Genomic DNA, 71410 nt, shown 5'->3' with positions numbered 1-71410 from the left:
GAAGAAGGCACTGGATTGATGCTTGACCTTAAGATGCGGCCCTAAGCCGATAGTGGCGGCAGACTAGCGGCGGGAGAGGCAACGAGAGGGGCGGAGGGTGTCCGGTCAGAAGAAACATTGGCAGCCTCTGACAGTATCTGACCGGAAGCACCGGTCTGATCGGCAACCCTCGCCACCGAAGTTGCGGAGCACGCAGCTTTCTTTGTGCGATGCCTCTTGCGCATATTCTCAAGTGGCACTTCCGATTGCGAGCCCTCTTCTGGAGTTAGCTGATCCGCCGGAAGCTCCATGATCGGCATTCTCGCTGCTGCTGCTTCGACTGGCATCAGGTTCGACTCCCCACCGACCTCCTGAGTAGGCCCCTGTTCGGGCAATACCAGTTCAGGGAGATCTTCCGGCTAAAACCCCCGCTCGGCCAACACTTCAACCACTACCTGGTCAACATCGGCAGTGGTAAGCTTCAACTGCCCGACCAAGCGCGCTTGCATCATGATGTCGGCTACAAAATAAAGAAAGAAATCAGTTAGATAAAGAGAAAGGAGGAAAATTGATGGTGTACCTAGGTTGATCGGCTCGTCGGGGCTGATCGGACTAAGGCCAAAAAGCGCCAAGACTCCTTCCTCCAGCAGCTTGTGAATGTTGAACTTCTGACCAGCTAGCATGGAGGCAGCAAGCAAGTAGGCGGGAGTGTTCTTGTAATGAGGCAACGAAGGTTGGGGCCCTAGCAAAAGTTGCCAAGTGGTTTGGAAGGAAGGGCGGTTGGGGAAGTGGACAAAGAAGAAGTGTTCTCTCCAATACTTATTGGAGGAAGGCATCCTATCAAAAAAGACCAAGCCCGGTCGAGCTTGTAGGAGGAAAGTGCCTGGCTGATCGGACAGCTTGGGGTAATAAAAAAAAAGTGAAAAATCGAAGGGGTCAGGGGAATGCGACGTAAGCGGAATAGGATAATTACCCCGCACAGAAGGCGAAAGGAGTTAGGGACTAGCTGAGAAAGGGATAGACCGAAGTATCTACAAACATCAAGGATGAAGGGATGAAGAGGAAGCCGTAAACCGGCAGCAAATTGGTCACGGAAGAAGTAGACACAGCCAGTCGGCGGAGCGGAAGGCCGATCGGTGGCTAGCGGGACATGGATCTCGTAGCCAGGAGGGAGTTCAAAGGTATTGGCTAGGGTTCGGGCATCATCCTCATCAAATTGTGACTCGATAGTATCGTACCAAGGGCCCGGAGCGAAGGACGAAGGCTGCGATGCACCGGCCATGATAGAAGGGAGGAAACGAGAGGAGTCGGGAGGAAGTGCAAAAAGAAAAAGAGGGTAGAAGCAAGAGAAGGAGCTCGCCAGAAGATCGCAGGAGACAAAGCAGTTAGGGGCTACAGAAGAAGACAATGGACTCACCAGGAACGGGAATGATAGGGGAATAGGAGGATTTGCTGAAGAACACGAAGTATTCGTCGGGGAACACGGGGAAAATCGCCAAATAACGCGGACGAAGTCGCCGGAAGCAAAAGCATGAGAGAAAGAAGACGGCGGCGACAAGCTTATAAACATCAAGGGACCTCGCTTAGCCGTCCGATTGACAGCACGAACACCTAGAGGCAAATCCGACCATTGAAATTCAAACAACCCAAAGGTCACATCCCAGTTTGTCACCTCAAGCATGCGCTAGCAGGAGGAGACGCGTGGCGTGCGTTGATAAGGCAGTTGTCAAAGCAATTAAGGAAGCGTGCTTCACATCAATGCCTCAGGCTGATACAGGTTTTCGAAGAGACTTTTGCGAGGGGTGCCTTAGCAAAGGCTCCAGAAGCCAACCGAGCAAAGATAGAAAGCTCGCGGATAAACAATCTGGCAGGCCGGCCGGCGGGCTCGTGAAGGGGGCCGACCGACATAGGTGACCGCCATGCCCGCAGAAAATCACATCTTCACAACATTTTGTCCAGTCAGTCGGACTTACAGCCTCCTTCGACTAGACTAAAAGGGGGGCATGTGATCCGGTGATAATCGAGGAGGGCCCCCCTCCCAGGAAGTGCAACGCTTAGGTGGACGTCAAAATCGAGAGGTGGTCAGCTAAGGGACCAGCCGAGCGGACGTCTATACAGGCCGATCGACCGGAAGAGTTCACCGACCGACCGGAAGAATTCAAGAAGAGTTGGGTCAGCCTGCGGTGCACTGAAACCAAAGTCACTCACGCCGCTCGGATGTGATATACTCGTAAGGGGATATGGAATTGGCTGGTCAGAACGATCAAGGGAAGTTCAATCAGATTAACGGCCGATAAATCAGACTGGAGATATGTGCCAACATCCTTTTGGGAGTCAATGCCACTGGCTGACGGCGCTGATGGACGGAAAATCGTACGGGAGAAGATCTCGCCGCCTTCACAGAGAGGCGTTCGCCCCGTTATAGTAGGACGTCAGGGACCCTTTCTCGATGTTAGCTTTTGGGGAAATTTTGGGAATGCGCGACTACTCAGGGAATGTGCAGTCAGCCTGCCGAAGCTCTATATAAGAGAGGAGGTGGTCATCCGCGGAGGCATGCGCATATACGTCTTTGAGCACCACCATTCACTTCTTCATTTCCTTTATTTTCCCTTCCTGCGGTTGTGTGACTTGAGCGTCGGAGGGCCGTCGCCGGGAACCCCTTCCCGGCTTGGCACTAACGACTTGTGATTGCAGGAGCGAGGCGTTTCCACCGCACACGGAGATCCACCTCAGTGTTATTTCCCGGCAGCCATCCACTCAGCTTCAGGGCAGGATCATAAGGTATATACAAACTTCTAATAAGTAGACCAAGGACTAAACACCTACAACGAGGGTATATCTCAACATAAGCAAGCATAACAGCATAAGTGAGCAACAACAGTAAGTAAGCAATAACAGCATATGTAAACAGCAGCAACAAAAGTAAGTATAACAACAGCGTATGCACGGATGGTCACCCCGCCCACCTCTCTGCACCACAACTCCTGTATGGTCGAGAGGCCAGATCGATGACAACTGTACCACCCAAAGGCTGCCACTACTCTCGAGTGACCGGATAGACAGGTGCTGAGTAACTAACTAGCTACACAACGAAGGGGGTCTCTGTTGCTCGCAACTCCAACTACCACTACCCACGAGTGCCCGAGTGTGACACGATAGGACAAGCGGCACCAACTCCAACTACCACTCTCTCGAGTGGCCAAGGATGCGACCCTAGTCAACGACTCTCTCGACCGCAAGGGAGAATTGGTCGTTGACATGCATGCTATGATATGATGCGCAACATACAACAATCATCATACAAATATAAGCAGAAATTAGGTAGGCTACATGAAGCCAGCATGCTCAATATAGTACATAAATAAACAACAGTCAAAGCATACAAACATGGTATCTAGTATCTGCTACTTATCATGGACAACAACAAGAGACTGTATAGATATGGAAATGAATATCTCAAAGATCACGTGGAAGTATCAAGCACTGGAAAAATAAGAGTGGAGTCAAGGTAAAAATAATCCTTATCCAAAAATAGTTCATGCACTAAGTTCAAAGAACTAAAGAATCAAAGTAAGAAGTACCCGCCTTTACTATGTAGTCAGGACCAAATCACGCCCCGTCACGTCAACCATCTCAATTAACGTCCTGTATCAGCACACACAAATTAGCTATCTTTATATGAATCAAATAGCAAATACTAGTTCTCAAACTATATCTATCCCAATCCTAGAACACCCCTCAAAACCATCAGCCTATCTCGAAGTAGATGTACAAAACAACCAAACCAAACACCCGGTTCTGTTCAAAGAATCATCTGCATCGAGAAAAAAACTACCGAAAGCACCGAAATCCAATCAAGATCTCATAATTTCCAAAGCAACTGACAAAAATAAATCTGTCCACAATTCTAGCAGCATAACGAGGAAGTAAAGGCATCTCAGATCCAATCTAATTCTATCCAAATTTCACAGCCCACACAAGAGATCAAAACTCGATGGTTAACCATTCTAATCACCATAAGTCCATCCGAAATATTACAGCCAATACAAGGTAACAAAACTCGATGATTAGCCCGTCCAAATCAAGAAAATCTATCTAAAACTTTTAAATCACCAAGGAAAAGACAGAACCATCTTGGAAATGCATTAAAACTCACTGAATGTGCCCCAAAAACTATCGATATCCAAAGTAAACAAGAACAACATTGGATCAAATCCTCACTTCCCAATTCTATCCAGCATTCAAAGAAAAACTCCATGAAGGAGTAGTGCTTTGTTAGAGTGTATACTAAAAGTCTAGCTTTTGTAAACATTTATTTTTGAAATAAAAAAATCACATTGGTCAAAAGTCTATATTTTATTTGTTAAGTGTAGTTGTTCAATTAATTTATATTGTAGATAACATGGTGTGTGGTGTCACACACAGAAGATCATGTTATCAGTTCTTTATAAATTATAAACAGTTGCTCACGACTAAGATGGAAAGGAACAAACCATTGGAATAGTCGTAGTGTAATTATTGTTAGGACCTTGACGTCCGCTAGAGGGGGGTGAATAGTGTCTCACCCAAATCGTCGCTTCCTACAATGGTTAGTGTGCACAGCAGAAATACAAGATAAACACTAACAATAAAAGGCAAACCTAACACGTTGATTTAACGTGGTTCGGAGATAAAGCTCCTACTCCACGGCTGTCCGTAAGGTGGACAATCCCGATCCGTCGGTGGATGATTCCCCGGAGAACTTCTGGCTAGCTCGCGTAGCTCCTTGTGGGTGGAGAAACCTCGCCACAACCTCGTACAAACGCTAGATCACTTGGGCACTTGGAGACTCTAATTAGGGTTAACCACCACTAATTTCGTCAACTTCAACCAAGCTTCCAATGCTTGGTTATATAGGCCACGGGTTAGAAAACCCCGCCTACCAGTCGATTGCCAAAACATGCAGTCGACTGCCCTTCATGGAAATTCGGCCGTTGCAGCCCAATGGCTCGATACCAACCCTCTGTTCGCTACCAATTTACTGCACCAGTCGACTGATGAAACCACCAGTCGACTGCTACAGTACTACTACAATAACGCTATATTACTGCTACGGTAAACCCTAATTTTGAGATTTTACCCCGAGTACATTCACTCAGCACTCGTTCTCGCCCGACCAACCTAGACCTAGTCTTCTAGCCTCCTCCATCAGCCTTGCATCCCTCGGATGCCTCCCCATCCTTCACGTCTTGCCTTCTAGAGCTTCCATCGGCCTTGTCATTGTTGTCGAGTCTTCTTTTGCCAAGAGGTCGTGCCTCCAGGACTTCATCCATTACCAAGTCACACTTGGACTTACGTTGCCAATACTACATGCTTGGACTTACACCGCCAAAACTCATCCTTGGACTTTCCTCCTTTGTCAAGATCACACTTGGACTTACGTTGCCAAGACTACATGCTTGGACTTACACCACCAAGACTCACCCTTGGACTTTCCTTATTGTACATGTATCATGCACACTCACAATGCATATCAAATACAACAATAAACCTAACTTAAACCTTTGCCCAAACATCAAAACCTAGGGTACCCAGATTGCTCCAACAATCTCCCCCTTTTTGATGTTTGGCAACCCGTTTAAGTTAGGGAAACAATATAGCAATACATATGCAAATAAATATATGTAATCTACACATGCATAAATCATGGAACCTAATCCTAGGCTAGGATTTCTAAACAATATAGCAATATAGCAATACATATGCAAATAAATGAGCAATCGCTCCCCCTTCACCTAAGCTCCCCCTTGAGCTAGGATTTCTTGCAAAGGTATGTAATCTACACACCTTTGCAAGAAAATATAGCAATACATATGCAAATAAATTAGGGAAAATATCGCTCCCCCTTCACCTAAGCTCCCCCTTAAGCTAGGATTTTTTGATGTTTGGCAACCCGTTTAAGTTAGGGAAACAATATGGCAATACATATGCAAATAAATATATGTAATCTACACATGCATAAATCATGGAACCTAATCCTAGGCTCCCCCTTCACCTAAGCTCCCTCTTGAGCTAGGATTTCTTGCAAAGGTAAACTTCTCCCCTTTTACTAATAAATGAGCAATCGCTCCCCCTTCACCTAAGCTCCCCCTTGAGCTAGGATTTCTTGCAAAGGTATGTAAGTTTCCCACTTAAACCTAAACTTCTCCCCCTTTGCCATACATCAAAAAGAGCTCCAACAATATCCCAATTATTGGACTCTTTGACCTCTAATGACCATAAACATCATGTATTAATCCCCCATAAGATTACATACATGTTCACCACTCTTTTGGTCATTTTCTAATGCTTGAAAAATATTTTCAGACCGTATCAGTCGACTACTATAAGTACCAGTCGACTGCCATCGTCAAAATGAGCTTACAGAGACATTCTGTGCTCATGAACAGTGTTACTAGTCGATTGGTAAAACCAACAGTCGACTGGCCTCGTCAAAATGAGCTTACAGAGGTCCTCTGTGCTGAAAATTACTGTTACCAGTCGACTGGTACTCTTTTTGGGCAAAAATTAATCTTTTTTATCCACTTTCAAAAATGCGCCAAAAATTCCACAGACCTCCAAAAAAATTCCAAATTTTGTGGAGAGGTCTATTTTATCCATGTCTACTTGGGAAAAATATATATAAAAATATATTTATCACAGATCCCAAGATTGACACAAAATTCAAAACTAGCTAAATGATTCAATTGAACCTTGACCTAAAGTCCTAGTTTTGGCTTCCTCTTGATGTATCTGCCCATACTAAACCATAATGCATCCCTAGCATTAGTTTATATGACATATATACATCAAAAACTAATTTTCATGCAATATGAACCCAATTCATATTTCCATGCACGAAACATATCCCAATTGTGCCAACCCACTAGGTTAGAGGCTTAAGTCTGTCTCCTAACCACTTGGCATATTTGATAACACATCTACCATGGGTCTCAAAGGCTCTTCCTAACCTTAGGAATCTTAACCTTAGTCACCTCCCTTGGTGACTCATCCACTATGGCTAGGCCACTTCGGTGCACCTCGGGTGACACTTGGCCTACAAAACTCACCTTCTTAACCTTAGACACATTGTCTTTGGTTAATTTCTTCTTGTCCTTAACCTTGGACATCCCATCCTTGCCATAATTATATGTCACCCTAGCATATTCCTTCTTATTGGCCTTAGATGACTATCCCTTATCCTGGGTCACACCTCCCTTACCAATGTCATGTGCTACCTTAGCACTTGACCTCCTTTTGGTCTTGGAGGGACCTAATTTGATCTTTTTGGGTCTTTGACCACCCAAATACATGTCAAGTCCTTTAGGTCCAATAATGAACCTCTCTAGGACTTTCTCCATTTCCTCAAGCTTTGTCTTCAAGGCTTGATTTTCCAATTCTAGGGTTCTAACCCTAGAATCAACATGTCCATCATGGACATTCCTAGACCTACCCTTCCTAGGCATGTGTCTCCCCTTCTTGGGATTAATGCTTAGGTTTTCACCCACTTTCCTTCCCTTAGGCAAAGTGGTTTGGGTCTTATTAGGTCTACCCTTAGTGTATGATTTCTTAGGGTTATCTACCATGTTAACCCTATTTCTATCATTATACCTAAATCCATGATTATGCTTAGGTAAATAATCTACATTATTTCTAACAAGCATATAAGAATTGGAGATTGGATTAAACTTCAAAATAGGGATTACCTTCCCTTTTACCTTTGAAGCTCCCCCTTGACTTGTGCTCCTCTTCTTTTCCCATTTCTTTAAGTGCGTCAATTTCTTGAGCTCTCCTCTCCTTGGGCACTTTGTGTGGTAGTGACCCCACTCACCACATGTAAAGCACCTAATGTGCTTCTTCTCCTTCTTCTTCCTACAACTCACATTAGTTTCTAAATTAACTTTAGTGAGTTTAGGGTTTGCCTCCTTTACCTTCTTGAGCGAAGGACACCTACTCTTGTAGTGCCTCATCTTACCACACTCAAAGCATTTGATGTGATCCTTTGTGCTCTTCTTGGTAGTTGAGGTGGAGGGTTGAGCTTCCAAGATCTCCTCTTCCTTGGATTGCTCTTCTTCCTCTTCACTTGAAGATGTGGACGGTTCCACTTCTTCCTCCCTTGAAGATGTGGATGATACCTCCTCATCTTCCTTCTCCTCCTCGGATGTTGAGCTCGTGTCAACATTCGATTGATTCTTCTCTTCTTGGACCAATGAGTCCTTCTCCTTGGGTTCCTCCTCTTCTTGGATTTGTGTAGGACTCTCATGAAGTGCAATTACCTTTTTCCAAAGGTCACTTGCATTCTCGTATTCACCTACATTCAATATCGCATTAGGAGGTAATAAATTAATTAAAATTCTAGTTACCTCCTTGTCCGTCTTCGATTGCTCCCTTTGCTCATCGGTCCAATATCGACGTCGGAGACGCTTTCCCTTCTTGTCCGTTGGAGCTTTAAACGGTTCCTCCAACGCAATCCATTGGTTCCAATTCATTTGGAACCACATATCCATGCGCTTCCTCCAATAGTCGAAGTCCTCGCGCTCATGTGGAGGTGGGATTCGGATGTCCCATCCGAGAGGTCCCTCCGACTCCATCTTCTTCCTCTAGCCGCTCTCTTGGCGATTAGTCCAACAAGAGCTCACCTAGCTCTGATACCATTTGTTAGCACCTTGACGTCCGCTAGAGGGGGGTGAATAGCGTCTCACCCAAATCGTCGCTTCCTACAATGGTTAGTGTGCACAGCAGAAATACAAGATAAACACTAACAATAGAAAGCAAACCTAACACGTTGATTTAACGTGGTTCGGAGATAAAGCTCCTACTCCATGGCTGTCCGTAAGGTGGACGATCCCGATCCGTCGGTGGATGATTCCCCGGAGAACTTCCAGCTAGCTCGCGTAGCTCCTTGTGGGTGGAGAAACCTCGCCACAACCTCGTACAAGCACGCTAGATCACTTGGGCACTTGGAGACTCTAATTAGGGTTAACCACCACTAATTTCGTCAACTTCAACCAAGCTTCCAATGCTTGGTTATATAGATCACGGGTTAGAAAGCTCCGCCTACCAGTCGACTGCCAAAACATGCAGTCGACTGCCCTTCGTGGAAATTCGACCGTTGCAGCCCAACGGCTCGATGCCAACCCTCTGTTCGCTACCAGTCGACTGATGAAACCACTAGTCGACTGCTACAGTACTGTTATAGTAACACTACGGTACTGCTACAGTAACGCTACATTACTGCTACAGTAAACCCTTATTTTGGGATTTTACCCAGAGTACATCACTCAGTACTCGTTCTCGCCCGACCAACCTAGACCTAGCCTTCTAGCCTCCTCCATCAGCCTTGCGTCCCTCGGATGCCTCCCCATCCTTCACGTCTTGCCTTCTGGAGCCTCCATCGGTCTTGTCATTGTTGTCGGGTCTTTTTTTTGCCAAGAGGTCGTGCCTCCGGGACTTCATCCATTACCAAGTCACACTTGGATTTACGTTGCCAAGACTACATGCTTGGACTTACACCGCCAAGACTCATCCTTGGACTTTCCTCCTTTGCCAAGATCACACTTGAACTTACGTTGCCAATACTACATGCTTGGACTTACACCACCAAGACTCACCCTTGGACTTTCCTTGTTGTACCTGTATCTTGCATACTCACAATGCATATCAAATACAACAATAAACCTAACTTAAACCTTTGCTCAAACATCAAAACCTAGGATACCTAGATTGCTCCAACAATTATGTATTAGTTTATCTTGACTAATAAATTACACTAGTACACTCTAAGTGTATTGAGTAGGACCATTTTAGGTAAGTTCTTTTTATACTGACTTAATAAAAGAACTAGACCTTAGTTATTATGGAAGTGTGTGCTCTTAATCCTAATATAATAACAAGCATATATATTTAGTATTTATTTCTTTAACTTATCAAAGGGTGATATTTAGCTCGATAAATCAATAAGCCCGATAAGTTGGGAAATGATATTACTTATAGTGTGTGTTGTTGATTATAGAAGGAAATTGTGTCCTAGTAATCTAGGTTGAGAATGTCCTCAAGAGGAGCTCATAAGGATTGTCATGTTAAACCCTGTAGGTGGACTTAGTCCGACATGACAATAAAATTGAGTGGTACTACTCTTGGACTAAGACATTAATTAAAGTGAGTTGTCAGTAACTCAATTAAATTAATGGACATTCGATAAAATAAACATAGGGAGACTAACACACTCATGATAAGAAGAAGCCCATAATGTAATTTGGGATTGGTACGGTAGTGCAATAATAACTCTCTAGTGGAATGAGTTATTGTTAATGAACTTGAGTTGTGTGTTCGGGGCAAACACGGGATGCTCAAGTTCATCGAAAGGCCAAAATCAATTTCTCCTCTAAGTCCCTGTCGTATCCTCATTAAAGCCTTAAATCCGCTCATGAAAAGTCCATCTTGGTGTCCAAGACGAGGCCGGCCCATGGCTTGGTGACCAAGCCAAAGGGGTCGGCCATAAACTCCTTGAGGTGGTCGGCCACAAGCAATTGAAGGGTGCCAGCCACATATTTCAAATTAGAAGAGATGTTTTGAATTTTTAAAATCTTCTCTTTATAGATATCTACAAGTTTTAAGAGAGAGATTTTAAAATATAAAACTTTCCTTATTTGAATTAGGTCATATGGTTTAAAAGAAAGTTTAAAAGTTTTAAAACTTTCCTTTTTTAACTATCCTCATGGTTTTAGAAAAAAGGAAGAGAAGTTTTAAATTTGAATCTTTTTAATTTTGTAACCATGTTTTAAAACGGAAATTTTAGAAGAGAAGTTTTAAATTTTAAAACATGGTTTTAATTTTTAAATCTTTCCTTTTTTAACATCCACATTAGGAAAATAAAAGAGAGCTTGTAAAATTTTATAAGAGTTTTTTCTTTGCTTATAAAATTTTTTACAAGGTTATTTCTTTCCTTTTAAGGGGTCGGCCACCCTTGCTTGGTGCCCAAGCAAGGGGGCGGCCAATCAATTGAACCAATCAAGGGAAAGGAAAAGGAAAAATAAAAGGGGAAAAGGAAAAACAAAAGGAAGATTTTATTTTTTGTAAAAAGTCTTTCCTTATTTGCCTTGAGCAAGTAATATAAAAGAAGGGGAGGAGAGGCCTCATGAGGGATCAATTCTTATTCTCAAGTTGGTGCTTCCTCTTGTGGCTTACCCTCTCCCTCTCTTTTTCCCCTTGCTCTCTTTTGTTCTCTTGTGGTGGTGGCCGGATTTTAGAGAAGGAGGAAGAAGGCTTTTGGGTGGTGTTCATCTTGGAGGATCGTCGCCCACACGACGTCCAAGGAGAGGCGAGGAATACGGCAGAAGATCTCGAGATTATTAGCATACAAAGAAAAAGTATAACTAGTAATTTTCTTTCGCATCATGCTAGTATTTTCTTTGTATGAATTCCAAACACAAGAGGCATCAGATTCTAGTTTTTCGAATTGTAATTTGAGTTTGTGTTTTTTTTTTGTCGATTGAATTTGTGATTTGATTGTTCTTTTTGGTTAAACCTAGAGTTATTTAAGGAAATTAAATATTAGCTTTTCTTTAAAAGGCTTTGTCTAGGAAGTGGTGGTTGCTCCCATATCCAAGAAGGCCTAGTGTCTCGCCATGTTTAACCTAGAAGCCAATTTTGGAAATTAATATTTAATTGAATTTATAACATAGGTGGATTTGGATCAATAGTGTTAAGTTTCGCTTGCGATCCAAGTCTAAACCATTAAGAACAGATAAGTTAAATTTGGAATCAATAATGTTAAGTTTCGTTTGTGATTCCTAATTTAACTTCTAAAGAACACAATAGGTTGTTTAAGAAAGGTTCGACACTTGTACAAAATTTTTGTACAGTGGAACCGGTACGATCTTCCTAGGACCAACCAACAAAGGAAACTAAAACAGGTTGCAAACACGTAAATCTACCTAGAAAAATGTAATCCACTAAATTGAAGTAAATCAACATCGAAAACAATTCGAAGACCTCCCAAATCCAAAGCAGGAAACCAGGAAAACTCCATGAAGAAACAGAGACATCATTGGAATTGTTTTGCATGCCTACTCCAAATCTACTTCCCAAAACCCATATCTAGAGAGATTATACCTGCTGGATCAATTAGGGCACGACTATGTTGGCGGCAGAGCTCTATTTAGGCTGTTCTGAGAGAGATGAGAGGAGAGGGAATGGTCGCGGCTTTTGTGCTTGCCTGAGGGAAAGGGAGTCGCGACCGTGGCTCGAGGGAGAAGAGGAGGAAGGTCGCGAGCTGCTGTGCTCGCGTGAGGAGGAGAAGCTGCAGTTGTGACTTGAGAGAGAAGGAGAGGTGACTATGGCTCAGCGGCTTGGTGAGGGGAATCGATAGGCTCGGGAAGGCAGTCGGTGTGGAGAGATCGCGAGGAAGGGGAGCGGCGCAATGAAGGAGAGGCTGGCGGCTGGGGCTCGTCGCAACCGGCAGTGGTGCGACATCTCTGGTGCTGGCGTGAGGCGAGGCCGGCGACGTCCGAGGGTGTTCGTGCGAGGGAGAGGGGAGAAGGAGTCCGGAGGTGTGAGTTAGGGCACGGGGAGGTGGAGTTCAGCGAGGGGGAGGGAAAGATTGGGAACTTAGGGCTCGATAAAACTTAGGCTTTTGGATTTAATGAAATTTATTAACTCCCACTTTCGGGTATTCCAAACAGACCTTTTCCAAAGCCTATAATTTTATCCCCTCAAAATATGCCCTACGGGCTCCGATTAGATCCCCGAAAATTTCTAAAAATTCCAATAAGGTTATTTCTCCAATAACACTTATTATTTAATTATTATTTGGGCATCGTATTTTACAAGAGAACTTTGCAAAAAAAAAATATTTGAGTAATTTCCAAAAATATGTTTGAAAAGACTTTTCAAAGCATTATTTAATTTCAATTTAATGCTTTATCAGTTAGTCAATTAAATATTTTATTTCAATATTTGGCTTCCAGACTGTGGCGAGGCACTAGGCTTTCTTGGCTATTAGATCATCAACCACTTCTACACAAAGCCGCATAAGAAAATTAAACGTTCAATTTTCTCGCTGAAAGTGCTAAGTGTAAATTAAAGTTCAAGTAAAACAAGACTTTGGAATTCAATATAGGTTCCAGCAACTAGATTAATTAGAAATTTCTTCGGGACATTTCTTTGAAATATTTCTAATTTGTCCATAAAATTTAATCCATAAAATTTTCTAATATGTTGATTATTTGAACATGCATGATTTTTCAAAATATCTACTTACATTTTCAAATTATTATTTTCTAATTTTAATTTATCATTTTCTACTTCTAATCTTCTAAGATCTTCCGACATACAAGATTTATCTAATGTTAATTTCAGCTTTTTATTTTCTTTTTCTATCATGCAACAATCTTTAGTTAATAATTTTACAAATTTAAATATTTGGTCAGGTGGTAGAGACCGTACCTGATTTACCTTGTCAATGTCTGGTGCTCCCCTTATAGAGCTGCTTTCCTCCAAAGACTCTCCCCCTTCATCGATGCTCATCTGGGATGAGCTTTCTATATCCTCAGGAAGAAATTTGTCTATAAGGGTTGTCCCGGCAATTTCTTCGGTCTCGGATTCTTCTGACGACGACTCGATGTCCATCGAGGAGTCGGATTCGGCTTCAATCGGTTCTTTGTGGGGCTTCAAAAACTTTTCCCAGAGTTTTTTTGCACTTTGGTAGTTGTCGATTCTGTCAAGATCCTCCACCGGTAGTACACTTATGAGATGATATTCAACCTTAGCTTACAGTTTGACATGAAATCGTCGCACTGCTTTTTGGTCCAGAGGCGTTTTTCAATTTCTTCTCCGTTCGTATTCATTAGTGCTTCATAACCATATTTCATTATTAATAAAATGCTGAAATCTGTTTTAAGAAAACCTCCATTCGTTGCTTCCAAAACGCGAATTCCCCCTCGAACATTGGCGGGTAGATACTCGGTCTGCCATTGATTCAGTGCTTCGTTCGATGGTTAGTCCTCCTGAAGCGCCCTAGATCTGATACCACTTGTTGGGGACCGTTGGTGGTCGGCTATCGAAGGGTTGACTAGCACTGCACAAAAAGAAATACCCTTCTCGAACTTTTTAAAATAACACTTGAATATAATTAAATAAAGAAAGAAACTAAAAGAAGAGGCTCACTGATTTAACTTGGTTACAACCGGGAAGGTTGTTAATCCAAGAAATGAATCGCATACTAAAGATCTCCTTCACGCGGAGAACCCTCTTACAGCAATGAGGTACAAAAAATGAGAAGCTAAACTAGACAAGAGAAGCGCAGAAGTGTAGAATATGCAATTGCTTGTTATATCTAGCTTCTTGAACCGGAGCAGAGAGCCTTGGTCGGGGCGCCTGGAGAGTTCCAGGCGCCTTGAAAGGGATAAAACTTTATCCCTTTCGCAACGGATCACAGTCAAACGTGATCTGGTCAAAAGTCGCATTCTGGGCATCCCGACCCTTAAAGTCAACTTTGTTGACTTTTTACGGTCCAGGCTCTCTGCTCCGGTTCTGCTCACCTTGGTCTAGATCTTTCGCTCCGCTCGCTTGGGTCATTTCGGCCAACCGAAATAAGCCTCACCTAAACTTAATTTCGACCTTCTCGAGCAGGCTTTCGCTCCGACTTTTCGTCCTTCGGAATCATCTCGTGCCTCCTTCTCGTCCGCCAGCGTACTCATCCGCAGCTTTTCGTCCCTCGGACGCACCGAGCCCGTCGGCTCTCTCCCTTGCCGACCTTCTCGTTGGTTGCGTCTCTTGCTCCTCGAGTAATCTTCCGCTCCGGCTTCTCGTCCCTCAGAAACACCGCACGTTCCCTTCTCGTCCGCCAGTGTACTCTTCCGCAGTACCTCGTTCCTCAGACATACTGAGCCCGTCGGATTTCTCTCCCGTACCATCCTTTTCGTTAGCTGCGTCTTTCACTCGACTTCCTGTGCTCCTAAGTTCCTGCACACTTAGACACAGAATCAAAACACCACAAGACCTAACTTAACTTGTTTGATCACATCCAAAACAACCTGGGGTTCCAACAATTAGTACCCTCATGCAGTTCGATTAGCTTGTCCCAGAGCTCCTTTGCATTTTTAAATGGGTCGATCCGGTTGAGTTCCTCCTTGGTCAGTTCGCACTGGAGGGTGTTTAGTGCTTTAGAGTCGATCTGAGCTTTCTTCTTCATGTTCAGGTTCCAATTCTCCGAATCAATGGGTACTTTGGTTATTTTTACCCTACACATCCTTATCCTACATACTCTTGGGAGACTCTCACAAGTCCAGGCACCCGGTGCCCTCCCGGGCGCCCGATTCTTAAAAGTGAATCGAGACACCCAGGAGGGTCGCTAGGCGCTTGGACTTGTGAGAGTCACCTATAAGTGTGTTGGGTAAGAGTGTCTAGGATATCAAATTTCTATATATATATATATATATATATATAATGATTAACAATGCTAGGTAACGTTGAGCATGGGGTAACCAGTCCGACCCCACGAAAATTTTTCACTGGCCACCAGGATAAATCGGGAAGCATTAGCTACAGGTAGTCCAGAAACCCAACATGATCTCTTAGTTGCAAGTCTCATTTAAAAAAAAAAATTCTCACAAATATATCGTACCTATAAATTGAAACATGGATATCTGAAAAATAAGTAAGCACTCTTAATTTATCATTTTTTAGATAAACCTCTTTTGAACAAATAAAACACTCATCTCAATTCAATGCCCTTAGTCCAGAAACCCAACATGATCTCTTAGTTACAAGTCTCATTTAAAAAAAAAATTCTCACAAATATATCGTACCTATAAATTGAAACATGGATATCTGAAAAATAAGTAAGCACTCTTAATTTATTATTTTTTAGATAAACCTCTTTTGAACAAATAAAACACTCATCTCAATTCAATGCCCTTAGTTTCTTGTGGATTTTGGGTCAATATTTTCTTGCTTCTTCTGTGTTTTTTTTCTTGTAAAAAAATAAAGATAAATTAATGTCAACATTTAATGGTAGGGTTATTTTATTTTTGGCACCATGAAATTAGAGTAGTCGGCAAGGAAGAAGTCACTAATGTGTGGAGCATATTCTAAGAATTATTCTCATCTAAATTGAAGTTTTTCCCACTTCCTCGGTCCAACCTCGGTCCAATTTCTCTAAACAAATTGGAATTTTGATTCAATAACATGATGGCAAGTAAAGTTGACTTTGTTAGAATATGACAAATTGTTTTATTTACAATTTAAAATTTTGGCACAATATGAAATCCAATTCTATGAGTTTGCACATTAGCAATTGTATGCCAATTTAAATTTGTCATGGATTCTAACTTTTAAATAAAATATAATAATAATAATGATAAACTATAAGAATTGGTTCTCATAAATTGGAAGAAAGGAATCCATTTGCATTACTTCCGTTGAGTTTGATCTGTCCCATTAAATAATTTAAATAGATAAAATTGAAATTTTATTAATTTATTTTAAAATATATTTAAACGGACCAACTCGCCGTGTGGATTGTTCTATGGTAGACTTGGATGGATATGTGAGTTAAGAGAAATTTTTTTTTCAAAATTTAAAATTAAAATGAAAATTTTAATGGACTCATCAATTTGACCCCCACAATCTAAATTTAAAATTTCCAACTTTTTTAATTTTTTTGACATGCTCGTTGGCTTACCCGGTTAAACCACGATCCAAACTTAAAATTTTCTATATTTTTTTTTATTTTTTGAAAGACTTATGGGTTGACCCATTTAATCTGTAATTCATGTTGAATTAGGTTAGAGATAGCAAATCTTCTGATTCACAATTCCTAATTTTCTCCTAGTCCCTTCCTCCATTTATACGTTGAATCATGATCGAAATACGGTTAAAATTGACTATGCCTTTATAAATTTATCTACCTACCTAAATTATAATTCGGATCAAGTCAGATGGTCGGAGACGATCGACGGTTAGATGGTGGCTGACCCACACTGTCATATGACAGATTTTGAATGGGCTGATTTGTCCAACCCAAATCTTCTAGTCTACTTTTTACGGACCAAAAAATGAGCCACTTATATATATATTAATAGGGAGTCCTGATCTCCACTTGTAAAAAAGATAGGAGTCATGATTCTCCATCAATATATATAAATGTCCCCTCTTAGTGGCAAAAGGTGAATACGTTCGCCCCCAGTACCCTCGTCAATCCGTCCCAGGGCCAACACGGAGGAGGTAAATCACGGGCGGCTACTAGCATTTGGAATAGTGACTAGCATATAAGGGAGACATTTACTCAGTTTTACCGAGATTTGAATCCTAGACCTCGTGATGATAATACTTTATGTGCTAACCACTACACCGGAACATATAAATGTCCCCTCTTGTGGCAAGGCGATTCGCTCGCCCCCAGCGCCCCCACCAACCCGTCCCTAGGCCAACACAGAGGAGGTAAATCACGGATGGCTACTAGCCATTAGTATAAATAGTCAAGACATGGGGAAAGTTATGCTTGGTCACACAAAGTTTCGACCCCAAGACCTCATATAACAATATCTTATATTTTAATCATTGCACCATCATGAGATTATACCTTAATCTCATGAGAGAAGTTATGCTCGGTCCCCTCTTGACCTATGATCTGCACTATGATTTCTTTTAAAATTGGTCCATGAACTGTGTGGCGAGCTTACCGCGTGGAACCACAGCCCGGTGGAAAGCGAACTATCAACGACCCGGAGAAAGTCCCTCGTAAACGATCCCGTGCTTCGCCAACTTAGATTCTCGCACCCGAACTCATACCTTGCTTTTAAACCCGCGCTGGCGATTCAAAAGAATGGAACCGTTGCCGGTGAGGACCAACAAATGCTTCAATCGGGTGAACTTGTGCGTTTGAAAACGTGCGCCCCGTCAAATAATCACTCGATGAAAATCCAAGTTGTCCCCACAAGCTTCGCTTTACTGGGACCACCACAAGAGGGGGCCACCGGATTGCTTTTTGGCGATGTAGTACAATGCGTATTGTAGATAGCTTCGTTGATGGACACGCGTCGAATTTATATAGGCCATAGCAATTGAAGAGACTGTACGATGAATGCTTTTATTTGATTCAGTTACATTTCCTGGTGCATTGGATCCGAAGTAGCTTACCTGCTCCATGGACCTAACGGCATCTCTGGAGAGTCCAAATTGGATCCGGATCCGGATTCGAATTCATACCGACCGCCTCCTCTCTTCCTCTTCCTCTTCCTCTTCCTCTTGGAATGAAGCTTGAAGACCTGGGCGACCTCGGATGACGGCGCTGCGGGTGGAGGTGGAGGACGTGATCGAATTCCTCCGGACGCGAGGATTCTCCGCGGCCGCCGCTGCTCTCCGCGACGACCTGCTTTCGCGCCGCTCCGCTGGCGAGGCAGCCGACCTTGACCTTGACCTTAACGTAGGATTCGATCTACCTCCTCTGAAGCTTTCTCCTCTGACCCGTGGAGGTGCAGGCGTCGCCGAGAGTTCGCCTCCCAGCGCCTCCTCCAGCTCCTCCGACGCGTTCGTCAGCATTGGCTCATCGCCCTCGGGTATGTTGGTTTTTGATTCGGGGATTTCGTTGATCTCGGTGCCCATTCTATACCTTCGGTAGTTAGACGAGAATTTGACTTGTTTCCTCGCACCTCGGCTCTGTTGATTTCGCCGATGGATTCTATCCGAAAGCCGAATGTTTAAAAAAAAGACTTTTTTATTATTATTTTACGTATAAACCTCAATTGCAAATGAACTGGCACGAGCATTCCGGAGAATTATTTATTTTATTCCAAGTGTCAGATTATTAAACTGTTTTCTCTTGTCACCACTAAACTTTTCTATTACTTGGATTTCTTGGAACAGAGCTTTTGAATCCTTACGGAGTATGGTCACCAGCTCGGTCTAGATCTGATGAGGAGTCAACCGATGGGCACTCGAACTTTGGAACTGCCAGAGAGTACAATAATTATTGGTATGATGACCAGCTTGGAGGATATTACGATAATCCCTTCTTCGTGCAGAATGATTCTGAACGATTACATATGGAGGACAAGTTCATCATGTCTAGAGAGGAAAAAAATCTGTTTGAGAATGAAACTCACGATACTTTTGATGTTCTAGCAAATGATCATAGGCATGAGCATGACGATGTCGATTGTCAGGGATGTGCTAATATCTATAATTGTCCTTTCCCAATTTGCAATTGCTGCAATGGATCCAAAAATTGTGAAAGTGGTGAGGTTGCTGAAATGGTGAGGAGCACAAGCTTTGCTATCTACGGACGTTATCAGGTCTTGGATGACCAGACGGAGAGGTTGGATGAATGTGGAGAGAATCAGTTTAATTTCATAAGGAAACATGACCATCCAGATACTATTGTCCTAGAACATGATCTGTTTCACGATAAAAGTCAAGTTGAAGGCAAAGAATGCTCAGGATCAGATTTAGCAGCGGAAAAACTGCAGACTTTAAATGCCAATGCAGTTGCTGATAGTGGCTTTACAAGTGAGCTTTCTGCATATTGCTTATGTTCGATTCATTTTGAAATTCAAATATGATAAATATGATACTATGGGTTTATCCATCATTTTTGATAGCAAATGCGTTGGTTAACTTATGTGAAATCAACTGTTACAATAGGATAATGATTTGATTAAGACTAAAAAAATAGGTAGGTATCTACCAGTCTGCCCAACTTATTTAATCTGCTTTGGTCCTCCTGTAGTTTTCTTTTTCATAGATGCTAGCTGCATCGAATAGCGTGCTTTCTGGTATACTAGTACAGACCCAACATTGATGTACACCAGCATTAAACATCTTGCATTACCTTGTCTAAAAGGACACGAGTATTATGGCCTTTTTTGTTCCACATTGACTTGCATTTCTTTCCCTTTTTTCTGTTTTAGTTCTCATTCAATTCATTTTTTTTTTCTTTTTGCAGAGTCCGATACTAAAATATATAAGGATATTGTAGGAGATTCTTATGCCAGAGACTTAATTTTTTTAGGCAAGAGAGATGATGGAGAGTTGCAAAGGGAATCTTTCAGTTTACCAACACTTGAAGAGGTGTCTAAACAAGATGCAAATTCTGCATATGGACATGGGGATGACAAGACAGTTGACAAAAAACTAGAGGAATCTGAGGCTGTTGATGGGGAATTAGAGGGTGATATTGGTGACAAGCTTCATTTTCATGCTTCCTCTGATGATGAACTGGAAGTATTTAATTTGAGAATAATTCACCGCAAAAACAGGTTTGAAGCAAAATTTTCTTCTAAAATGTTGTGTAACAAATTGGAAAAACTTTATAAAACCAGTACTAACTTTTGTACACCGTTTATAGAACTGGCTTTGAAGAAAATAAAGAGTTTCCAGTTATCCTGAAATCAGTTATAGCAGGCAGATACTATATCACAAAGTATCTTGGTTCGGCTGCATTTAGCAAGGTTGTTCAGGCGCATGACCTCCATACTGGAATGGATGTATCCCTCAAGATAATAAAGAACGATAAGGATTTCTTTGACCAGAGTTTAGATGAGATTAAACTTCTCAAGTTTGTTAATAAGCATGATCCTTCTGATGAGCATCATGTATTGTGCCTTTATGACTACTTCTACTATCAGGTATATGTGCTTTTGTATATATTTTCTCTGTTTCCAGAAAATCTTTCATTTTGTATATGTTAACTTCCTTTCTTATCTGTGGACCTTAAGCCTAGAGACTCCTGATTCTATATTAGTGTAAGCTAAAACTCCCTCATTAAGCTCCAAATGGATAGCTGAAAGACTGTGCCTTTCAAATAGATGATGCTGTCTTATGAGGACACATTTTTGTGCATTGGCCTGAACCAATGTGCTTGTTGAAATATTGTTCACTTTTGGTTTGAGACCCTTACTATCTTGCCCTTTCTTAGAAGGTACCTTAACGGGTGAAGAACCCACTCCTTTCCAACATGGGTTGAAAGCCTCTCATCAGATTCAAATACACAGGAGGATGGTGGACTCAATTTCTGAAGATGCATTTCTTTCACTCCTTCCAATTTGCTTTGGACCAACCAAGTGTATCCACTACTGTACAACTAGAGCTTGTGCAAGTTACATCATCTCGTTGGCTCGCTTGCCTATCAATAGAAGTTTTGTTTATATATGCAATATTGCATCTGGCAGTGTGTTGTGCCTCCAATCTTGATCTTGACCAATGACTACGAGGTCATTAACCTAGTTAGTGCCAGTGGTTGGCAATTTGCCATTGTGCAAGGGATGATTTATGGTCTGGTTTAGAATTCCTTCGAGGTCTAAAATTCATATTACTTTGTTTTTTTGGTAATCTAGGTATCCATCTCTTCAAACCGACTAAAATTCATATTACTGCATCATTACTTTGAAGTTATTTCTATTTTGGTACTCATCTTGATCAGTTTATCAACTTTCTTGTGTTTGGCCTAAGTACCAGATGAAGTAATTCATTACTGAAAGTTTGGAGCATTGTTAGTGTGCTTTCTTGACATGAATATATATGTATATATATATTTGCTATTTACATCTAGATGCATGCTACTATCAAAATATTTATCATGCTGTCTTGGTTGCAAGCACATTGTAGTAACATTCTGGTGCTAGTTCTCTTTACATATTGGTTGTAGTTGATAAAAAAAATTCTTAACATCTTTCAGTTAATTGCTGCAGGAACATCTTTTCATTGTAACAGAGTTATTACGGGCTAACCTCTATGAATTTCAGAAGTACAATCATGAATCTGGTGGTGAGGAATACTACACATTGCCTAGAATACGGGTATGTGATTGACACATTGTAGATCATGACAGTGTGATTTGTTGTTCAGTATTTGTCATCTATTACAATGTTTTTTTGGATCAATAATCTAACCATCAAATTCTATCTAGAAGACTCATAACCTTGAATTTCATCAACATCTAGTTGCAGCATGTTCTAAACCTAGTCAGGAATCAATTCCTGAATCTATAAATTCTTTTTTTTTTAATATCCTAGAAGCTGCTATTAGGGTAGTTTGTGTTTAAAAACTCTTTTCTACTATAATCTTTTTAAGGTTGTTTTATTCTTTGATACCAGATTGCACTGTATTATTCATTTGTGGCAGGCTATAGCTCGACAATGTCTAGAGGCTTTAGAGTTCCTCCACCATCTAAGGATAATTCATTGTGATCTGAAGCCTGAGAATATCCTTATCAAGAGCTATAGAAGATGTGAAATTAAGGTTATTGATCTCGGAAGCAGCTGCTTTGAGACAGACAACTTATCTGTATATGTGCAATCTCGTTCTTATAGAGCCCCGGAAGTTATCCTAGGTCTCCCTTTTGATCAGAAGATTGATATTTGGTCTCTAGGTTGCATCCTGGCTGAACTGCACACTGGTAACGTAAGTTTTATATTTCTAAAGTTAAAATCTATAAAATGTACTCTTATGCACATATTCTAAAGTTAGATTTATAAAGTCCACTCTTCTGCACATATTGGTCAAGAGCATAAACCTTTTTTATGACAAATGAAAGAAAGGATCATAATGTTTCGTTGATATAATGCATTTTTTATTGTTGCATACCAATCCATTTTTTATAGTTTGCCTTCAGAGTATCATGCAATTACACTTGATCCACCGATAATTTTTTTAGGCAGGTATTGTTTATGGTTTGGTTCCTTTTATATCAATCTTAGTTCTAGCAATCAGTTTTCTTGCTCTGGCAAATTGTTGGAATAAATCAAAGTTAATTTGAACATTTTTCCATGTCTCATGGGTCTATTGAGATCACTCTACCCTTAATATGCTCGAGATGAAAAATCATCCCACATGTTTTCAAAGGCTGTTTGGATGTGGGCTCAACAAGTCTATGGACTTTTTTTTTAGAACTTTAGAAAGGTGTTATAGAACTTCCAGAAAAGGAATATTGCTAAACATGTTTTGGTGGAAAGTTGTAATCTTCTCTGATCTACTAAGTTATTGTTTATTTTATTTTTCATGATATTCAGATAATAATTTACCTTCCAACATCAGGTGCTATTTCCAAATGACTCAGTCCCCTTGATACTTGCTCGGATAATGGGGATCCTTGGTCCAATTGATGAGGAGATGCTTGTACTGGGACAGGAAACGAGCAAATATTTCACTGAAAGTTTTGATCTATATCATCTGAACGAGGTCTCTCCATCCATCCTAAATGAAAATGAATTACCTGTCTGTTTCCACTCATATTTTTCATTGTAAATTATGCGGTGCCTGCTAGATTTCCTTAGACCATATTTAATTATAAATGTTAACAGCACTGCAAGATCAGGGAATAGCACAAGCCTACATTTTTCTATCTGTTTAATCGGATTTATTGTGTAAGTAATTTATTGTGGAACAACAATAGGTAACATACTAACATCTCCATTTTTGTAAAAATAATTGACATAGGTAAAAAGAAAATTGTGAGTTCAGTTAAATTAAAGGTAAAGGAACCTCAACATGTGTCAATATGTTTAATCAGATTTATTGTATAGTTAATTAATTGAGGACCAGCAAATCAGCAATAGGTATACTCTCCCTTATTTGGAAAGTTACATGCTAAAGAAAAAATGAAAACCCAGTTAGTTAGATCCCTTAACATGATACTGATCAAATGCAGTGACTCACAAGCATATTTTTGCTTATTTATCCATTTCACTTCTAACCCTAGGCTTGCAAATATCGCATTGATATTTCGCTATGGGAGAAGGTTCATTAAAGTTGAAGCCAATCTCTCTTGGTTCCTGGTTCAACTTCAACCTGCTTAATGTAAGCAGAGATCTTAAAAGGAAGACACTATATCTAGCCCCTATGCATCCATTTGACAGCCATGGGCTGATCAGTATTCTCCAACTTGGGCCATCAGCATTTTCTATACCGAAACTTTCTCGGTCTTATCATATTCGTGCCAGTTCAAAAGAGAAAAAAAACTTTCTTCTTTGAGATATTCACTTGTAGATGCTTTGCCAAGAAGACATTGTATGTTCAAGTGTTAAATGCAACCAAAATCTTGCATATATTATTTGAAATGAGAAATCTATTTGAAATCATCATCAAATGTATATTTTATTGATGCAGTAGCCAACAATCTATGATAGACATTTGCTACTCTGTACTCTTGTTGCACTTTCGAATATATCCTCGTCTCCATATGTTTTTCAGGAAATGCATCAAATGGAGTACCTGATACCAGAGAGGTCCTCATTGTCACAACAGCTGCAAGATTCCGATACTGAATTTGTTGATTTCCTTTCTTATTTGCTCCAAATAAACCCTAGTAGGAGACCAACAGCTAGTGAAGCACTGCAACATAGATGGCTTTCCTTCTCGTACCATTGACAAATGAGGTTTCACACTTTTGCTAGGCATTCACATCAGCAAAGGCAGATCTAACCTAGCATGCACATATCTTATAGTAACTTTTGTTGTTGTTGTTGTCATCGTGAGTATGTAGTTTGGGTATGCAATTTACCACACGAGCATTGTACGTGTACAAACCATGTAAATATTTCATAGTTGTATTTCTTTTTTGTCCTGAAAGCAAACAAAGTGTTGTGTGATTATGTATTTGATTTCTGCATCAGGATATTGTGATTTGAGTTCATGTTCCTTTGTGCACAGTTGCGAGTCCTGGAGAGTTTCCAGCTCGCCTAGAACAGATTTAGCTTCATTAATCATAAGAGCTTGACAGATTTACTCTTATCTGTAGCTGTTGCTTCATTAATCGTAAGAGCTTATTTTGGGACTTTTGTCCTGCACTAATCAACTACAGCTTCCCGATTTATCTCCTCACATATGATTATAGGGTCAATCATGTGAGGCCGCTGGGATGGCGGATTCCATTTTTTGCAACAATTGTTTTGAGCCTTTTGGCATATGTTGACGATTCTTGATCACTTTTGCAATTGTTAACTTGTCATGAAATTAGTTGAGATATTCCTAAATTTATCCTGCAACTTATAAAAAAAACTGAGAAAAAATGTTTCACAGAGGAAATCAAGAATGGCCAAATCCACCTGAAGGTCAAGCGTGTGACAACCTACAAAAAACAGGGAGGTTCAACAGGCGATATCAGCTGCTTCTGGTGGATTGACATAACAAGAAGCCAAGTTCTAAGATCTGCTATATGTTTATTCTACTTTCTAACTTGTCAATTGAGATTTGTCAAAAACTTGCAGCAAGAAGATCAAATAACCAACGTTGTGACTTGTGAGGAGCAAGATATGCACACAAAACCAAGGTCAGGGTACAAACTGTTTGGAGCAGGTTAATTTGATATCTTCTGTCAAATAGCTCTTTTAGAGAGATTCCCAGAATCTTATATCCTCACACGTTCTCATGATGTTTAACAAAATAATGGTCCTGGAATGACAGTTATCGTTGACGACAGGTTTATTCGGTTGTAAGAAAGCTTAGTGCCACGACAACATCGGTCATTAGTGGGCGAACCGAAGGCTCTTCTTGGAGACACATTGCAGCAACAGCAGCTGCTTGGCCCAGGCCCTTTGCTGGATAGTCCCCTTGTAGGAGTGGATCTACTAACTCTGGGAATCTCTTCTGGTCCTTTAACAAGGGCATTGCCTGTTGATAGGAGAAACAAACGGGATTAGCTTAAATAGTGAAAAATAAGGTACATCTTTATCTAGCAAATAAAAGGATGGTTTTGATGCTATACTAATTTATATGATTTCATACCCAGGCAACAAGGTTCTGTTCATCTGTTGGCTTAGCAGTGTCAATTGCCCTCCTCCCTGTGATTAGCTCGAGCATAACAACACCGAAACTGTAGACATCTGACTTCAAAGTAAGCTGACCTGCTCTTACATATTCGGGCGCACAGTATCCATATGTGCCCATTACTGCTGAAGAAACATGGATTTTATCCCCTATGGAACCCAGCTTTGCAAGCCCAAAATCAGAGAGCTTTGCAACAAAATTTTCATTAAGTAGAATATTTGATGATTTAAGATCACGATAGATCACCGGCGGGTTGGCTTTCTCGTGCAAATACTCGAGGCCTTGAGCGGCACCATGAGCTATTTTCATCCTAGCATACCAGCTTAGAGGATTCTGATCGGCTGAGATATCTGGCAACAAGATTTCACTCTGTTAAACTCATTTAAACTAGAGAAGCTTTACCTAATCATCGTATGACAAACTACTACAGAATAATTACCAAATGACATAAAATGTTTAAGGTTCGAGCACTTTTGTAGCAAAGTAAATTAGTAAACTGGAAGAAAAATCACAGGGTATTTGATAAAATATAAAATTGCCTATGAAGCTTGCATAAACCATTAAACTTCGTAAAAGGAGTATAAGAAAGAGCTGCTGCCTTTGGAGAACTACAAAGCAGTTGGTTAAGAGGAACATTTCACAAATTACAAATAATCGTCGCAAATGAAATTGAAAATCAAGTATGAAGCAAGGAGCATTGGACAGCAAAGTAAGAAAGAATCCTTTCGACAAAATAAAGTTAGCTAAAGGGAACGGGAGTCTTTTTGTACACCATGCTGAGAACTTCATATACAAATTTAGTTTAAAAACTATCAAAAGAAGTTGTGAAGATCTGCTAAATGCCATAATCGTATTCATGGAAGTAATAAAACTACTGTAATGATAGAATACCAAGCAAATGATCTTCTAAGGAGCCGTTAGGCATATACTCATAGACCAGAAGCCTTTGATCACCATCAGCACAGTATCCAATAAGCTTGACTAGATTTTCATGATGGAGAAGACTGAGAATCAATACTTCAACAAGGAATTCTTGGTTGCCTTGGAAGCCATTCCTGTCTAGCTGCTTAACAGCTATAACCTAAGCATCAAATTCAGAGACCTGTAAATAACTATATCGCAAAAATATATTATATTAAATAAATCAGTCAATTACTTCTCTAGTCTTCTCAAGTAAACCCTTGTAAACCCTACCAAACCCTCCTTCTCCCAAAAGACATTCTGGTTTAAAATTCTTGGTAGCAGAAACGAGTTCACGGAATGTGAATGTCTCGGCAGCAACATTTTTTTTTCCAGCATCATTTTGAGTTTCATGAGTAGGAACTTTCTCCGGGGGATACTCTGCATGACACAAGTCAAGTAAGAATACGACTAGACATGTGAGTTGACATAGTTACTTATCAACACACTTATTTTTTTAGCATCACTTTCTAGGTTGTGAAACTGTCTATTCAATTCAGACTGATAGAATAATATCAAGTGATATGCTGCTTAGCAGGAATATTTATATGCTTAGAAGAAATTTAACATGATCTGTCCATATTTTGGACGGCAAGTATAGAAAGTATAAAAGGTAGTGCTCAGGTAGAGTTTTAGGAAAAATTCCTAAATGGATTCACAATCCATCTACTTCAACTATTGTATTACCTTAGGCACTTCATAGTCTAAGAAACTTTAGGAAGAGATAATCAAGAAGTAATAAAAGGCAAAAGAAAAGACAAGGTCTGCATTCCAAGTTGTGGTGCAATCTATTTTCATCAACTCTTCAAGAGAATAAGAATCTCTGACGCTGGGGTGCTCTGGTTGAGCAGATGCATGTCAATGATTGATTTTATATTTCCTGCTGAAATAGTTCAAGCCTAAACCCATGTTAAATTGTAGGCACGAACTTTCAAACACCATGTTAAATTTCCAAGTACCGTAATTCATCTAATAGTTTAAAATGATACGAGATTTAAATATTTTTCCAGATATGTTTCTCCAGAATAATGAGCAAATTCGCATACAAAATTCTCAGCAATCAAAGTCGGACGAATGGAAACTATAAAGTGAATAATGTGCTCTCCAAAACTTTTACCTTGTTTTGCATGAACTTTTGCTTATAAAGAAATTCTGGGTATTGAGTTTCTATTGTTCACCTTCTTCAAAAGGCAAGAGATTGTTCACCTTATGGTTGTTGTTAACCGCAAAAAGACAAAAATAATGACAACTTAATGATATCTATAAATCAGCACTGGTGCAATAGAATATAGGGTTTATTGTTTTTTGATTGAAAACATAAGGAAGAAATTAAAAAACATAACATAGTGGTATATATGAACAATTGATTCACAGACAAACAACAAAATGCAATCAATGTTCAGTTTTTTATCCTGAATGGGGAAAAAAAACTCACCTGGCCATTTCGTCAGTTCATGGACCTTAACCGCGCGTGCAACTGGAGATAAGTCGGCGTTCGGGAAATTCTTCTTCAAGAAACAAGGAAAGCAGCTCATCTTGAGGTATTTACGTCAAAGAAAAATTACCTCTCGACTCCCGCCGATTGTCTCAAATCCCAACTTACAAACTCAGAGAACTGAAAATAACAAAACCTTTCAGCCTCCAATCCTTGAACCCCCAACAAAAATCCCAAATTTCAACACGGAGCTGAAGATTTCGAGTGAACTGCAAAAAAGAAGTTCCGCCTAGGGTAAAATAAGCTCCACAACTTCGACGGTCCGAAAGAATCTAAATTTACGCCAAAAAAGGCGAGAAAAGACTTGAATCCCTTCCGGAGGAGACCTGAATCGGCGCAACCGCAGCGGCTTTGGCGAGGAACGACAGAAGCTTATCAGAAGGAGAAAGGTGACGACTTTTTCTGGGCGATGGCACCAGAAGCGGATGGTGGGTATTTGAGGACACATCTGAAAGCGCAGAAGGCGAGACGTGGATCCAAATCCCGCTGGGAAGACGAGCAGGCGGAGGAGGGAAGGAGCTGTCAATGTTATTGTTTGTTTAAAAGAGAAAAAAAAAACAAAGTCATTTTAAAATTAAAGGGAAGGCAGGGTTGAGGAGGTCGGTCGACGTTGAATAGAAATTTTCAATTGGGCCCAAAATTTATTTGTTTTGGGAGAAATTCTCAAAAACTCTCTTTGCTTTTTAAATTCCCAAACCACCACACTCCTTCCTTCCCCACTTGGGTGCCCAAAATGCCCCTGACTAAATCAATAACTGCAAAATAATTTTCTAAAATTCACACCAAACTTTCTAAGTTTTCAAAAAAGTGTTTTTCCCTCTCACCTCCTATTTTTATTTATCTATTCAAACGGTGACCAAGATAAATCTGTAATACATTGTAATTAAAGTTCGACTCTTAAATATCTAATTAATCATTTGGAGGATTAAACCATAATTAAACTTCGACTCTTAAATATCTAATTAATCATTTAAAGGACTGAACTGCTGCACCATAATTTCAAGTAGAGATGTAATCGAGTCGAGTTGAGCCGAACTCCTGAATATTTGAACTTGGCTCGTTTATAATCAAACCGAGCTCGAGTTTTATTTAACGAATATATTCATGGTTCACGAGCTTATTCGAGCTTTTATCGAGCCTAAACGAACTTAATAAATATAAATCATAAATTTAAATATTCATTAAAAATTAAATTATATATTTAGAGAAAATTATAATAATATTATTAAAATTTATAATTTTATTCTAATAAATAAATTTAATATATTTGTTTATATTTTTCATAAGTAGAATGTAAAATCTATAAATTCAATATCAAAACTATTATTTTTTTTATTTAAAAGTTACTTAATGAGCTTAACGAACGTGTTCACGAATTAACGAGTCAAATATTGTGAAGCTTGAGCTTAGTTTGTTTATCTTAACGAGCCTCATTAAACGTGCGCAAACAAACTTTTATCGAATCGAACTTCGAATAGCTCACGAGCAACTTGATTCATTTACCCCCTAATTTCAGGACAATTTATTTAAATTTTCAATTCTTGAAGTTGTAACTTTGAATGAATACTAATTTTCATATTCCTAAGTATTTTTTTTTAAAGTAGAGTTCCAAATTGAAATTTGCATCTTGATCCGGAAATTTACTCGATTTTTTTAAACAAGGTATATTATTTTATATTATGTGTAGTTAAGCAGCTGAGCCACGACTGTTGATAGATAAAGCTCCAGAGGGAATGGCATTAAACCACTTCAAAATAAACAACAGATGGATGAAACATTTTTCACAAGAATGAACTAATCAAACTTACGATAAATCTTCAGCTATAGGAGGACAAGTCTTCATTATCAAATACTTATGGACACAATAACAGGATTCCATGTAATTATGGGAATAAACATGACTAAAAACTTAATAGCTCATAATATACACAACTTTATTCCTGGGCTGCCATTGTAGAATAGACATGACTTATTGAGACTAATAACTCGTCAACAATTCTGTGCTTGCAAAATGCGCCTTAGTCGCCTGACTGAACTATGTACAATGAATTGCTGAGGCTGAGAAGGCTTCTTCTTGTGGCTAATGTACAACTGCTAACCCAATATATGCACAGTGTCACTATCCTTCTGAGTCTGAGTCATATCCACAGGATGAATTAAAGATTATGAGTCATCTTGCAGCTGATTGCCTATGATAGGTGAAACGATCCCTGACCTTCGGTTATCGCATATAGCAATCTCTCTCTCATTATCTCCTGCAGAAGAATTGAGACCTGATTAGTATAACAATGAAATATTTATGCAATGTACTTAATCCATTCATTCAATAGGGCAGCCAAAACATAAGGTACCATGAGTTTGCTTTGAGTATGTTACATTGCAAAAAATCAAAACGGCATTATCTATTTTTAAGAACATCCCTATTTCTGAATATCTGATGCCAACTAAAAAAAACATCAAGTATCTAGCATTTCGAAGAGCATCCCTATTTTCTGGATATCTGATGTCAACTAAAAAAAATATCAAGTATTTAGCATTTCACACTGATTAATACAGGGATGACCAGTCCAAACCCACAAAGAAAAAAAACATCCCTATTTTGATTATTTTCATTAGGACGCCCTCATCACTTGAAAGATTTACTTTACATCCGTTTTAATTCTTATTAATTGTGCCAAACTGAATAGTTTCATTGAAATGGTCACTTTGCTAGTTTGAGGTAAAAATCATCGTAGAAACTATGCGTGAATATTTACTTTCCAAGTTGTTAATTATTTAAAGACACTTGAAAATTTTTAGCTGAAAGTGTGAATATATTTCTCTTGTAACAAGTCTAGAATTAAAGGAGAAACTAGAGCAATTTTTGTTTCAAATTAGACAAAAGAAAAAACTTCAATGAAATTATTCACTTTTCAACAAATTAGGATGAAAGGCCTAATGAGCATATTAGAGATGATACAGCACCCCTTTAATAATCATGAAAAATAGGGGCACCTATTTGATGTTTTTGAAAACAAAGGAAGCCCTTTTAATTTCCCCTAGGTTATATTTGCAATTTGCACCATAAAATTAGAAGAAGAAAAATAACAAAGTACACAAGACATCAGTAAATTGTTCGCATCTGAAAAGAGAAACTGATTTGCTAACATACAGTTTGTTTGGTAGGAAAATTTCGGCAAAATGGGTTCAACCAAACTAGGAACAAGTAGAATGATCAATAGTTGTTTGAGGGGGAGGACAATTTGACAAAGGAGGTTGCAAACTTGTTGTTTTACTCTCTTTTTCAAACTTAAGAGAAAATCCATAAACCAAATGTCACAATCATTTTAAAGGCGAACTACAATCAGATAAATTTTGAAAAGACAGAAATTTTCAGTCAAATATACGTAGATGCAGTGGAGGGGTTATATGTTTCAAGGAGTCATCCAAGAAAGTGAGTATATTGATCAAAAAGGAAAATAAGAGAGCATACTTTAGATGAGTAAGGTGGGAGCTTTAGATAATTTGCACAAGTCATGACACTCGGCAAGTCCAGATCAGCATCAAAACTAGAGTGCTGCAATAAAGAATAAGAAGTTAATTGTTCGGCAAACCATACAGCCAGTGCAGTACCCAACTGCATGAATTCTAACCTTTCGAACTACTGTTAGCTTTGGGTTAAGAGCGGCTAAGCCTCCATGTGCAAGGCGAGGTGCTCCAGTTACAAATTGCAAGAAAGCTCTACGCTGATCATAATCATATTCTTGAATGATTTCTAACAACTGAAAAAGAAAGAAATAGAATGAATTTATATGACAGACAAAAGAAAATTTTTATCTGCACTTAGTAGATTTCTTCTCCAGATACTGACATGGGTAGCCATAAGGCTGCTCACGCTATACCCATGGTCAAACTTGATGTGATTCACAAGCTGAAAGAACTGCAAGGAAATAAACATAAATACATGCAAAGATTAATAGCTAAATAACAGAGTAAAGTAGTGCATACATCCCAAGTATCTTGTTCTCCGCAGAGTAACTGCTCCAACTCACCTTCAGTGAAGATTTGGAGATATCTTAGAGGGAATACCTGGACATAAACAGCAGAAGGTAAAATAAACTAACTTGAAGGGTGATGAACAATCTGCATTTGTTTTCTCCAAGTGCAATATTGAAATTATCAAAGTTAAAATCTTTATTAGGTATTTCTTAGAAACTACTCTCCATAGATAAACCAAAACATGGTATAAGAACATGACAAAAAAATAATGCAAAATATACCTCATTAAATCCAGATTTGAAGGCATTAATTTGTCTCGCAACTCCACTGCCAATTGTCGCATCAATGACCAGTGCAACATATTCTTCCAAATTGGCAATGTTCACCTATCAAAGAAACAATATAAGCAGCCATAATGAAAATGACATGAAAGAATCCTACTCCAAGTATTACCATCTTTGCACTTTCTGATGCGAGTGCATAGTCAGTGTAAGCTGGAAGAGTGAAATCAAGAGAGAGATCCTCTACAGCCATGCTCCTGTAATATAACTTTGATGGATCCTTATCTCTTTCTCCAGAAGCTGATTCAACAAATTTTTTCCTGTTGACTAGAGCTTGAAACTCCAGTAAAGTCCTTCCAAGGTCTGGATCAAATGACTGGATATCACATATATTGAGCTCCTACAATGCATATAGAAGTTCATTTCATGGTTAGATTATAAACAAAAAAATCAAAGAAAAGAAAAATCAGGAAAAAAAATTAAATCATAAGCACCTGCTCGAGCATAATCTTATAGAAGGCATTAGAAAATGATATGTCCATTGTTCTCCCATCTTTAATTGCCTTGGCTACCAGCTTACCAAGAAGGGAAAACTTTTTCTTCACATCTGAGAATTTAATCCCACCTGACCTTTTTCTCGACCATGGACAAGGAAACAGTCCACATGGAGCAAACAAAACTGAAGAATCACTACAAACACTACTTTTGGCTGCACAATAGTCCTCTCTCCACATACCTAATCCAACCTTTTGAAATTCATGACTTACTAGAGTGTAGAATTCCATAGTAGGACCTAGACCAGTACCAACTTCATCAGCATATTCTACTTCAAGAGAGCCCTTACTTTGAGCATGTAATTTCATGATTTTTGCAGCACATTCAAGGATATTGTTGCGGTCAACTTTAAACTTCTTGCGGGAGTGAAAACTAGTAACCAAGTGCCATTCACTGGAGTTCATGCTACTTCTATCTGAATGCCGAATGTTGTTATTCTGATTTCTTAAAGAACCAAATGCTGTGAGGTAGAAGTACTTCAATCTTGCCTCAAAGGAAAATAAGAAAGGACATGCACTCGTTAACTGGCTACACCATGATGGAAAACAACCAGTGTTTAGTACCAGCTGATCTCTCATTTGCTGCTCCAACTTCTCAGTTAGCTTGCTGCTCACAAAGTCAACTTTTGGTACTGGAGAAACTATCACCTTCAAATCATCAAAGTTATCTATTCTCCCTTCTGCAAATTCTTGAATTCTATCATTAACTGACAGTTCCATCGAAAATTGATTCAAGCCCTCTAATATTTTCAACATAAATAAAATATCATATGAGGTATTCATTCTATCAATGTTGGAAAGCATTTCAGCTTGTAATTTGGTAGGGAAAAAGGGAAGTTTCAGGAATGAGAATCCAAGCCTATTCAAGAAGATATTTGACTGAGAAACCAAATCTAACATGTTGTTCTTGTTTGCTATGTCTTCTTCAGCTATTCTATAAGTAAATTCATAAGTCTGATTCCAGAATTTGGACCCCACAATCATGTCAAATCCTGGAGATACTTGATCCTCTAGAACTGCTTGATAAAGGGTCTTTGAGCGGTCAAGTTGTTTTCCTCTCAAGCTAAAAGTTAATCTTGGTTTAGTATTCACCATGCATGGAGATACTGTTGTGATTCTTCCTTGAGCAACTTCAGTATCTAAAAATCAGTACGAACAAAAATGTGTTGGTTTTTCATACTCATAAAGTAAAATTGACAGCAAAATACTAGCATTATTAATAAGAGAAAAGAAATTGCTAATCTTTGCAGGTTAACGAAAGCTTACCAGTTGTCAGTTTTGTGCTAGTCTTTACTGGTAAAAGCTGCTCCTCTTGACTTCTAATCACCTAATCTCAAGAAAATTAAAGCAAACATGAGAAAAGTTTCATCACCCAAGGCAATAGACATTTTACTTTCATTCAACTTAAATGAATATTTATATCACACCAAAATCAGACGTGTTATTGTCGAGGTATGAATCTTAATTACAATAAAGTATTTCTATAAAAAAACCTGGAATGGGTAAAATATAATAGATTAACAAGCTGTACCTCTAAAGAATTAGAAATATAAGTCTCATACGAGATGTTCATGTATGCTTCTGTAGAACTCCCTTCTGAGTCATGATGTAACCTTGAAGCTCTGAGGTTTAGTTTGCTGATATGGTAATCCACTGCCTCTGACTGATGTCTGTTCATGGCACTAACTTTAGGCCAGAGATATGCTTCTACAGCATCTACTAAGGAAGAAGAAATATCAATACTTAGTACATTGTCAAAGTCCAATAAGTTTGAATCTTTGTTGTCACGTACAAACGAAACTTTTAAACAAGGATTCATTGTGGGGCTACTACAAGGGATATCTGTATAACTTTTTCTTGGTTTCAACTGTTGGCTTCTGACAACAGGAAAGTTATCCAAAGAAGACAATGCATCCTGCAGATTTTTCAATAAGCAAGCCAAAATAGTATCATCACGATTTTGACTAGGTTTGGACAAGCATATGGAAGCGAATATCTGGAATCTCTTCTGTACAGCTAGAATGTGATCTGATAAGCCACTATCATGAATTCCAAGCAGAAACTTGCCATTGCATAAATAATGAGCCAGAGATCTTGCAATACCACTCTCAACAAACTCAAAGGTTGACAAAGACTCTCCCTGAGAAAGCTCTCTCATCACCTCATCCAATATTTGTGTTGAAAATTTCACTTCATGTAGGTTACCAACATCATCTGAATGTGTGTCCATACTATCATCTAGCACTCTGCACAAAGTTCTGAGATGTTGAAGAGTTTTAGAACATGACATATCAGAGTTAGCTGCTCCATGGCCCAAGTAGTAGGAAGCTTTTATCTTCCTTCCCAAATTGTGAATAGCATCCTTTCCAAGCTTGCATGTTTTTAATTGAGAAGAGGGAACACTAGATGGAGTAAATGCAAAACACATGCATCTGGAAACAACACTGACAGCTATTTTCTCATCTGAGTGTGGTACAGATTCTATGCATTTATCTTGGACTAAAAGCATGTCAATTGCATAAAATACTCCTTCCTTGATGAAAGAGCTTAAGAAAACACCTGGAAGTTTTTGCATCAGAATCTCAACAATCTCCAGTGTGGAAATTAGTAGATGTATATCTTTCCTGGACAACAGCCCTGCCAAAAAACTGTCACATAAACAATTAGCAAGTGATCTTAAAAGATCTCCACAAAATGGCTTACTTCACATATATTGCACATTTACCTTGAGATATTTGTATCTTTGATCGAGTCCAGAAGTATCTCAGGTGTGCTATAATGGGCAATACGTCTTATGATGGAAATGCAACCATAACATACATAATCATTTGCACCAGAGTTCACAACCTATTTGGAATACAAAGTTTATCATAAAATAATAATAACAAATGCTATAAATAATGAATCACTTAGAAGAACAAACCTGGATGGAAGCTGGAAGAAATTCCATGGCGAATTGATACAAGAAATTGGGTTCGTCCATTAAAATCTTCTCCTTAGCTTGTATTAGTTTATTGACTGGAACATCTTTCTTTTTTTCAGGAATCAACTGATTAGTTAACTTTAAAGCTTCCCATACCTGCAGCAAATATTACTTTATGTAAAAATTACAAACACAAGTAACAATTATGCACAGACTACAAGACAGAATTGTGTTTGAAGAAACACGTTAACCTTGAAGAAACATGTTAACATTTAAACAAAACTCATCCAATTAGTTATTTTAACAAGGTAACAGACTAGAGGACAAAATTCACATGGTTTTTAGAAATTAAACTAAAAATTATTTAAGTAGAGCACAGAAACCTGATTGTTTTGGACATCTTCAGTAGATGCATAGGCAGAATTGTGTGACATGTCAGAACCTATTAAGATGCCTCTCAAAGTTCTGCTTATGCTAAGCTCAAATAGGATGCGAACTGCTAACTGAGAATGTGAGGCAAGTCTTGTGAGGAGACCAACTAAACTCTGAGGACAACAACAACAAAAGGTAAGCATGCCAGTAAAGAATATATGTCAAAAGAAATGGAAGATAATCCACAAATAAGGTATTTAACATCAAAAAGATAGAGATGCTTACAGAAAAAGTCATGGAGCTAATTGACCTGTGACTATCATTATCTATCAATTCCAAGGACTTCTGTATCACTCCATGCTTGCACAGTTCATCAGTCAAAATAGGAGAATAGCGAACAGAGTAAGCAACCCATGCAAGACAAGTAGAAACAGTTTCTACCAGCTGCCACAAACGAGAGAACCAAATCAGTTCAGCCAAAATAATTAGTCATTGAACAAACAGCCCAAATAGTTTGTACTAACACTGGTAGTTGATGTTGAAGCTGATAAATACGAAAAAGGAAATGGAGACTTTAACTAAGCTACTCTATACCAATTACGATTGAGTCTGAGAATGGCTGTAGCACTAACCTCCTTGTTCTCATACTGCAGAAGAGTGCATAACGAAGGGACTGCCTCCATTATAATTGATGAATAATCAGGCGAGAGTTCCTTGCACATATTAGTTACTGTTATAACTGCGACTCGCTGAAAAAAAAGGCATATCGAATTACCTTTTAATTTAACAAACCATATCTTATGGACAGAGATAAAATACAATAGTTTATGCTCCTCCACTAACCTGAATATTAGACGGAAAGAAATCGATATAAGTTAAAACTGCATTAACAGCGCCTGCTTTTAAACATGCAACGGGATATCCCCGCGAAATCTTCTCCAATGCTTGATGACACTAATTAAACGTAAACATAAAAATATAAGTATCATGATTCTGGATATACGAGGATAGAACAAGAGCCACCTACCTTTTCTGCAACGTCCAAGTATTCGATAGCCAAAAGCTTTCCACAGAGGACAGTAATTCCGCCATGCCGCGCGATAGCAGCGGCCGAAGAAGGCCTGGCGTCCAAGAGATAAGTTAGCGCTCTAATCGCCAGAAGCATAATCTCAGGGTTGCGACCATTGGCATTAAGCTTCAATAGAGACGGCACGAGCTCCTCCAGGGGGAAGCGCTCGATGGCGTCCTCCATGACGAAGGAGAGCATCTCGCATAGCTCGGTCAGTGCCTCGAGTTGCGCGGATTCCCCCGAACCATCATCGGCGAGGCGAGCGACGACTCTGTGCACCCTCCTCTTCGATAAACCCATAGCACGGTTATCCGAGCCTAACAAGCCGTGGTCGGGCAACCCCTTGCCGCGGTCTGAACCGGCGGAGATGGAGCGCTGCAACTCTGTTCTGGAGGCGAACGAGACGGGTAGGCGCTCCGTCGATCTGCAAGCGCGCTTTTTCACCGGGAGTTCTCCGTCAGAGATCTTGCGCTTCTGACTACGATCCATGACGCCTTAGGAAAATGCGATTAAAGGCAGGAAGAAGAAGAAGAAAAAAAACGAATCAACCGAGTGAAGAGTTTGATACTGCACACCGGAAGGAGGAAGATGTAGCTTGGTGAGGCGGCGATCGGATCGGCGAGATGAAGAAGAGGAGGGTTTGGCTCGCGCTGGATGCGAAGAGGCGATGAAGTGAGAGATCGTGGATTAATGGGTATGGTATCTATTTATAGAAGCCCTCGAAATTTTCGTTTCGGTTTCCATCAGAATTGGCTTGGACGATCCATGACGCCTTAGGAAAATGCGATTAAAGGCAGGAAGAAGAAGAAGAAGAAGAAGAAAAAAAACGAATCAACCGAGTGAAGAGTGAGAGTTTGATACTGCACACCGGAAGGAGGAAGATGTAGCTTGGCGAGGCGGCGATCGGATCGGCGAGATGAAGAAGAGGAGGGTTTGGCTCGCGCTGGATGCGAAGAGGCGATGAAGTGAGAGATCGTGGATTAATGGGAATGGTATCTATTTATAGAAGCCCTCGAAATTTTCGTTTCGGTTTCCATCAGAATTGGCTTGGTCTTGTATTTCCTGTTATTTCGCTGTCTGTTACTTACGCTCTGTTTGCTTTTGTCTTCTCCCTCTTTTTATTTTTGCCCGAAATTTTACTAGTTTTTCAAAATAGCCCAGTTTTCACTTTCCTCATGGTCTCGAAGATATTCGCTATTATACTTAAATAAGTGGAGCAAATGGTCAAATTGCATAACTATGCTAATTATATATATATGTTATATTGTTTTCAGATTTAATTTGACCGGAATAATTTTTTTTTGTTTATTTCAGTATATATATGTAGAATCTAATTATTGATTAATAATTCATGAAAAATATAAATAAATGGATAAAGAATCAATTATTTTCATCAGAATGTTTGGAAAAACTTTAAAGTTGGGGAGATGAATGGTAAACATCCCTGTGAGTCATTGTGAATATGTAAAATAGACCAGAGATTTATTGTAATTACTTTTGTATTTTTAATAAAATACAATGCAACCTTCTCTAAACTCCTCTGGACTTTCAAATCATTTATAAGGAGTATTTAATTAATATAAGCTAGTTATATGATTACTAATTACATTATGAAAAATATAACATAATTGAATATTATTTGGTTCAATATTAAATAATACAATAAAAACTAATTTATTTAAAGATTTTATGGTATAATTTAGTGTATCACTTATAAAACAAAATAAAGTATATATTATTATTATTATTATTGGTAATATATATAAATAAATAAATTTGGATAATATTTTAGATTTTTTTTAATTTTAGAATTTTTTTAGGATAATTTTATTGGACTTTAGACTATATCCGTTTAGTTTATCTCAACCATAACTAAGAATTGATTGATTTAATTAACCACGCTTAATAAAATATTTAAGTTTAAAAAAAAACTAATTAAAAAAAACCCATTAAACCTTCCAACGAGCCTCCTACCACCTCTGGCCCCTAGTGAGCGATGTTCAACAGACGACGGGTGATGTTCAACGGGTGGCAATTGGTGGGCAGTGTTTTGCGGACGATGTGTGTAAGGCTTTCGGGCGCTAGCACTGCTTATCGCTTATCAGACGTCTTATTCATGAGAACGATGAGCCATCTGCCACCTCCAACCCTCGGCGAGTCTTTCGCATGAAGGAACAACCACGATAGACATGACTAGATTCTCGATAATCCTGAAATCAAGAGAAACCTCAAAAATTTGAGGTAATCACATTCCAGGTTGAATTCCCAAATTACTAACGCTTGTTGACAGTGTCGGACATGTAAGCTTACTCGGGAATCATTTATCACCTAAACCAAATAAGATTTTTATTGATAACCTTAGATGAATAATCAAAATTATCAACGATAATCCATAACCAAACGTACTCTTGGATATATATATAACCACATGTAAACAGTAACTATATCGAGTGTAATTGAAAGAAGAATCTATAAGATCTGTGCAAGTTACGTAAGAATGATTCCTACCCTAAGTCTTACACATAAATTGAGGTAACAGTTCAACGGTGAGATCTTAACAAGTGAGACTCCCTGAAAAAATAAATAAAAAAAGTAGTTAAGAATAATATAGTATTTTCTTACCTGACCAAGTCTATCTCTCAAAACAGTTAATCAAGCCATTTCTTGGATTCTCAACAACAAGCACAAAAATTTTATATCAGCACAACAATTTAAGCAATTTAACTTCGACAAGAAGCACAAAAATTTGCTATTTTGTGCTCCTTGTTGAAGTTAAATTGTTGAAATTTTTGTGTTTTTTGTTAAGGTTATATGTTATAACAGTAAATAGAATAGAGAACAGAAAAGTAAAAGAGAAAAGAGAATAGTAAGATTATAGTAAAAACAGAACAAAACAATATATTAGAAAAGTGACAATAAAATAACAGTAGCAATAATAGGAAGCAAAACAGAAACAAATGTAATAGAATGGATATCAACCTTTTTGTGTCTTTCTTTTTACAAATCCAAAAAGTGGCTTGTTTAACTATTTTGAGAGATAGATTTGGTCAGGTAAAAGAATACTATATTATATTTAGCTATTTCCTTTCTTATTTATTTTTCCAGGGAGTCTTACTTGTTCGTCAAGATCTTATCGTTGAACCGTTGCCCCAGTTTATGCATAAGACTTAGGGTAGGAACCCTTCTTATGTAACCCGCATAGGTCTTATAGGTTCTTCTTTCGATTATTCTTAATGCAGTTACTGTTCACATGTAGTTATTGAGAAAAAGATTGAGGAAGAGAGACACAAAAAAAATAGACAGAATAACATAGCACTGTCCCTCCTAACTAGGACAGGGAGTATTTAGTTTATCATAGGGAACAAAAAGTTCTTTATTTAATATGGAAATAAACAAAGATAGTCGTTTGTATAAAAACTACACACACAATTATTGAAAAAAGACTTTTATATATATATTGATACGGGATATTACGAATGGACTCAGGTATGACGTGGTAGTCAAAGTCAATATAATGATCAAATCCAATTCAAAGATAACTCTATACTTTTTATCAGCCAACATATTATGACAACATATTCTTTCAACCGTCACATTAAAAAAAATATACATATAATCCTTGACAATCATCACACACATATATATATATATATATATATATATAATCCTACATAATCCTTGGCAATCATCACAAAAGTTAATTTTAATGAATAAAATTAAAATCCAATATTCAATATAACCCCTAAGGACATAATTGTACCAATATTTTTATTAAAATTTCAAAATTTTAAATAGTAGTCATCTGTAACAACTTTGTTTTTTTCAGTGCTAAAACAAAAATATTTTAAAATATTAGGTATCCTTATGATATTTTTTTTCAAAATAGAGTATAAAAATAAAATGCTCCTTTTATTTATTTATTTTTTGGCCTAGATATAACGGACGAAATTTCACATATTTAGGTTGTTTTTTGATGGCCCAAATAATAATGGGGTTGCTTGTAATACCTCATAAGGATAATCAGTATTTGTTTGTTTTTTTGACTTATTATATATTGGATTATGTTATTCTCGAAAACATTATTCAGAATTTTGTTACTAGAGATGTTTGCTTAAACAATAATTTTGTATTAGCCCGTCCACAGTCAACAGTTTAGGAACATCTTTTTCCCAAAGCACTATTTACCCTCCCCATTGCCCTAGAAAAAGTGGCAGAAATAAACGAAGATCCATAAATCCACAATTACATTTTCTCCTGCAATTGTTGGTGGTAATATCAACAGAATGAAGCGTTCCAGTGCTGTTGCCAACTCCATGATAACACGAACCTTGAAGTCTTGCACTGAACTGCACATATATTTTCTCACTCAATGAACACCTGGATGGATATTTCCAAGCAAATAATTTCACTCAACCAATTCCTATTAGCAACTGAATCACGAACCATAAAACTCTATCCCAAAACGGGCAACATTTTGCAGAAGGCAGAATATGTCGCAATAACTCATTTTAAGACTAGTTCAGTACCTTTTTCTGTGACTTAGGCCACAACCTAATTAGGCGATTGTCATCTGTTTGAGCCAAGAGAATCATGTACAGCATATGGACTATCGTTAGGTAGCTTATTTGGTGTTATTCATGGCCCGCTATAGATTTCGGCAGATAGTTACCAAATTTCAAGCAAAATTTCTCTTGCTTCTATTTGCCTTGCCCTTAGAACTCTCTCCTTTGCGCTTCGGAAGGATCATGAAAATCAAAGCTAAGAAACCCATCCCAGAAAAGGCCCAAAGTCCAACCATCCAAAAGCTTGGAGGCTTGTCCTTCGAGTTCAAGAAGATTTTGGATGGCACCTCGATTGCAATATTTTGTTCATCGCCTCTTCCACTGATCACTCCATGTTTCAATTCATGGAGTAATCCCACATCTTTCGAGAGAGTAAAATTAGCATTGCTGTCTGAAGGATAACGGCAATTCCTCCTTTTGTGATGCAGATAAAGAGCATCATTCAATACTTTCCCACATTCAATGCTAAGGATATCTCTTTGTCGAATATTATCATCTGGTGTAGACAGAGTAGAAGGATCAGGTGGTTCAGGAAACTTAGACCAGCATGTATTTACTAAGTCGATATTTCTCCAGTCAGCCTTGTCAAAACTCCAATTGCCAACACCAAATCTCAGTCCATAGTGAAAAACCTTGTATTTGATTCCAGGTAGAGGTACATAGCCTGGATATATTAATATGTCATTCCTTATAATATGCCTCAGATTTAACTGCAAAAAATTACAGGAGAGTCATCCGAAGAAAATATAAACTGTTTCATTTTTAACCAGAAAACTATTGAAGCAGAAAAATATGCATGATTGAGAACAGCTGCAAACTAACTGATAGCAGCTAACAACATTTCTCGTGATTCTCTTGAAATTTTTTAGAACACAAAAATTGGTTACATCTATCTGTATGAATGTGATGTTTGAATATGCAATTCTATAAAGTACTTAATCATGTAAGTTCTAATCTTAGTTGTGACCTTATTGAGCAAGAGGTGAAATTCTCATCACTTTGAAAGGAACTGAAAAGTTGAGTTCTGAATACACCTGCAATTGAGTAATTATGCTAGATGCGTTAGGAATTTTTTTTTATAAGGTAGGTGCATGCCAAGGCAAAGGGAGATATTTTAAGCATCAGCCAAAAATAATTTATTCTAGTAGGAACGAAGTATTTTGATTTAAGAACATAGTAATCTTCTATTCGTTCTAACGGTCAATGATGAATGAAATTAGTATTTTGTTTTTTTATTTATCAAATTATGGACAATGTTGAAAGTTTTGTTTTCAATCTTCCGTGAAAGGTAGTTTTACTTTTAAAAAGTTAACTTCGAATATTTTTAACCCTCATGAAATGGACAATTTTATGCTCCTACAATCTACACCGAGTGCAGATAATTTATTCTGAATATAATTTTAAGGCATGCAATTTATAAAACAAATTATTAATTAGTATAGCAATCAAAATCTGTTTGATGAGTTGTCCTGGAGCGATCAGAATGTATTAGCTATTACTATGAATAGGGTATCAATTTTTGTGGATTGCAGTAAATCAAGCAAATCTGATTCATGATATTAGTGGACTTTCAAAACACAGAGATAATTAGCATTCAACTTACTAAGTCATAACATACCTCAGCTGCACCAAAGGAGTAACCGTACATTTCACTTATCCAGCCAGCTCCATAAATGTCCCCAGTAAAATTTGTTGCAAAATGAGCTTTGTCGGATCGTACCTCCTCTGTTTTGTGAAGCCACAACAATGCAAATTTCTGTAGATCATCTATGTGCATTATTATGACACCACCAACCTTTTCACAGGCAGAAGGATTTCGAGTGTGAATCTTTGCAAGCTCGTTGTCGCAGCCAATAAGGTACCTAAGTAAAGGACAATCATATAGGAATAATGAAATAACTAATAGCCTCTCATTTAAAAGCCAGATATATTTCCTCATACTCATAAGGAGTTGAAACAGGATGACCACGTGCAGCACCATACTCCCATGGAGTAATTGGACCTCGCATTATCATGTCAGCATCGAGAATAACAATGAATTCAGCATCAGTCTTAACATGATTGAGCCAATGTAGAACAGCAGCTGGCTTATTGATAGCTGGGTACCTTATTGTGGAGTAGAAAACAGTTAAGGATATCAAGAGAATCAAAATACAAGAATCATTAATCACAGATAGTAGAAAGACAAATGAAGTTCACTATAAAGATGGGAAGAAATTTAAACTTGTTTACCCATTTGACAAATTATCATATATTAAATTAACAACAATTATTAGGTTAAAATTCAGCAATCTCAGAAATAATCAAGGAAGCATTACTTTTTTATTTCAAAAATAAATTTGATCTTGGCATTTAAATAACAGTTATAAATGCATAGTTTTCATATTTGTGATATCAGTTGATACGGTGATAAAGATGGACCCCAAAAGCAGGTCAAAGCAGCAAACACCAGCTGACGGGAGGTCAAAGCCGTGTGGTCGGGTGAGCCACTAGACCGCGGATTGTGGATCAAGCAAGGTTGGCCAAGCGGGCCTTTAAAGTATGTCGGACGTGAAAGGCAGATCAGACCGTCCGAACGGCTGTCCTCCGCAACTTGCAACTGAGGTTAAGAGTCAAATAGTTACCCGCCCCACCGACCTTAGGTCCGATCGAACACAAGGCGCCTCTCCGGCAACCGTACAACCTAGTTAAGAATGGGTTAGTAGCTTCAATCTGTACGGCCGAGCTATATCCCGACCGATTGGCTCCCGGTCGGCCTACAGCGGGATCCACATACATGTCTTATCATACTTTTTTGAAAGTTTACGCTGTCGACAACAGAAAATGTCCTGCGGGCAAATCGTACTTTAAAAGCTTCTAGCCTGTCACATCATAGAGATTTGTGGGCATGCTTAAGAAAAAGTGTTAGAGACATTTTTTGACATGTCTTTTCTCAAGAAGGCTTTGGAAAACGAACATGTGCTTTCGGAGGTGTGCATAGGCGCTACAGTAACACTACAAAAGAGGGTCTCCATCTACAGGCGGAGATATGCGATGCTTCTTACTTGCACATGCCTTTCGCTACAGTTTACTGCTTTCTTCTCTAAGACTGGGCACTAACTTGGGCGTCGCAGGGCCAACGTTGGAGACTCCTTTCCTGGCTTGGTACTAACGCTCCTTGTATTGCAAGACAGCGCGGAGTCTTTACAGAGTCAACAACAGAGCCACATCCCAGCTCATTGCCTTTACCGATTTTGGACAGGATCATCGGCCAATATCAAAACTTATGATTTCTAGTTATCCATTGCATTCCAAGTGAAACTACATAACATGTTGCAATAAAATCACACGATCTTTACTTTCATATAATGGAATGAATCTCTGCTACCCAGTGAAGTAGGCTGCTACAAAAGCTTAGCACCAACAATATCCACATGACAACACAAGATATACCCTCAATCATAATGTCTACTAGGCTTTTAAGGTTTCCATAAGAGAAAAGAAGTACATTCTTGAGTTGCATTACCTCATAGGTATAAAATCAAACCATCCTTAACAAAATCTTCATTCCCAAACATCACCTTTGTTCAAATTTAAATAATGAGTTGATGGTCCAACACGTACGCATCATTTTCCTTTGTTTATTTCATGTGACTTTAATAATGTTTTCATAGCATTTGTCAGAGATTCAAATCTCCATCTAGATGAACTGCACTTAGCCTCTGAGCTGAACTATCCTTTTGCCATTAGGATAAAAAACAAAAAAAAAAAGTGAAGGGGAAAGGCAAGCTGTATTAGACTTATCTTATGCCGGTTTTAGAGCATAAAGATAATGGATATGTGCAAGATGGCTATCAGTACCCTGAATGCCAGAACAATAATTAACAAAAGGAAATGACAGGCAATGGGGTCCAGAATGGATAATTCTGAGAACGTCTTGTCTGAGACCCTTTTGCCATTTAAGTTGCATTTGACAGCCTCCAAATCGATATGTTTTTAAACTTGAGGAGTTGCATGGCACTGTTGGAGAAGAGAAGTTACTGAGGAGGTTTTGACAACAATTGTGACAGACAATTGTAGGTTTGGGCATGAGAACAGGCAAGGATAGGCACTGGTTGCAAGAATGGGCACCATTACAAACATAGATCATTGTTGAGTGCAAGCTGTGAAATGAAGAGTTGAAGTCTATGCAGAGGCTGCTGTTGAACAAGGGAAAAGAGTGTTGAAGTCTATGCAGAGGCTGCTGGTGAACAAGGGAAATGAGTATGGTGGTGACCAGGGGAAGGGAAAGGAGAAAGTGATTTTGTTCCCGATAGCAAGCGAGGAGAAAATAACTTTTAGTATTTTATTTGATCGAGTAGTGTAATCACACGATATATGAATAGTACCTGAGTATAATATGGAACTAATAACTGAACTATTCTAACACATGATATGCTGATCAGTGAGATAGTCATTTAAAATACATAATTATAATACAGTCTGCGTATGATTGGAAATATGCATGTTTAAATCTGAACATATTGTCTTAGGGTTGAGCATAGCCTTTTTAGGTTGCATCACGTCGACAATGATGTAAATGTAATTCAGAAATTTAGTACTACAATAAATCTGTTGGTACAGGAAGCATCAAATGATTGAATCTAAATTTTGATAATAGCAAAGGGTTCAAAGTTAAGGTTTGTTTTTGTTCTAACAAGTCTAACTAAGTGTGCAGGAAAGACCCAAGTGATCTTAGACAAGGTAAAAGTCCTAGATGAGGCTAGGCAAAGAAGTCTAGTGGACACTTGACAGGTGGAAAATCCTAATTGCGGCTAGGCAAGGAAGTCCTGATCCATGGGACTGGGCAAAGTCTTGGCAGGTCGAGGACGTGACAAAAATTCTAGGGTCGAGGACACTAGGTGAAAGTCCTGGGGGTCACAGACACAAGGCGAAAGACTGGACGAGTCAGGGTTCGAATGTCCAGCGGAAAGTCTTGAAGTCTCCGATGCTAAGCAAAAGTCCAAACAATCTAGAGAGTCAGTTTGACATCAGGTACACTCTCCTAAGAGAAGCAGGTGAGGACACGTTTTCTGTAGAGGAACAGTAGACATTGGTTCGAGATAAGGTTTCTAAGAAATTCAAAAATCAGAACCGGATTGTTAAATATTTTATATCCATATTATGTCTTCTTTTTCTAACTCTGTGGGGTAGGATATTGAAACTGGAAGTTGGCTGAAGAAGGAGCTTCAAGCTCCTGGACACAGCTCAAGCGCTTGGACATCTAGGCACCTGGACTAGGCCGAACCCAGGCACCAGAGTGCAGATGAGATGACACTCACTGATTCGCCGACACACGTCACAGTCCAGGTGCTCAGACCCGTCCAAGCGCCCGGAGATGGATAAAGTTCGCTAGATAGAGTTTCGACGAGAGCACGCCGCGTCAGCTTTGTGGGAGCACCTAAAACCAGTCCAGGTGTTCGAACAGGGCTATAAAAGGAGGGATCGACCAGCACCTCATGGACATTAATTCCAACAACTTTCTCTCTTGCATGCTGCTCCGAAAACGACTCTACGACATTGTAACGCTGCTCCGACGATCGAAAGCTCAAATCTTCAAGTCTAGTGTTGTTGGTATAATTTCAATTACAGATTTTAATTCATTGTCATTCCTTGTAATTATTCGGATCTATTACTAGACTGCCCAACGAAAGAAATCAACGATCGCGGGTCTTGGAGTAGAGTCATCACAGGCTCTGAACCAAGTAAAAATAACGTATTAGCATTGTTTCTATTCTTCGTCTTTTTTTTTTCTTTCCGTTGCATATACTCCGCTTTTACGAAATTATGAAAAAGCCACGAGCGCTCTAGCACTTTCAATCCTACAATTGGTATCAGATCGGGGTCACTCTGAATTGGTGAAACCAGCATTCGAGCAAAAATTCTTTTCGTGTTTTTTTGCTGTTGAAGATTTTCTTATGCCTTTTTTCCGATTTTGCATCTTGAGATTTTCGGAGTCGATCGGAATCGGTGCTATCACCTCTTCCAATCAGATTTTTATTTTTTTTCTTTCGCAATCGAGTTTTTCGTTTCTCGAAGTTGGTGCAACACCACCACTCGAGTTCTTTAGTTTTTCATAAGTCTTTTATACCGCACTAGTCTTGGAATAAGTTTTCCTTCTTTCTTTGTGTGCGAGATTTCGAATGGCTCATTAAGAAGGCTACAGTACTGCACGTCCACCCCTCTTCCCCGACGAGGATTTCGACTACTGGAAAAGCCAGATGAGTACTACCTGAAGACTTAGGTGGAGATGTGGATCATTATTCAAACCGGATTCACACTCCCCACCGAAGATGGAATACCCATCGCCTGCGACAAGTGAGACGCACCAACTCGTAAGAAGATCGAGGACGATGCAAAGGCAACCCAAACCTTGCAGTGCAGACTGACCAAAGAAGAGTTGAACCTAGTCTATTCTCAAATGCAAAGGGCCTGTGGGAGAAGCTAATCGAACAACACGAAGGCACCTCCGATACAAAGGTAAGTAAACACGACCTTATTTTAAATAAGTTATATAATATTAAAATGCAGGATAGCGAATCGGCGAATCAATTACACGCTCGGATCCAAGACTTGTTAAATGATCCCCACGTGATCGGTCAGAAAGTGGAACCGATCCTAAACCCTAAACCCTAAACCCCAAACCCCAAACCCCAAACCTTGCAGTGCAGACTGACCAAAGAAGAGTTGAACCGAGTTAGTCTATTCTCAAATGCAAAGGACCTGTGGGAGAAGCTAATCGAACAACACGAAGGCACCTCCGATACAAAGGTAAGTAAACACGACCTTATTTTAAATAAGTTATATAATATTAAAATGCAGGATAGCGAATCGGCGAATCAATTACACGCTCGGATCCAAGACTTGTTAAATGATCCCCACGTGATCGGTCAGAAACTGGAAAATCACGATGTTATTATATACGCCTTAAATGTTTTTCCGAGGAACACTTTGTGTGCATCCATGATAGATGCTTACAAAGTCTATAAGGATCTTTCTTTAATTAGATTAGACAAACTATTTTTGAACTTCATGAACAATCTATTGCTACTCTGACCAAGAAAGATATCGCGTTACTTGCAGAAAAACTCACAAACAAGAAGTTGAAGGTCAAGTACCAACCTAAACCCAAATTCGAAAACGAATCGAATTCCGAAGACGAGATCACCGCCGAACTAGTCAACCTAGTTCGAAAAATGCTTAAGAAGAAAAAGATGATCCAATCCAAGAGCAAGCAATCGGATCCGAATGAAACCACAAAGCCCAAATCAAAAGTGATCTGCTATGGGTGTAACCAGAATGGGCACTATAAGCCAGAATATCCAAACAAAAAGTAAAGAAGGAAGACTCTGAAAACAACGTGGTCCGAGTCATTAGAAGACTCTAAATAAGAAGAACAAGCTCCAACGAGCTTCCTTGTTCTACCGGTACAAGCTCACATTGCCGAGATTGAATCTGAGTCGGAGCCCGAGATCGAATCGGAGGTCGAGTCCGAAAGAAGCCACGGATTCGTATCCGTTTCTGAAGGACCAAACACAGTAAGTTCTCCTCTAGTAGATAAGTTGTATGATTTAATAAATTATTTGATACGCAAATTAACCAAGTCTAAAGCCCGGGAAAAGACACTCCAATAGGAGGTAACAACCCTTAACGAAGTGACTAACCTAAGTTCCTTGACCGACCAAGTTCAAAATGGAACCTCAACTCAAGTCCAACAACTTGAAGAAGAGAATTCCACTTTGAAAAGTAAAGTCAAGGAACTCAAGGACACATTGGAATGGTTCACTTTCGATTCCAAAAATCTTGATCTGATTCTTGAAAAATAAAGGGTCGTATAGAACTGATCCGGACTCAGATACAAGGCTAAACATCGATTCAGATCTTACTCGTCTTTAGTGAATTGAACAAATAGAAACCTAGTCCAAGCATGGATCCCTAAGTCTAACTTGACTAATCAAGTTGGACTTAATCAATTTTGGATCCTTAAAGATCAAATCCATCAACTTGATAGACTTTATCGAGGCTATGATCCAGGGAGCAAATAGAAAGACCATCTTTATTATTAGATAGATTTGCCCGTTTGTTTGATTGCTTGATTTTCTGCTTTCCTTATTTTTGCTTAGATTAGAATAATTAGATAAGAACTTAGGCTTAATCGACACTTGACTAGTTAGACCAAGGATTTTCAGAAAAAAAGTTAAGCATTCAATTTCCTTAAAAAGCTTTGTCTAGAAGTGGTCGTTGCTCCGATAACCAAAAAGGTCCCTGTGCCTCACCATAGCCTGGAAGTCGATTATCAAAATAAATATTTAACTTAGTAATTGTCAAACATAAGTCTAACTTAAATATAAATCGATCCTTAGATTTAAAATTAAATTGAAAATAAAAACATCTCACAAAAATCTATAAGGTTTTCTGATTGAAAACCTAGAAATGAGTGAAATGTTAGGATTAATCAATCTAGACCTACTTAACCAAACTTTCATAAACTAATCAATCAATCTACTTAACCTAACTTTCATAAACTAATCAAACAACTTACTTAATCTAACTCCAATTGAATCAAATTCAAATAAATTGACCAAATACAAACTAAATCAAATTAAAATTAACTTTAATATAATTCAAACTTAATTTTTTTTTAAACTTAACATTTTTCAAAATTCAAACTTAATTATTTTCCAAAAATTTAAACTCAAACTTAAAATCAACTTAAAAGTTAAGATTAACTTAACTCCATCTTACATAAACTCATAAGGTTAACATGTTTGATAACATAGAATGGGTGATATGGAAAGTTAGGGAGTTCAATCTACCCAAAATTGTTGGTACAGAAAGCATGAAGACAATTATAACTTACTTGAGTTTAGTACACTTAGAAGGCAGTTAGAAATGTGCAAGGTGGCATAAGTTGGTTTATAACTTCCTTATCTTTAAGTCTTAAATTTCTATTTTAAAAATTTGTTTTCAAAAATTTTTGTTTTTAAAATTAATATGTTTTAAACTTTAAACCCTATCTTTCCAAAATCAATGTTTTCAAAATTGAGCTATGGACTTAAACTAGATTATCTCCCTAGAAAGAATTATCATATAGATTCAACCTAAGGTTAGATATTTTATTAAGGCTAATAGATGAAGTATATTTAAATATTATTTTCAAAATTAATCATTTTGTTTTACACATACTTGTACTCTAGGGTTTTACTCATGTGTTACCTAATTTTTCAAACTTTTTTAAAACAAAACAATGATTTAAGTACTTTTGTATTCAAAATTCTATTCAAAACAAGTACTTAAAAGTTTTTTTTCAAAAAAAAAAAAACTAAGGCATTAATTGAGGGGGAGTTCCTTATATTTTTCAAATTATTTTTTGATATATATCAAAGAGGGAGAAAGAGAATTAAAAGTTTAAGTTTCAAATTAAGCTTTTTCAAAATCAAGTACTTTTTCAAAATTTCAAATTAAGTTTTTTTTTTTCAAAATTTCAAAAGCTAAGGGGGCGTTTGGTTTGCGTTTTCGACGTTGTTTTCTGTTTTCATTTTCTGAGAAAATGGAAAACACGTTTGGTTTGCGTTTTCCACTTTCATTTTTAAGAAAATGAGAGAACATTTTTTAAAAAAACGAAAAACGCGGAAAAGTCATTTTCTAAAAAACGAAAAACGCGCGTTTTTCAGAAAATGAAAATGAAAATGGGGCAAACCAAACGCACCCTAAGTTTTGCAAAAACTAAGTATTTTCAAAGCAAAAGTTTTTAAAGAAGTTTTTTAAAGTTAAGAGTTATTTTTCACGAGGAGCTTAAGTTTAAAATAGTTAGGAAAACCTTTAAAAGTGTACTTAGCAATTGTAAACTTTGAAAAAGAAATTGAAAAATCTTGTTTATGTTTTCAGTTATTCTTAATTTGTTATGCATTACTAAACTTTGAATTTTGAATTGTGTTGTCAAAGTCAAAAAGGGGGAGATTGTTGATGCAGGAAGCATTAGATGATCGAACCTAAGTTTTGATAATGGCAAAGGGTTCAAAGTTAAGATTTGTTGTTATTCTAACAAGTTTGACTAAGTGTGTAGGAAAGTCCTAAGTGATCTTAAACAAGGTGAAAGTCCTAGTTGAGGCTAGGCAAAGAAGTCTAGTGGACACTAGACATGTGGAAAATCCTAATTGCGGCTAGGCAAGCAAGTCCTGGTCCATGGGACTGGCAAAGTCTTGACAGGTCAAGGACGTCGGGCAAAAATCCTAGGGTCGAGGACACTAGATGAAAATCCTAGGGTGGCGGACACCAGGCAGAAAATTGAACGATTCGAACGTCCAATGGAAAGTTCTGAAGTTTCGGATGATAAGCAAAAGTCCAAACAGTCTGGAGAACCGATTTGGCATCAGGTACACTCTCCTAAGAGGGGTAGGTGAGGATGGGTTCCTCGTAGAAGAAATAGTAAGCGTCGGTTCGACCTAGGGTTTCTAGGAAATTCGAAAGTCAGAACCAGACAAAGACTGTCAAATATTTTATATCCATATTATGTCTATTTATTCTAACTTTGTGGTGCAGGATATTGAAACTAGAAGCTCGCTGAAGAAGGAGCTCCAGGTGCCTAGACACAGTCCAAGCGCCCAGACATATAGACGCCCAAACTGGTCCAGGCGCCCGGACTAGGCCGAACCCAGGCACTCCAGTACAAATGAGGTGGCGCTCACTGATTCATCGACACACGTCATAGTCCAAGTGCCCTAATGGGTCCAGGCGCCCGGAGATGAATAAAGTTCGCCAAATAGAGTTTCGACAAGAACACACCACGTCAGCCTTGTGGGGATGCACGGGACAGATCCAAATGCCTGGACAGGCTATAAAAGATGGCTTGGCCAGCATCTTATGAACATCAACTCCAATGACTTTCTCTCTTGCACGCTACTCCGAAAACAACTCTACAATGTTGTAACGCTGCTCCGACGACCGAAAGCTCAAATCTTCAAGTCTAGTGTTGTTGGTATAATTTCGGTTACAGTTTTTAATTCATTGTCATTCCTTACTTTGTAATTATTCAGATTTATTAGTGTATTGTCCAACGAAAGCGATCGACGATCATGGGCCTTGAAGTAGGAGTCGTCACAAGCTCTGAACCAAGTAAAAACAACTTGTTAGCATTGTTTCTATTCTTCGTCTCTTTCTTTCTTTCCACTGAGTTTACAGTAAACTGTTTTACGAAATGTGAAAAAGTCACGAGCGCCCCCCCCCCCCCCCCCCAAAAAAAAAAAAAAAAAAAGCGCTTTCGATCCTACAAAATCAACATTAGTAGCTAAGAAGTTTAGCAGGGGCAATCTACCCCTGTTTATGAGGCCAGATTGCAATCCTTTAAGCATAGAAGAGATCTATTTTCATAATTCTCAACAAGTCATATTGAATAATTTAGCAGATTATCCTCAAGATTAAAAGAATGTAATAAATGGGACAAAAGCAAAGGAATGATGATGCATTTTTTTTCCAGAAATCATGGTTCAACTGAATGCAAGGGATTCCCCTAGTCTATGGAGCTATCATCGGAAGCTTGTCACTTGATAAAGAAAAATCAGAAATCAAATTTAAGACTACAAACACAAGCAGACAGTTAATACCACATACCAATCTCCTGTCAATGGATGTTGGCTCATAGATGGAACATAGTGCGTAGGAGCTAAGTCATGACCCATGTATTGCTTCAAGTCATGCTCAGTACAACTGAGAAGACGTGTGATATTTCCTGGCTGGCCACTCAAATGAAAACTATGAATAAGACCAACAGTTTGCCAATCAAAATATGATGAGCACTCTGTGGAGAACAGAGTGTGTATCTTCGGATAGAGCTTGGTTGATTCCATCAAGATATTCTTTTGTTCAGTTACTTGACTTAGTTTTTGATGATTTATATATTTTGGCTTCGTAAGCTCAGCAAATTTCCTGCTCTTTAGGAAACTTAGGTATTTCGACCATTTAGGCTTCGGACAACTGCTAGAAGCATGATGTAATAGAAGTCCTTGATTTAAAGTGTTAATGCACTCTGTACTCAAGAATAAGCCTCGCCTTCTATTGATATTAGTTTCCATCAGCACAACCTGTATGGTAGGTATTGTCAGAATCCAAAATTTCTGGTATTATATATCTAAGTGGTTTTCCCCTCTGTACATTCAGAAATATGAAAATTTTGAAATGACTTATTTTCACCAAAACAAAAGTTGGATCCTACCTCTCTAGGAAAAGGAGGTGGAGGGAAAATATGGTTGCATTCATATACGATGTCATCATCATGATGTTCTAACTTATTGAAAGACCAATTACCAACTTTAAATGGTAAGCCATAGTGCAACAAAATAGGCTCCACGCCATCTCTGGGAGTGTAACCTGGGTAGATCATTAAATCATCATTTATCTTGTGATGTAGGCCGACCTATTACAAATTAAAAAGAATATGAGAGCTTATGATATGTATCTCTTCTGTAGGCTGACCATTTTGAAAATGAATTATGAAACCTAAAAACCCAAAACAATTTATTTACCTCTGCAGCACCAAAGGCATAGCCATACATCTCACTGATCCAGCCCTGACCATAAATGTCACCTGTTATGTTAGTTCCCCAATGTGCCCGGTCCCCTCGCACTTCCTCAGTCTTTAAAAGCCACATAGGAGCTAGGGCCCGTAAATCATCAATATGCATAGCAAGAAGTCCACCGACCTTGTCACATAATTCAGGGTGCTTTGTGTGTAAACGTGATAGAATATTATCACATCCCTTCAGGTAGCTAAAGAGATACAATGTAGTTGTTATTAATACAGAAAGCTTATCTTAACAAATCAATGAGGAGAAGAATAATCTAAAGTTGGTTCCGGAGGAGAATAATGACTAAATGTTCCTACCCATAATATGCAGCAATCGGTCTACCTTTCTCAGCACCCAATTCCCATGGTATTATTGGGCCTCGAATAATCATATCTGCATCCAAGATCACAACCCAATCCACGTTGTCTGCATCTTCACTATATTTAAGCCAATGTACAACACCTGCTGGTTTATTGATAGCAGGATACCTAACAACATCAACATGTCAGGAATAAATCATAGCAAAGTAAAGCATCCACCAGTTAGATTGCTTCACAAGGATATTTTTGGAAGGGAACGAAAAAGGAAAGTCATGACTCATTGGAAACACCAATGAAAGGTGAAAACAACTATGTTGGATAAAGAAGACTGTTCTCATTATTAACCAAGACAAAAGTATTAAATGTGCTTATGGTGTTGCATAAATAGATATAGAAAATTTCATTTAGCTTATTAGATGGAATAAACAAGAGATGCACCACTACTACATTTTCAAATGTTCCTAGAACTAATACCAACAATATTCCGCTGCACAGATTTATATTTGCTAAGAAATGCAAGTCTTCTTGAAACATCTGAAAATACAATTTGAGGTCATGAATGTGAAAATTAGCTTTTTCCTCACTCTTGTAAAATCAAATGAAACAAAAACAATAAATTATAACAAGATAAAGAAAACTAAAAGCGGAAGTAACCGACCAATATATTTGGCTCACCAATCACCAGTTTTGGGGTGGCGACTCATAGAAGGGACCTCAAAGGTGGGGGCAAGACCCATTCCCTGATATTGGCGACGCTCCTCATCCGTGCAACTGAGAAGTCGAGTAATAGGTCCTGGTTGCAGCGATTTGTGATAGCTGTGCATCAAACCTACTGTCTGCCAATCAAAGTAGTTCTGACACTCGACGGAGAATAGTGTGTGGATCCTCCATGGTGCTTTTTGGGTCGTCGCTAGGACCAGTGAGGTGCTCATTATGACCACAGACACTGCTGCTGCTAAAAATGTAGCCATGAGGAGTGACACTGCAATGGATCGTGGATATTTGAGGTTTTCTCCTTTCTCCTCCCTTTCTATATTTCAAGGAGTAAAATATTTGTTAAAAGAATTAGCATGTATCATTTACATTTCAAAGTCCAATAAAGAGGAATGCATGACTAAAATGTTACGTACCAACCCAGCAAGAACTACTATTACAATCAGAATATGGCACTTGTAAGTTGCGACATTGTTTTTTTTCTCGAGACTCGAACTCGTGACCTCTAGGTCACATGGCACGAACTCTACCGTTGCGTCAAGGCTCCCCTTCTAAGACTTCAACCACCATAACATCATCGACTAAAAATTTATTGAGCAATTAGCATCTTTCCACTTTCATACACCTTTGACCTTCATACTCTCCTAAAGCAACAATCTCCATAGTAGCCTTATTTTCTGCAAGAGGATAAAGTTCATACACCTTTCTCATTACTTCAAGAAAGCATAAAGTTCATGCCCAAAATATCAGAAGCTCAATCTCTTAAAACTCATTGAAATCACAAAGAAAGTTTGATGCAAAAGGACAAAGTATTCAATAAAAAATTGTGAAAGCAAAAGATTAAAGAAATCTGAGAAAGAATTCCATCAAGGCACCTTCACAAAGTTGATTTCTAATTTTTAGAGAAGGGTTTTCTGAAACTCTATAGAAAACAGTTTAGCTTATGATATGGATACACACTGATAGCAAATGAATCAACATGCACCATCTAAAAGCATAAAAAATCAATTCATTTACATTTCACAGCAAAGATGAAAAGGTTGGTTTAATGGAACTAGCATGATCATTTAACTCTCATTTAGCAATACATATATATCCTTAACATGAATCAGCAAATGTTAACAGAATATGAATATGCCCATGTATGACAAAGAAGATAAAAAACCACAATTTTATTAGAAGCAAGTCAAACAGAAGAACAACGACTCATTTGAGTTTTCCATCAGATTTGGCTCTGTGCAACCAATCTAACTCCACTATCTAACTGGACCCTATCCTAATCAGCTGGATTGGGTCAAATAAAACACAACTCTAAAACAGGCCTCAGGCTAAGTTTAAAAATTATTCACAATCTCTTCCTTTATTTAAATCCTATCAAATCGCCAGTCTTTCATGGATACATCCAAGCATACATACAATTTCTTCCTTGCCACACATGTAATAATATATGATACTTGACTTGTATATGTACAGATACACACTCTGACATATACAACACTACATCACATACTCCATTTTTCTACTGCCTCCTGACTCATATTCTCTTGCACAGCCCATCACTAACACCATCATGTGATCAGCCAACTCCTACAAGTGACTGGATTGCAACTAGCTGGTTGCTGAAACTCAAATTTCCAAGCAATTAACTCATATGGGAAAAGGTAAAACCAAACTGATTTAAACCCACACCACAAGCCAGAAAACGATCACCCAACTGATATGGAAATGGTCAACATCAAAATGGGAAAAGGAAAATTCAAAGGAAGAGACAAGAACCTAGCTGGTCCATTAATCCCACTTCGGAATCCAGTGGCTGAACCAAGATTTTCACCCAGGCAGGGCACTGTAAAAATAGATTGCAAAAATTCATTGGTGTATTTATATTGAAGATTTATAAGAATAGTCTTTATTGCACAATTGTATCAACACTTTCTCATATGTTCTCCATTCTCTATGGTAGAACATGTATACAACCCTTTCACCCTTCAAAAGATGAGAATTACATTGTTTACAGCCCAAAGGAGATTCCTCAAATCTTCCTACTACGAACTTGGTGTTACAAGCTTCTAGTGTTTGTTGGTTTGACAAGACAAATTGTTTCTTATACCTAAATAAAGATCATAAGGCAGCCTTGTGTATGCTTTTGACAATGCTTCAGGATTCATTAGTACCATGCCCAATGATCCAAGCAGCACATGAAGCAAACTTAAGTTAATACATCTCATCATCTTATACATGAGTCTATTGAACCAATTCTTCTTTAATTATAGATTCTAAGCATCAGTTGATGTCAGAAATTAGTAATTTGTATATGAAGCGACTTGACCAAGACATTAGAACCATAAAGTTCAGTCAGTAGGTTAGTCTAGAGGCTTGGAAACTGAAGCCTATGAATAGAGTTGATGGCAAGATTGAATTTAACACAAATTTGCCAAGTACAACCTCCATGACAATATACTATTCCTCTCCCTCAAGTTAACTATTATATGGTTCTCAATAATAAATTCATTATAGCTAGTTCAAGAAGAATTGATCACAGTGATAGTCTCTAAACTATTTGCCTTAATCTAAATTTGGTGCAATGTTCAAATTAGCTCTTGAATATTTATTTTCTACGTCCCATTGATGGAGAGTCTACACGGTGGTGAAAAACTAATTGGAAGAGCAAACCTAACAAACTTTAGTGAGAAAAGTGTTCCACGCCTATTTACCAATGCGGTACTTTGTCGACAGTACCGCCGGAGAGGAGTGAGAGGCTGAGAGCCGAGAAGACAATCCAGAAGTGATGCTCCGATCGCCCAATGCAATTCTGTCACCTGACGTTGATGCCGCCGGAGACGAAGAGAAAAAAAAAATAGCCGAACGTCGAGAGGATACTGGAGAAGCCGAATGGGTGAGATTAACGATCGGAGGAGGAGGCCGCTGAGAGGGAGATTGGTCGTCGAAGCCGAAGAAGGACGACGAGAGCCGTTCGTGTCCGTGCGAGATCGCGATCTGTGAGACGGTCAGAGGACCGGTGAAGGTAAGATCCCCAATAAAAAAAATTGGATCAGTATGATCATTTACAGTAAGGCCTAGTTCGTAGAATCGTGATTAAAAAAAATCTAATATCAAAATTTATCGTCATTCTAAACAGATCCTAAACAGATCAATTTAGGGTTAGAATCTGTCGCGATCGTAAACTTATACAATCCTACTAAAAGTATTTAAAATTTTATAATATTAATATATATATATATATAAAGTAAATAGATTAATAATTTTCTAAGATATCGCATATTATTATATTAATAATTTAAATTAATTAGTAATTTTATTACAATTTTAACGTAATAATATTTGATAATGTCTGAAAACGGAAAGGTGGAAAACTAGGGATGTGATGGTTTTGTCGATCGATTGTAGACCTGCTCCACTTTGCAAAACAAGTAACGTCAGTGTCGAGCCAGGAAAGGGGTCCTCGCCGTTGGCCCTCTGACGCTTAAGTCAGTCATCGGAAGTGGAGAAGAAGTGGAACAACAATAGAACTAGCCCCAAACAATAATAACATGTATTTCCGCTAGTGATGCATCCCCTTTATATAGAGCTCTGGTGGACGACATGTGCACTTCCCGAGGCATGGGCACAGAGATCAGATTTAGAGCACGGGATAGCAACAGAGATGCGACCATAGTGAGAGAGAAGGAGAAGAAAGAAAAGGGACCTCAGCGTGGTTGCTCGCGTGGACGATCGGCAACGCCGGCTGTCAGCACCCGGTGGCGACGACGCAAGTCGGACGGACCTAGGGTTCGGCTAGCGACTCAGAGAAGGGGAGACGGGAACTCGGCCGGTGATGGATTGCACATCGTCGGCGCAATTTGGCGGCTCGCGGTGAAGACACAGAGACAGAGGTGGTCGGCGATCGTGCGGTGTCGTCGGGGAGGAGAGGAGAAGAGAAGAGAAGGAAATCGAGAAGGAGATGTGCCCGATTTCCCCTTGGCCAACGCTTTAATCGCGAGGAAGAAGAGGAAGAGGCGTGAGGCGCCCCCAGTTTGGAGAAGATGATCGATTTCAGCGGAGTCGGCATCGGGAGCTGTAGGGGCATAGGTAAGGGAAATAAAGAAAAAAAAAAGAAAATGATATAAATAAATAATAAAAAAATCAAATATTTCCTCGTTGGATAACTTAAACAAATTTTCCCTTGATCCAATAATTTATCCCCTTAATACACATCATACGAGCTCCGATTAAATTCCAGAAAATTTTTAAAAATTTCTAAAATTTCTCTTATGGTTATTGGCCCTTTTTTGGTATTTTACATTTTCCCCCACTAATAAAAATTTGGTCCCCAAATTTTCTTTATTACCATCAGCAGGTACTAATAATAGATAGACAGTATAAATGCTAAACGGAAACTAATCCACATACCTCAAGTGAAAAGATGGGGGTATTGAGCTCGGATCGTATCCTCGAGCTCCCAGGTAGCCTCCTCGTCAGAATGATACTGTCATCCGACTTTAACCAGCCGAATAGTCTTGTTCCGCAGCTTACACTCTTTGTGATCCAGAATCCATATCGGAACCTCCTCATAGGTAACGTCAGGCTGAATGAGAGCTGATATATCTGACAGAATATGTGTTGGGTCGACTACGTATCTCCTCAGCATAGACACATGGAATACATCGTGAATGTCTGCCAGAGCCGATGGTAGCGTCGGACGATAAATTACCGCTCCAATCCTCTCCAAGATTTGGAAAGGCCCAATGTATCATGGAGCTAGCTTACCGCGGAGGGCAAAGCTCTTCACCCCTTTCTTGAGTGAGACTCTCAAAAATACATGATCGTCAGTAGAAAACTCCAGGGGTCTCCGTCTCCGATTAACATAACTCTTCTGGTGGTCTTGCGCCTCTGACATCCTCCGTCTGATAGTGCGGACCAACTTTGCCTCTTGCTGAGTTCTCTGCGGTCCTAGCAGTTGGGCCTCCCCAACCTCATCCTAGAGGGTGGGTGTCCGACAATATCTATCATACAACGCTTCAAACAGTGTCATCTGGATAGCCGAATGATAGCTGTTGTTATAGGCAAACTCTACCAATGGCAAGTGGTCCTCCTAGTTGCCTCCAAAATCCATAACACAAGACCTCAGTAAGTCCTCTAATGTCTGAATGGTCCACTCTGACTGCCCATCTGTCTGCGGATAGAATGTTGTACTGAAACGAAGTCGTGTGCCCAAGGCCTGCTACAGATTCTACCAGAACCGAGACGTGAACCGTGGGTTTCTATCTGATATAATGCTCAAAGGCACACCATGCAATCTGATGATCTCTCGGTAATACAGCTCTGCCAATCGATCTAGCGAACCGGTCTTCCGAATCGCTAAAAAGTGTGCGGATTTGGTTAATCGGTCAACGGCTACCCAAATCACGTCATGGCCTCGTCGTTTCCTAGGCAATCCCACTATAAAGTCCATAGTGATGTGCTCCCATTTTCATTTTGAAATCGGAATCCTCTGAAGTAATCCAGTAGGTCTCTAGTGCTCAGCCTTCACCTGCTGACATACTAGACATCTAGCTACAAACTCCGCGATGTCTTTCTTTAAGCCGATCCACTAATAGGAACACCTCAAATCTCGATACATGCGTGTACCGCCTGGGTGGATCGTAAATCGAGAGCGATGAGCCTCTTGAAGTAACTCCTCCAAGACCGGGTGAGATTGAGGTACCCATAATCTGCCTCGGAAATAAATAATGCTCTCGTCATCTCGGGTGAACTCGGTCTGCTGCCCGGAAGTTATCTAGTTACCAATGGACTGCAAGCATTGATCATCGGTCTGGGCCTCTCGGATCCTCATCCTGATCGACGACTGAGCAACCATCGTAACCAAAATACCCTGCTCTGTCTGTCTCTGCTCCTGAAGGCCCAACTCGGAGAAACCCTAAATTAAGTCAGTGACTAAAACTCGGCGGCAAGATAAAGTCTCTCTGGACTTCCGGCTAAGTGCATCGGCAACGACATTAGCTTTCCCCGGGTGGTAGCTAATAGTACAGTCATAATCCTTCAGGAACTTCATTCATCTCCTCTATCGAAGATTGAGTTCCTTCTGGGTGAAAAGGTACTTGAAACTCTTATAATCAGTCAGAATCTCAAACGTAATATCATACAGATTATGCCGCCAAATCTTCAAAGCAAATATAATGGCGGCCAGCTCTAGATCATGTACAGGGTACTCATGCTCCTTCAACTGACGAGAAGCATAAGAGACTACCTTGCTATGCTGCATCAAAACAATGCCTAAACCCTGTAGAGAAGCGTCGGTGTAGAGTACAAATACGTCATCTCCAGAAGGCAAAACCAGAATTGGTGCCGACACTAATCTCCGCTTTAGCTCCTGAAAGCTGGTCTCACAGGCTTCTGACCAAGTGAACTTCACGCCTTTCTTAGTCAGACGTGTCAGCGGCATAGCAATGCGAGAGAAACCCTCGACAACCCATCTATAATAACCAGCCAATCCCAGGAAACTGCGGATCTCCTGAACTGATTTCGGCTGCTCCCAGCTGGTGACAGTCTCAATCTTCTGAGGGTCTACGGAAATACCTCGGCTGGAAACCACGTGTCCTAGAAAACCGACTGATGATATCCAAAACGCACACTTGCTGAACTTCGCATATAGTCGATGTCGTCGAAGAGTCTCCAAGACTATGCGAAGATTTTATGCATGTTCCTCCTTGGAACACGAGTAGATCAATATATCATCAATGAAGACGATAACAAATTGATCTAAATACTCTAGAAAGATACGATTCATCAAATCCATAAATAACGCTGGAGCATTGGTAAACCCAAATGACATTATCAAAAATTTATAATGTCTGTATCTGGTGCGGAATGCTGCCTTTTGAACATCAGAATCCTTGACTCTCAGCTGATAATATTCAGATCGTAGATCAATCCTAGAATACACTGTTGTACCTCTGAGCTGATCAAACAAATCTTCGATTCATGGTAAGGGGTACTTATTTCCGATGGTCACTGCATTCAGTTGTCTGTAATCGATGCACAACCTCAGAGTACCATCATTTTTTCTTAACAAACAATACCGGAGAACCCCCACGGAGATACACTAGGGCAAATAAATCCCCTGTCCAATAACTCTTGGAGTTGGACCTTTAGCTCAACCAACTCTTTCGATGTCATACGATAAGGAACTTTTGATGCTAGCGTGGTCCCCAGAATCAGCTCAATAGCAAACTCCACTTGCCTTTGGGGAGACAAGCATGGTAGCTCATTTGGAAATACATCTGGATACTCTTGGACCACTGGAATGTCTAAGAGTTAAGAATTGTTGGATCGATGAGTTTCGCTAGAGGGAGGGTGAATAGCGATATAAAAATATTGTAGAGTAAGCACGCAGCGGAAAAAGAAAAACAAAAAGAGAGCAACGCTAACACAAGTAATCTTTTACTTGGTTCGGAACCTATGTCGACTCCTACTCCAAGGACCGTACTCGTTGAGTGCTTTCGTTGGGCAATCACTAATAATTCGAAAAAATATTACAAATGCAATACAGGAATTATTTAGTAAAAGAAAGCCAAAAATAAAAAATAGAAAAAAAAAAAGAATAGCACTTGCCAGAGAGCTTTTGCAGCGTCGCAGGAGCACAAAAGAGCAGATCATGAGTTATTGAGTTATTCCTTTGCTTCAGCCTTCACCCCCCTTATATAGGAGGTTTGGAGCGCCTGGATCTCTTTAGGGCACCCTGAATGTGATGTAGCCGAGCCAGTCAGTGATCTCCACGTGTCGACGCACGTTGGGGATAAAGTTTGCATTCCAGGTGTCCGGACCTCCGAGCGTCCGGACCTCCAGGCGTCCGGACCTCCGGGTGCCCGGACTCCATTTTCTAGCAACTTCATTTCCCTGAAAGAAAATGGTAGTCCGAAGCATAAATGCAAAATATCCTGCAAAATAGAGTATTAGCACAGTTTATGATAAAAAAAGAATAGTAATTAGATTCCGTCTCCTCGAGACTGGAATCTAGTCACGATCTCGACTTAGATATCCGAAATGGATCTAAATCGGATCGACACCTAATGTTCCCTTCCCAGGAATGCGTCCTCACAGTCACTCCCCTCCAGTGACTTACCTTTACTTACCTGCCAGACGCCTGGTCAGCCCTTCGACCCGTCTGGACTTCGTGTCAGCTATCCGGTCAGCCCGTCAACTTAGCTGGACTTCGTGTCAAACGTCCGGTCAGCCCATCGACCTGTTTGGACTTCGTTCTAGCTATCCGGTCAGCCTGTCGACCTGTCTGAACTTCTCCTGCACACTCGATCAAAGTGTTAAATAACAACGAAACTAACTTAACTTATTTTGTCATTCATCAAAACTTGAGTTAGACTGTTAGTACTAACCACACCAACAATCTCTCTCTTTTTGATGCAATGACAACTTGGTTAAGTTAGTGAAAAATATATGCAAGTAAAAGCAAGCATTTTTCAGGTTGTTAAGTTAGCTTTGTTTTAAGTTTAAATTTTGTTGTTAATTAACTTAAACCACCTAACCCTCCCCCTTTGGCATTCATAAAAAATAAGCTCAGAGCAAATTATAACTTAAAATGCAAGGAAGTCTACAAATATAAGTCAGATTAACTTGGGGGAGTTTAATCCAGAAACATAGAAAAATAATTTTTTTTTTTAAGCTTTTATCTTTTATCGTTTTCAAAAAAATAGCTAACGTTTAGAAAGATGACTTAAAAATAGGTAACTTAATTTTTTGAAACAAGTTTTGTAAACATAATTTTCAAATATAGCATTTTCACAAAAAAAAACTATTAGGGGTAAGTCTGATTTTCAAATCATGTTTCAAAGAAGATTTTATTTCTCAAGACTTAATTTGTAAAATCCAATTAAGTAAAATCTGTTTTCAAACTTAAGTTTATTTTTTAAATAAATTTCCAAAAATATGTTTTTTTTTAAAACTAAGTAGAATATAATTTTCAAAATGGAAAATCTAAGTTACAAACCTAGATAAAGTTTATTTTTCAAATCTAAGTTTAAAAAGTTTGAATTTTAAAATTAAGTTTGAAAATTTTAGAGTTTAAAAATAAAACAAATTTCCAAACCTAAGTTTAAACAATCCAATTAAGTAAGTCTAACTTTCAAAACTAAGTTTGAAAAATCCCCCAAAAAAAATTTAAAACACTTAGTTAGTGTTAAACTGATTTAAAAGGAGGTATTTAAAAAATTAATTTCAAAATAAGTATAAAAATAATTAATCCTCCTAAACTTGACATTACAAAAACTGTCTAACCAGTTAGCTACTTACTGACTATTAGAGAATAGTAGCTTTCACTTGGTTAGTCAAGTTAAGTCTAATTATAATCAATTAGTATTTGACTAAACTGAATGACTTAACCTGATTAATGTCTGTTTGGTATTTAACGTCCAGACTTATGTCGATGCACTGAAATAAGCATCTTAAGTCCAGGCAATTTGTCTATGCATTTCACCCCTTTCTATGTTCGATAATCACAAACAAGGGAATCCTAGGGTGTTGGTGAGATGCTCAAGTAGTAGTCCTAAGGGAACATGCTTTCTAAGGAATTGTTCTAGTCTAAGGCTAAAACTGATTTAAATTTCTAAAAATGGAAGATTTGAAAAAATAAAGATTTTATCCTAGAATTTGAAAACACTATTTTTGAAAACAGTTTTTGCAATTTTAGTATCCTAGTCTATTAAACACATCCCTAATTTTCTACGTAGATTGCTAAACTCACTTTCAGGGAGGGGTTTAGTAAATATTTCAGCTAAATTAGATTGGGACTCGATGTATTTGAGTTCAATGTCTCCTTTAGTGACATGATCCTTGATAAAGTGATGTCTAATTTCAATGTATTTTATTCTGGAATGATGCACAGGATTTTTTGTCAAATTAATTGAGCTAATATTATCAATTAATACTTTTACATTTGTAATGTTTAAGTTAAAGTCTTTTAAAGTGTGCATCATCCATAATAGTTGGGTAACACATTCTCCTATGACTATATATTCTGACTTAGTTGTAGACAGAACAACACAGTGTTGCTTTCTACTAAACCAGCTGACAAGTGATGAACCTAGTAGTTGACATCCACCACTTGTGCTCTTGCAATCTAATTTGCATCCAGCATAATCTGAGTCATAATACCCTATTAATTCAAAATTGTTAGTTCTATGATACCAAATTCCTACATTTGTTGTTCCTTTAAGGTATCTAAAGATTCTTTTGACTTGAGTTAAATGAGATTCTTTAGCACAGGTTTGGTATCTAGCACACATACTCACTGCAAATAAAATATCGGGTCTACTTGCAGTTAAGTACAGTAGGCTACCTATTGCACTCCTATAGTATTTTAAGTCAATTGGTTTCCCATTTGGGTCGTCATCTAGAATAGTGTTAACTGTCATAGGTGTTTTTATTTCTTTAGTATTTTCCATCCTAAATTTTTTAAGTAATTCTTTGGTATATTTTTGCTAATAAATATAATTTCTCTCATTTGTTTGTTTGATTTGCAATTCTAAAAAGTAAGTTAATTTTCCTACTGGACTCATTTCAAATTCTTGTTCCATTAAATTTGTGAATTCTTCTAAAAGTTCTAAATTAGTTGAGCCAAAAATTATATCATCTACATAGACTTGGGCTATAAATATGTCCTCTTTTATTAATTTAACGAATAGGGTTGGGTCAATTTGACCCTAGTTAAACCCTTTGGATATTAGGTAAGAGGTTAACCTTTCATACCAAGGCTTAGGTACTTGCTTAAGTCCGTATAAGGCTTTCTTTAATTTAAAGACATATTCAAGGTGTTCTAGACATTCAAACCCAGGTGGTTGTGTCACGCCCCAAGTAGTCCCGGCCAAAAGAAATTTCGACAGCATCTCCCATGTACGGGTGACAATATGAAACTTCCTACAATGCCCTCAGGCCACATATATCTCGGTCAACATGGTCAAAACAATAACAATATATATTAAGCAAGCACCCACGTAGTTTAATAGTAAAACCCTAACCTAAGCAACGATAAGGAAATTATCTCAAAAATTCTACTCAATTACACCCATAAAACACAAATCTGATATCCTACTCAACTACACCTATAAAACATAAATCTGATATTCTACTCAACTATATCCATAAAACTGAAAACTCCAGCATACATCCAAATGAAAATCCATCGATAATAAGAAATAGTACAAGATCCAAGTGCCAAAAGATACAAGTCTGAAAACATAGACAATAACATAATAAGAAAAAAAACCAAAATGTGCGAACTCGTCGCTACACGAAGTGGTGGGGGACTAGCGACTGGAGATCTCCGGACAACCTCAACCTGAAATAGTTATAATGGGGGTGAGTCCAACACTAAATGGATACCTAGTTGACATGCATAGTAAATAATAACCAACAGTAATAAATATGCGTACAGTCTCCAGAAATAATGAAACAATGCAAAACTGAATATAATGGAGAAACTGTACTCACCAGGACCTCCTATCAGGATAATAAGGTCATCAGACCGAAAATACATGTCCCTGTATACATGTCAATCATATGCATCCATCCAATATGCAGCAAATAAAGTGCAGCAAACACAAGCAATAAATACATCATGCATATGATGCCAATGACATGTCCTGGTCACCCCTGACGCCAATTAGCCATCTCACACACGATGGTGAGACCGAGTGGGTAGGCTTGTGATAATCGTGCACTCTGTCGTCACTACTCTTGATGAGTGACCGAGTGGACGGGATGGTGTCGGAGTACGCCTATCCTCCTACTCCAAATCATAAGTGGGAGAGCGCAATGCTCTCATCTCCCTGAGACAATCTAGAAAAGGGATCCCTGCCGGCTACCACGCTGCGTCACACTACCCATGAGTGGACCAACGAAGCCAAACAGAGCAACCTGCTGCAACACACCCTGCCTGAATAAAAACCACTAACCCATGAGTGGTTGTATATACAGATCCATGTAATTGGCGATGTGCTCAACAATAATGGAGTCAATTGTCACACAGCATGCAATCATGCGAGATGGTGCATGACACTAAGCATACAAATTCTGACCATATCTACCTCCATAAAACGTGTACCAAAAATAAATGGATCAAATAAACCGATCTAGGTACACATTGTTAGGATCTTGGATGGCTAGAGGGGGGTGAATAGCCTCTTCAAAAGCTAAAACTTAAAGATAAAACTCACACGAGTGGTTAGCGCAGCGGAAAACCAGTTAAGAACAGAATAAGAATAAGGGAAGAAACAAAGCAAACCACAGTGACTCAAGTGTTTACGAGGTTCGGGGATAACTTGCCCCTACTCCTCGGTGTCCGTAAGGTGGACAAGCCGATCTTCGGTAGATCAACCCCGGTGAACACCCGGCTATGAACTTTCTCCTTCTCGGTGGAGTGACCTCTCAACAAAAACTCAACAGGTATGTAGAATATAGCACAAGACTTACTGAGCTTGGTGACTTAGGAGAATCAAAATTAAGCTTACAGTCACGCGAAGGTCAGTGAAAGAGAGAGCAAGTCGAGACAGCCGCTTCTCAGCCCCGAGCGTCAAAGCTTTTGCACCGATCGACAGCCTTTTATGTCTCTGCCATCTCTGCCTTTCGCCCGCAACGGATCCCTGCCAAACTGCAGCAAATCTCTGCATCCAGCCATAGCATCGCCAATCACGCTTCTTTCTCATCTGATCATCTGAGCTCACACCAATGGAATTCTGGTCTTCACTGGTGTCTCTGAGCTCCACCCAATCACCATGAGTTGAGCTGATCGATGCCAGATCACCGCCAGATCGCAGCCACGACTTTGCTGCTTTAACAGGTTTACAGTGGAACATAGCAAAAGTCTCTCTGGTATCCTCTACTAATGAAGCTCAATTTGAAATCAACCAATTGCAAATTACCAGTAACCTGCACCTCAAAATCTTGCAGCAGATGGTTAGAAATATTTAGGCAAAAGCAACTTTGAATCAGAAAGAATCGGAGAAAGTGCATGCAAAACAGATTATAGTATGGATCGTCCGCAGACCGATCCATACGCTCAAATCTCTTTTCGATCGTTCGATCGGCGGACCGATCAGACAACCCGATCGGTCCTCGACCGATCGGTGTCACAAGATAAGCCCGATCGGTCTCCGGACCGATCAGCATCAATCGACCGGTCCGAGACCGGCCAAGATCTGATACATCGGTATTCGCAGATGCTATCGAAGTTCTCACCGATCGGTCGGCGGACCGATAACACAAGATGCTATCGGTGTTTACCGATCGGTCCGAGACCGATCGTGGCACACTTAGTCATCGATCGGTCGCCGACCGATCACCGCTACTTAATCGATCGGCCATCGACCGATCCAAGGTCGTGATTTAAGAGGCAAGCTTCCAAGCTTGCTACCCTTAATCCTGAGAGACCGAGCTACCGAGCTCTTCTCCGACTATACATGCCAAGTTTCCATACTTGACTTCCCAATACCGATGTCCGATCACCCTTGATCCATCTGGATTTTCCTGCCCGGCTTCACTCACCAGGACTTTCCAATTGCTCGGCTTCACTCACCGTGACTTTCCAATTGGCTTCACTCACCAGACTTTCCAATTGCCGGCTTCACTCACCGTGACTTTTCCATTGCCTCGCTTCACTCACCGGGACTTCTCCGTGCCAAGCTCCTTGCTCGGACTTTTCCCAATCAGATTAATCAGGTCAACCAAGTCAACCCTGATTTGTCTGAGTTAATTCAATATCTGATTGAAACTTAAATCAGTGTCAACATCAAAACAACATCCAGGTCAGACTGTATCAACAATCTCCCCCTTTTTGTTGTTTGACAACACGATTTAAGTTTAGATCAGAAATGCTTTCATATCCATAATTTTAGGGAAATCGGGATCCTCCCCCTAAGACGGATATATCTCAAATATCTTCTCCCCTTTTTTTCATATTGAGTTTACAATTCGTCTCTAAACTTCAAATACTCTCTCCCCCTTTGTCAAACACCGAAAAGGTATATATATATAAAAAAAATATGAGGACTGACAAACACCTCCCCCTTAAACCCATATCATAATCCACAAAAAGAAGTAAGATATGATAGAACTCAAGCAATGTCATATACATAGCATGAAAAAGATATCATAGGAGTACAAAACGCATGAAAATAAACATAATGTCTAAAATAGCAACCATCCAGGACAGGCAATCAACATCGTATCTAGAATAAAGTAGCACAATCAACAATCAATCAAAATCAACTCGCATCCTCATCATGAGGAGCAGTGTCATCAGCAACAGGATAAGAGAATCCCTGAGGGGGCACGCCGCTGCCTGAAGATGGATCGTCTGTAGAAGGCTGAGGTGGTGGGTGGCTGGCCATCCATCCCATAAACGCCTGATGAGTAGCCAGCTGATGTCTCTGTAGGGTCTCAAAGCGTCGGTCAATGTGGAGACGTAGACCAACGAACTCAGCAGCCACCATCTCCTCGTGGCGATCAAATCGGTCCTCCAACTCCGCGATCTGCCAGCGCAGATCTGGATCCGCCTCGACAAGTGCAGCTGGAGCAGGAGCACGAGCACCCTGTCGTGGGAGTGGTAACTCACCCAGTGCCCTCCCATCCATCCACCTAATGGTCCCATCCTGACTGAGGATGCCAGATTTGGAAAACGCACGCTTCCCAAGTCGACAATCCTGGCGAACCATCTTCACCAACCTCCCCTTAGAGACATCTATACCCAAAGTCTCGAGCCAATCAGTAATGACATGCCCATAAGGCATATAGACATTGTCGCCGCTTGGCGTGCTATGGAATACGATGGATGCATAGATATTGGACATGATATCAAAATCTAGATGCCGACGTAACCCGTAAAGCATCAGACAGTGATACGGGCGAATCTCTGCCAACGATTTAGTGGTGATCGGTAGAAGACATTGTGTGACCACTTTAAAAAGGATATAGTCAGGAGGAGAAAGGCTAAGGGCTGGAAATGTGGGAAAGTCGTCATCCAACTCATTTAATCCATCCTGTCTGGGGTGTCCAAAGAAATACTCATAGATTGAGTCAGGTGAGGCATCGAGAGGAGGAGGCACGGGGTCTGGCAAATCAGGGTAGAAAGAGAGCAACCCCGTACTTACACGACAAGCCAAATAACCCAAGAAGTCAATCATATTGAAATCAACGTTTTGCTTAGCCACTCGGGTTCTATAATTACCATCCAAAGTCTGATGAAGATTATTATAGAATTCCGAGACTAAGTCAAGGTTGATGTCTCTCTCCAAATATACCAAGGTGTCAAGTTTGTAGTAGGCGATAGTTTCGGTTATGGACGGACAAAATTCGTTCATGTACTTCTTATCAACCGACCTACACGGGAGCAACTTGAAAATCCTGTCCTTAAAGTTTTTCTCAAACTGTTGGTTCGGGAATCTCCCCGAACTGGATGGTTGAGGTCGGGAAGAGGTAGGAACCTTAGATTTGGACTTATCCGACTTAGAGGTACCCTCCCCTGCAGATTTCTTCCTAAGGATGGGAAATGGGACATGACCGGGGTACACATGGGAGCACAAGACCACAACAGATGAGTACCGACCCAAAAACGCAAATGCAGTGAGAACTAAATTAAAAAAAATGCTAAGGATGAATAGAATGGGAAGAGGAAGTTACCTTGGAGGCATTACTTCGTTCGTCGGAGAAAGAAACGAGGGTCGGCCGGCGCTGGGAAGAAGAAACGAGAGAAGCGGAGAGGTAGGGTTCGCGTGAGACGCCAAAGAATGGGAGGTTTTAAGAGGGTAGGTGACCAACCCGATCGGACGGCCGTCCGAT

The 71410-nt window shown here is 39.1% G+C and overlaps 4 protein-coding genes across 9 annotated transcripts; 1 reads left to right on the top strand and 3 right to left on the bottom strand.

Moving 5' to 3' along the window:
* The first annotated feature begins 18195 nt into the window (after nucleotides 1-18195).
* On the top strand, nucleotides 18196-24720 carry LOC121996766 (CTD kinase subunit alpha-like). 2 transcript variants are annotated; one of them, XM_042550857.1, is made up of 8 exons: nucleotides 18196-18557; nucleotides 18865-19506; nucleotides 20009-20255; nucleotides 20345-20624; nucleotides 21687-21794; nucleotides 22120-22398; nucleotides 23032-23175; nucleotides 24187-24720. In XM_042550857.1, exons 1-8 carry the CDS (start codon nucleotides 18281-18283, stop codon nucleotides 24361-24363), a joined length of 2154 nt encoding a protein of 717 aa, XP_042406791.1. In that variant the 5' UTR covers nucleotides 18196-18280; the 3' UTR covers nucleotides 24364-24720. The 2 variants fall into 2 exon arrangements, with proteins under 2 accessions (XP_042406791.1, XP_042406790.1); XM_042550856.1 differs by having other exon boundaries at nucleotides 18197-18557; nucleotides 19943-20255.
* Nucleotides 24721-25118: 398 nt separating this feature from the next.
* Nucleotides 25119-28761, bottom strand: LOC121996767 (probable serine/threonine-protein kinase PBL26). Of its 2 annotated transcripts, none has more exons than XM_042550859.1 (6): nucleotides 28521-28761; nucleotides 28157-28425; nucleotides 26918-27102; nucleotides 26653-26842; nucleotides 25720-26111; nucleotides 25119-25605 (listed from the first exon to the last, which is right to left on the bottom strand). In XM_042550859.1, the coding sequence occupies exons 2-6, from the start codon at nucleotides 28254-28256 to the stop codon at nucleotides 25417-25419; spliced, it is 1056 nt and encodes a 351-aa protein (XP_042406793.1). In that variant the 5' UTR covers nucleotides 28257-28425; nucleotides 28521-28761; the 3' UTR covers nucleotides 25119-25416. The 2 variants fall into 2 exon arrangements, with proteins under 2 accessions (XP_042406793.1, XP_042406792.1); XM_042550858.1 differs by having other exon boundaries at nucleotides 28543-28761.
* A 1228-nt stretch (nucleotides 28762-29989) lies between these two features.
* LOC121996765 (E3 ubiquitin-protein ligase UPL4-like) lies at nucleotides 29990-38357 on the bottom strand. The gene is made up of 18 exons (XM_042550854.1): nucleotides 38262-38357; nucleotides 37352-37887; nucleotides 37168-37278; nucleotides 36957-37073; nucleotides 36610-36768; nucleotides 36336-36497; nucleotides 35953-36108; nucleotides 35755-35876; nucleotides 34561-35677; nucleotides 34296-34356; nucleotides 32970-34168; nucleotides 32648-32875; nucleotides 32476-32580; nucleotides 32204-32284; nucleotides 32067-32135; nucleotides 31849-31977; nucleotides 31689-31772; nucleotides 29990-30471 (listed from the first exon to the last, which is right to left on the bottom strand). The coding sequence occupies exons 2-18, from the start codon at nucleotides 37880-37882 to the stop codon at nucleotides 30406-30408; spliced, it is 4497 nt and encodes a 1498-aa protein (XP_042406788.1). The 5' UTR covers nucleotides 37883-37887; nucleotides 38262-38357; the 3' UTR covers nucleotides 29990-30405.
* Nucleotides 38358-41556: 3199 nt separating this feature from the next.
* Nucleotides 41557-58659, bottom strand: LOC121996763 (peptidyl serine alpha-galactosyltransferase-like). Of its 4 annotated transcripts, XM_042550851.1 has the most exons (11): nucleotides 58282-58659; nucleotides 57347-57413; nucleotides 55987-56247; nucleotides 55532-55886; nucleotides 54854-55024; nucleotides 54495-54738; nucleotides 54185-54385; nucleotides 53584-54053; nucleotides 43897-44061; nucleotides 43574-43817; nucleotides 41557-42665 (listed from the first exon to the last, which is right to left on the bottom strand). In XM_042550851.1, exons 4-11 carry the CDS (start codon nucleotides 55825-55827, stop codon nucleotides 42069-42071), a joined length of 2388 nt encoding a protein of 795 aa, XP_042406785.1. In that variant the 5' UTR covers nucleotides 55828-55886; nucleotides 55987-56247; nucleotides 57347-57413; nucleotides 58282-58659; the 3' UTR covers nucleotides 41557-42068. The 4 variants fall into 4 exon arrangements, with proteins under 4 accessions (XP_042406785.1, XP_042406784.1, XP_042406786.1 ...); XM_042550850.1 differs by lacking the exon at nucleotides 57347-57413; XM_042550852.1 differs by lacking the exon at nucleotides 57347-57413 and having other exon boundaries at nucleotides 55532-55882.
* Nucleotides 58660-71410: the final 12751 nt, after the last annotated feature.

Source organism: Zingiber officinale, chromosome 6A (genome assembly GCF_018446385.1).
Source record: "Zingiber officinale cultivar Zhangliang chromosome 6A, Zo_v1.1, whole genome shotgun sequence".
Classification (NCBI taxonomy): domain Eukaryota; kingdom Viridiplantae; phylum Streptophyta; class Magnoliopsida; order Zingiberales; family Zingiberaceae; genus Zingiber; species Zingiber officinale.
This window is presented reverse-complemented; position numbering and strand designations above follow the sequence as displayed.

Coding starts and splice junctions, on each gene's coding strand:
- LOC121996766 (XM_042550856.1), top strand. CDS start 18,281: ATGACGGCGCTGCGGGTGGAGGTGGAGGACGTGATCGAATTCCTCCGG. Junction 18,558..18,864: donor CATTGGCTCATCGCCCTCGG/GTATGTTGGTTT, acceptor TTCTTGGAACAG/AGCTTTTGAATCCTTACGGA. Junction 22,399..23,031: donor CTGAACTGCACACTGGTAAC/GTAAGTTTTATA, acceptor TTCCAACATCAG/GTGCTATTTCCAAATGACTC.
- LOC121996767 (XM_042550859.1), bottom strand. CDS start 28,256: ATGAGCTGCTTTCCTTGTTTCTTGAAGAAGAATTTCCCGAACGCCGAC. Junction 26,843..26,917: donor TACTTGAGAAGACTAGAGAA/GTAATTGACTGA, acceptor TTTGATGCTTAG/GTTATAGCTGTTAAGCAGCT. Junction 26,112..26,652: donor CTTAGAAGATCATTTGCTTG/GTATTCTATCAT, acceptor TCTTGTTGCCAG/ATATCTCAGCCGATCAGAAT.
- LOC121996765 (XM_042550854.1), bottom strand. CDS start 37,882: ATGGATCGTAGTCAGAAGCGCAAGATCTCTGACGGAGAACTCCCGGTG. Junction 37,074..37,167: donor TCTTTCCGTCTAATATTCAG/GTTAGTGGAGGA, acceptor CTTTTTTTTCAG/CGAGTCGCAGTTATAACAGT. Junction 35,877..35,952: donor TTCTTCCAGCTTCCATCCAG/GTTTGTTCTTCT, acceptor TATTCCAAATAG/GTTGTGAACTCTGGTGCAAA.
- LOC121996763 (XM_042550851.1), bottom strand. CDS start 55,827: ATGGCTACATTTTTAGCAGCAGCAGTGTCTGTGGTCATAATGAGCACC. Junction 54,739..54,853: donor CCGATTGCTGCATATTATGG/GTAGGAACATTT, acceptor GTATCTCTTTAG/CTACCTGAAGGGATGTGATA. Junction 44,062..53,583: donor CATCCATTGACAGGAGATTG/GTATGTGGTATT, acceptor CTCCACAATAAG/GTACCCAGCTATCAATAAGC.